The sequence below is a fragment of the Emys orbicularis genome, chromosome 4 (assembly GCF_028017835.1).
Source record: "Emys orbicularis isolate rEmyOrb1 chromosome 4, rEmyOrb1.hap1, whole genome shotgun sequence".
Taxonomy (NCBI): domain Eukaryota; kingdom Metazoa; phylum Chordata; order Testudines; family Emydidae; genus Emys; species Emys orbicularis.
In genome coordinates, this window is record NC_088686.1 from 136,469,277 (window position 1) to 136,532,952 (window position 63,676).

At 47.9% G+C, this 63,676-nt stretch overlaps 2 protein-coding genes across 2 annotated transcripts; both read right to left on the bottom strand.

Moving 5' to 3' along the window:
• Positions 1 to 9,339: 9,339 nt before the first annotated feature.
• PI16 (peptidase inhibitor 16) lies at positions 9,340 to 18,590 on the bottom strand. Its single transcript, XM_065404442.1, has 6 exons — positions 18,438 to 18,590; positions 13,623 to 13,841; positions 12,655 to 12,764; positions 11,590 to 11,678; positions 9,886 to 10,629; positions 9,340 to 9,479 (listed from the first exon to the last, which is right to left on the bottom strand). Exons 1-6 carry the CDS (start codon positions 18,588 to 18,590, stop codon positions 9,340 to 9,342), a joined length of 1,455 nt encoding a protein of 484 aa, XP_065260514.1.
• An 8,260-nt stretch (positions 18,591 to 26,850) lies between these two features.
• Positions 26,851 to 55,564, bottom strand: C4H6orf89 (chromosome 4 C6orf89 homolog). The gene is made up of 8 exons (XM_065402732.1): positions 55,490 to 55,564; positions 50,039 to 50,246; positions 46,399 to 46,564; positions 31,220 to 31,374; positions 30,735 to 30,874; positions 29,027 to 29,153; positions 27,879 to 28,002; positions 26,851 to 27,150 (listed from the first exon to the last, which is right to left on the bottom strand). The coding sequence occupies exons 1-8, from the start codon at positions 55,492 to 55,494 to the stop codon at positions 27,065 to 27,067; spliced, it is 1,011 nt and encodes a 336-aa protein (XP_065258804.1). The 5' UTR covers positions 55,495 to 55,564; the 3' UTR covers positions 26,851 to 27,064.
• Between the last annotated feature and the right edge of the window lie 8,112 nt (positions 55,565 to 63,676).

The following is a 63,676-nucleotide window of genomic DNA, read 5'->3' on the forward strand; positions in this document are numbered from 1 at the left end:
ATTGGATGAAAGCCAGCATGTTTTCATCCCTTGTTAAACTTTGCCCTCCTGTGCTGCTGCCCTCTGTTATAACATTGAAGGAACATTGTAGCTCGCATTGGTGCATTCACTAGCTCTGCAAATGAGCTCTACCTAGATGTACCTGGCACCAGGTACATTGGGAAGCTGCATTGTACCTGCTTATATCTAGTCTGTTCATCTAACTGGTACGCTCAGTGCCTCAGCAGATGTGTTCTGCCTTGTCTGACCTGCTCCATTTCTGTGGCCCTGCAGGTGTGTTCTAAACTCATCTGGTACATTCAGAAGTTGCATTCTAACTGGATAGATGGTACCTGGTAGACTTGGTACTGCAGCAGGGACATTCTACCTGCATGGATCTCCCTATATTCAACAGTCGCGCTGATACACTTTACAGCGGGTCCCTGGGTGCCGATGGTACGTTCAGAAGCACTCAGATAGTTCAAGTGGCTAAAGTTTGCAGGCAACTTAATTGCTGTCTGGGGTTCATTTGGCCTGTGCAAATCAAAGGTCATTTAAGGAAGGAGAGGGAGCCCGAGTGAGGGGCGATGGGGGTAGGACTAATGCTTTACACTCGCTGTTGCCTCAGTCACCACGAAGGCTGACCCTGCTTGTTCTTTTCTCTTTGCAGAACCCACATGGCCCACCTCCTCCTCCCAGAGCTGTCGCCGCCAGGATGGGCCATCGCGGCCCTATGCTGTCCTTGAGGCTGAGGTAGTAGATTGAATAGTTGTGGAGTCCTACCCTCCCTTTGAGCTAACTATACAATCTACTGTCTTTCCTAAGGAGACAGTCAGGTCATCACACAACGACCTCAGTGCTGCCGGTGGAGTCGCAGCCGATCTCGAGCGCACCCCTGTGCCAGGTTGGGGCTGTGGCGCTCAGCAGGCCTCTGTACTGCTCTGTGGAGGTGAGGTAGTAGGTTGTATAGTTTGGTGGGAGGGATTTCATCCCATTTCAGGTGATAACTATACAGTCTATTGCCTTCCTTAAAGAGCAGCAAAACGGCTTGAGGAACGGCCCAGCCACAGAGCTCCAGGGACATCCCCTCTTTCCAATGAGGGCTTCAAACCAGGATGTGAACAACCTCTCAACGTTCTTCTCCTGCGGTGTCCAGGGTCTTGTCATTCTGGGCCTATCACTGATCTCAGGCACGGGAATAGAAAGCCATCCGCTTCAATTAATGCCCATTCATCCATTTTAAAAAGTGTAAGGTGCCAGGGCAGCGAAAGCATAGGTTAGGTCATGGGTCGGCAACCTCTGGCACGCGGCTAGCCAGGGTAAGCACCCTGGTGGGCCGGGCCAGTTTGTTTACCTGCCGTGTCGGCAGGTTCGGCCAATCGCGGCCCCCACTGGCCGCGGTTCACCGTCCCAAGCCAATGAGGGCGGCGGGAAGCTGCGGCCAGCACATCCCTTGGCCCGCGCCGCTTCTCGCAGCCCCCATTGGCCTGGGACGGCGAACCGCGGCCAGTGGGGGCCGCGATTGGCCGAACCTGCCGATGCGGCAGGTAAACAAACTGGCCCGGACCGCCAGGGTGCTTACCCTGGCGAGCTGTGTGCCAGAGGTTGCCGACCCCTGGGTTAGGTGGTGCGTTACTATTCGACGGAGTCATCAGATGCCTGTGTTTAGAGCTCACTCTTTTCCGGGAGATGAGACCAAGCTCAGAAGGATTTGGACCCCGACTCCAGCCCACTCTTCCCCAGAATTCTGGGGTATGTGGATACACTGTTCGGCTCTGGGTCTGCTATAGAAAGTTCAGGACTGGACCCAAAGTTAGGGTGTGGATCTGGGCATCTAATTTAAGCCTTTTATACAACAGGGCCCAGCTGTGAATGTTGGGTCTGGATCTGGATCCAGTTCCAAACTTAGCTAGTGGTTTGAGGGCACTGGGGACTGTTCTGGTTTGGCCTGCAGGCCCCAACTCGCAGAGTTCGGAGCTGGATTTGGATCCAAGGGTGTGCCTTGACTGGGGTTTAATTTGCTATGTCCCATCTCAAGTGAATATAGGATGCATTTTGTCCTGTATTTCAGCACTATTAATGCAAGAGAATCCTATACACTGAGACTGTATGATTTTGTGCCATGAATATAATGCTGTGAAGGGAACTGCCCCTTGTCTGGTATTTGTTTTTTGTAGTTTATTTTTATTGCCTTGAAACAGAGATGGTAGGAGAAGTAGGACCTTCTACACATAAAGCAACGTGTTTCAACCTATTTATAATCTTAGCAGCATAGGAATTGCCAGACTGGATCAGACCCAAGGGCCATCCAGTCCAGTATCCCATCTCCAATACCAGCCAACACCAGATGCTTGAGACGAAGGTGTAAGAACGCAGAGTAGTAAATGTGGAATAATCTGTTCCCCCTGAAGGTCTCAACCTGGTCTCTAATAGTTAGAGACTGAATTAAGATCTGAAACACAAGGTTTAGTATTCCTTCCAAAAAAAATTGTAATTAATTATGATGATTCTCAATATCCACATAATTGTCCAATCCCATTTTGAATCTTGGTAAGTTCTTGGCTTTAGTGACATTAGGCTAGTGTTCAGAGCTAAATGAACTCTAATAACATATAGTAGAGTTGAGCAAATAACTGATTTTTTGGTTTGTTGGCCAAAACAAAGAAAAATTGTTCTGGGTCATATGAAATGTTACGTTCAACACAGAACTATTTTCCCCGATTTCTGATTTTGTTACGTTTTCGGGTGTTTTTTACCCTTTAATTTTTTTTAAACCAATCTAGCTAAATTTCAAAACGAAACCTTTCCAAATGAAAAGTTGAAACATTTCAGTTAAAAAATAGTCAAAATGAACCACTTTGACTTTTCAGAAAAATGTTTGTCATCGTTTTTTAATCAGCTAAAACTGTTTGCTGAACTGAACCCGAATTCATTGATAGCTTTGGTTGCCCCAAAACTGAATTTTTCAGTGAATAAACTGTTTGACTGAAACATTTCACCCAGCTCCAGCTCAGGTGGATAGCTAGCTGACATAGGAGATACATGACAACACAGATAATAAGCTGGGCACCTGCTGTATTTTCAGGTGGCGTCATAAAAGCTGACTAGGAAACAAAGGTTATAATGAGGGAATCAGAATGTAAATAGAAGGCACCATCATATAAAACCCAGGCTAAGAGCTATGAAGGGAGCTCCAGCTGTTTGGTTTGAATCCCTGCTCCACACACCTAGGATCTTGGTTGGGGAACAGATGCTGTTCAAAGCCACAAGGATATTCACTAGCTCACAAGAAAACTTGCTGTTCGTTATTTGTAGTGATGTTTGACATTTGGTTTTGAATTAGTTGGAAAATTTCACTGAAATTTTGAATTCTAATAAAATATGAAAAATAGGGATGCAGATTTTTCCCTCCTCTCTTTCCCCTCTTTCGTGTTTTTCAACTTGCTCTAGTTATTTGGTCTTTATTATTTGTCTGTTTACAAATCAGTCCTCCAATCATAGAGCAGAAACAATACCGTGTGACTTCGGTGACCACTCACTCACTGTGAATAATCCCCGTGAACGGACCTATAGGCTGGGATGGGTTTGTTTCAATCTATCCACCAAATCCTTATGAATAAAGCTCATTGGTGGAAAACAGGAACAGGACACAATTGGTCACTGTGTTTATTTGCAATTGCTCAGCTCTACCAGGAGGTAAATGGCTGGGGAGAGTGAAGCACAAAGGAGTTGAAGCAGCATCTAGGCCTTATCCCTACGAGGGGATTTGCTCTGAGTGCAAAAAAGGGCTGTTGGGCAAACCCCTAGGGGCTATTTGCACTGATAGCATTCACCTGTGCTACACTGCACCAGAAGATATCACAGCTTACAGCGGTTTAACCTGTCTACTCAAGGGGTTTCCCTGAGCGACTAGCCCCTGATGGCTGCAGTCAGGGCCGACTGGAGTCTTGTGTCTAAGGGAAGGGATGAAAAAAGCATGAGCCTCAAGGGGAGCCAAAAATGGGCCTCCATGAATCCAACATTTCCTGGGCTCCTACGTGAGTTGTACTTGGCTGCCGGAGCTGACCCTATTCTCCATGCTGGGCGCGCTTGGGGATGTGCCCGTTGCCTGCCTCGGGCTCCCTGTGGGTGCCACCTGCCAGTCCTTTGGGCCAGCTCGCAGTGGCAGGGCACTACCACCTTGGCCTCTCTGGCGCACAGGGGTCCTGCCTGATGAATGCCCCGAAGGCCACTTCACCAGTGCCCTGCTGCAGGCAGACCCTCTCCGCCTGGCGGTCACCATAGCAAGCGCTGTCTCCCCAGAAACCCACCGTGCCCTGCCCTGGAGCCGCTCGCTGCGTGAAGAGCCTGGAACATTAGGCAGGGACTCGCCGAGCCCCAGAGCGCGGGAGGGAGAGCGGAGCTGCTGGCCGTTAACAAAAGGGGTTGTGTTCGAAGGCTCCAGCTGCCATAGCAACATGGCTGAGGAGAAAGAGGCTGAGCTGCCCCATTCTGCAGCCTGCAGCGCAACTTGGGGAGTCGAACGCAGCCGACGAGAAGCGGTTAGTCTCCAGGAGCAGGGGAGCATGAGGCAGCCTGTCCAGCAGGCTCCCGCTGCCCGCAAGGCCTGGCGTCAGACTCGGACAGTTGGTACATTGGCTTCTCCCAGCCTGGCGTGGGACCCTGCTCCTGACTGACTATCTCTGCCTCACCCCATCTCAGCAGGCTGGGGCCTGAGTGCAGTATTCTTCAGCATCTTCCCTCTGCACTCCTATGCCATTTACCTGCCTCAGGGATGGAGCTGTGAGCTTCCCCTGCAGTGTCCCTCGTCACCCTCCCGTAACCTCCCTCCCCTGGGAATTGTGACCTGCAAACCTGTCCCTCACACTATCCCACTGCCTTTGGGACTGACCTGGGGCCTTTAAACCACACACATACACCCCCTCACACACACGCTACCCCATGGAATTACCTGGGGCTTTACAGCCTAGCTGCTTTCTGCCTTGCTCTCAGTTTGTTCCCCTGGGAATTGACCTGTGATAGGACATCCCAGTAATGTGCATCCCTGTAACTATCTGGCAACCCTTAAGAATCGCTTGTCATTCTGAGCACCTCAACCTAGTCCAGCCCCTTCTTCATCTCCTAGAAATTAATCTGTGCAAGCCAGTGTTTGGGGCAGTTGGTGGCATAAGAGCCGCATGGAGTCGCAGCCTGCTCCCCGTGCAATGATCTTACTTATTAACCTGCCAGAAGCTGGTGCATTGCCTTTGCCAAGTGACCATCTTCAAAATCTCACCTAGGATTCCAGATAAATTTGGAATTAAAGAAACAAACAAACAAAAACCACTTTATCTTCAGTATTGCCAAGCATTCAAAAATTGAGCTAGTCCCGTCTTCTCCTGCGAAAACCATCAGATTACCTTTTAAATCATGAGATTAAAAGTAAACAAAGTGGGGGGGGGGTTGTTTTCTAGTTTCTGAGCCTTTGAGGTTCACTTTTCCAAGCTTGTCCAACAGCCAGGGCTAGAAGCTTTATAGATAGATTAGATCAGATATATATGAAAGCCCAGATTATCGTGTAATCACATACCTCTGGGTGCTGGTGCTTTAAGGAAAAACCAACTCTCACAAGTGTTAGCAATGCTGAATCATGTTAAAAAAAAATTAAGACCCTAGAATGATGTAGAGAGGCTCGGGATACACTTGGAAGAGTTAGCAATGCTGTGGCTCTCTGGGCAGTGGATAGCCATGTAATCTGATGCCTTGGTCTAGGTTGTTTTATTTGGTTCTTTTGCTGATTTGCAGGGGTTTTATACCACGTCTTTAGCCTTGGCCTATGCACAGATTAAAGGTTATAGGCCTGAAAGGCTCTTCCTGGTTTACCCCTCTAGTAGCATCTGGGCAACACCCTGGTACTTTTACGATAAGCAAATGGCAATAGCTAAATCTGCATTTTGAGGGAGGACTCACTGCAGATAGGCCAAGGCTAGATTTTGTATTGAACATGCCTCAGCAGCTGCTTTATGGGCACTTAGCCTGCACTGAGGCCACGTACAAACCAGGTCACTTGGGCACCAGTTTATTTTTAGCTGATACTTAAATACCTCTGATATTTCTGATTAAATAAAGTACTCAAGTCTCTGGAGGTTTGTTCAGCAATTTACTTCAAAGTGGCCCAGTTTTCGCTTGTATCTGAACCACTGCCATCTGCTGGCCACAAGGTAGAACAGCTGGTGCCCATGAGTGACCTGAAAAACCCCCTCAGGCTTCTTCCTGTTATGTAACTGGAGTTTTTGATATAGGCTAGTTTTCTCTTTCTTTAATATCTAGCTCAGTGCAGCATGAAGAGAGCAAAGCAGGGCTCAGAAGGATCAGAAAAAGCAAAAGCCACGGTCTAAATAACGACATTTACTTACCCATATTACGCACATCATCTAGGATATTATACATTTAACAGCTTTAAGCTTCACACCATAAAGCGCAATGAAGCTGAGCGACTATTCCTGTTTGCAAAGCTGCTCTGGTTTAAATTTGCAGTCAAACTGCTGCCAGGCGAGGGTGGAATTTGCATGTAATGGCTTTGTTTATTTTAAAGACACACACACACACACACACACCAAAAAAAAAACCACCCTGGAGAAAACTTTGGCTGTTGCACTCTGGAGTTGTGTAATTCCGTCGCTGCTGGACCACTCCCTAGGTCTTAAAGTGCTGCCATAAACAGGTCGTGGGAGCAATACAAAGTCCTCCACTGCGGGAGTCTAGAGCTCCATAGTACCATGCGCAATAATGTAATGGAGGCCCTGATTCTGTAATTCAGGACAAAGGGCTGATCCAAAGTGCTACTGTTTTTTAAAGCCCCATTTTAAAATTAATTTTAACTTCTAAACCAATGAACCGTTTTACTTGTAAATTCTCAGAAAATCCATTCTGTACTCCAAGAGTGAGTGCTCTGTGATGCTGAGTAGGGTACAGTGTGTTCTTTGTACGTAGCAAAGTGGCTGCATCCCTGCTTGTGGTGCAAAACTCAGCTCACCTTTAATTATGGACTGGTGAGCAGCACGGCCATAAGACACGACAGATGTACACACAGTTGTGACTATACTGAGAGGAGGATGGGCCAAGGATTAGGTTGCTAGGCTGGGATGTGGGAGACCTGGAGTCAATTCCTTGCTCTGCCACAGACTCCCTGAGTGACCTTGGGCACGTCACTTAGGTCCTCAAAGGAATTTAAGCACCTAACTCCCAATTGATTTCAATATCTAGGGGAGTGAGGCACCTAAATATCTTTGAGGATCCGGGCCTTTGTCTCTGTACCTCAGTTCCCCTCCAGGGACGGGGGATAATAGCACTGCCCTACTTCGCAGGGGTGGAGCTGTGTGGAGAAATACATTAAAGATTGTGAGGTGCTCAGAAATGGTGGGAACAGAGGCCTTAGAAAGGGATAGACAGAAGGTCAGTTACATCAGTGGGTCTCAACCAGGGGTACATGTACCCCTGGGGGTACGTAGAAGTCTTCTGAGGGGTACATCAACTTGTCTAGATATTTGTCTAGTTTTACAACAGGCTACATAAAAAGCACTAGTGAAGTCAGTACAAACTAAAATTTCATAGACAATTATTTGTTTATATGGCTCTGTACACTATACACTGAAATGTAAGTACAATATTTATATTCCAATTGATTTATTTCATAATTATATGGTAAAAATGAGAAAGTCAGCAATTTTCCAGTAATAATGTGCTGTGACACTTTTGTATGTTTATGTTTGATTTTGTAAGTAAGCAAGTAGTTTTTAAGTGAGGTGAAACTTGGGGGGTACGCAAGACAAATCAGACCCCTGAAAGGGGTACAGTCATCCAGAAAGGTTGAGAGCTACTGCGTTACATGTTGTGCACACCCCCACTCTCATAATGCTCGGGGATCCTGAAGGAAATGAATAAGGGACTTTGCCTCATTCCTAGCACTACCGCAAAGAAGGGAGGGACCACAGAAGACATTTCTCTGTCCACTAAGAAAACAGCCAAGAGAGTCTTTCACATGCAAGTTACCAAGCTTCCAGCCACAGGACTCCATCCGCCACTCAGTGAAACATGGTACGCTCCAGCATGATGATTTCAGAACACTGTTTATTGGAAGCAGGACCTCATGGGGTATTGGAAACAGTGTCCCTTGTAGCTAAGGGGCTACGGGATTCACATCAGTCCCCACCTCATCGGGTAGCAAAACCAAGGGATGCTATGGTTGCTAAAAGGTTCATATCAAGTGGCACCTTCCACTGGATCTTAACTGGACCACCTGAGGCTTGTCGTGTAGTTAACACACCTTTCTTGGAAACGTAAGATACATGGAGCAGACACGCAGAGGGGAAACAAACATGAATGCCACATACAGTGAAAGCTGCTCTATGGTAAGTTGTGCTTCCAGTGGATAACCCCTAGCAGAATTTGCTTTGAACTCCATCACGCCACCTGATTTTTGCTGGGTCAGGTTCCACTGTGTGTATAAGATACATACACCATAGGCCAAGATCTGTATCTAACTTGAAATACGTTGTACGCTTCAGGTACTCAAGAGAAGCTAGTCTAAAGTCATGCCACACAATATAGAGGATGCCAACAGGAGTTTTATAATGAGCCACCGCCTCCTCTCTAGTGCAGAAATATTTTTTCCCATGCACAAAAAAATAAGAACCATGCCACATGGAGTAACTCTGGAATGGGATGCATGCAATGGACCGAGCAAAACTGATGAGCAGGGTTCAATTCCTGGCTCTCCTGAAGGGGCATGTGCACTGTAGACACATTTGGTGGAGGAAGCGAGAGGAGTTTAGATAGGGTTGTACCATCCATGTCTCTGCACTGCCTTTCATATAGGATTTGTGGGGAAGGACCTTACAGTCCCACAAAGATAGTAGATCATTCATTGGTTCCGGTTAGGGGGAGGGCCTCCAGACTGGTGGGGATCCAGGATCTTCAGTATTAAGGAGTCCCATCTCTGAGTCAGACTGGAGTAGGAATTATGGAACTTCAGGTTAGAGTTAGAGCTCGGGGAGGAAGAGGCACCAAGGAATTTCCCCTCTCTTCGCCCAGCTGCTCCTGCCCCTTTGTCAGATGAGCTGGGCACTTAAAACTTAGCTACCCCCTTTTATTGGTAACTAGGGATATGGGGTCTCAGCAGTGCTAGCATAACAGAATGGCCGGTGTGGTTTGCCAGGCACTGCTGAGTATAACTGGATTGGAGTGGACATAGCCAGTGGCAAGAAGGCCCAGTAGGGGGTCTTCACCTGATTGATATGCCCCACGCCCAGCAGGGCAGCGGGACAATCAGTACTGGAGGAGAGTTTGAGGATAGGAGCACAGAGGGTCGAGGCAGACCCTTCAGAGCAGAAGGCCTGTCAGCAGGGGAGCGGCCACTAGGAAGAGAGAGAACTCCAGAAGGTTGCTGGTGGCTGAACCATTTTGCTGGTCCAAGTCTTTCTTTGTGGGGCCCATCATCAGCTCTTCGGTCTCTCTGGCACCTGTGTGCAGAAAGGAAGGAAACCTGGAGTCAAAGCTGAAGCCACAGGCAAAGGACCGATTCACACTGCTCCCTCTGCGACATGCTGCCACATGGGCAAGGATAATGCATAGCGCAGGACAGCAGCACAGAGCTCCTCAGAAGGCAAGACACAGCTCGTGACTCTGCTCGTGGGTTAGTGGGGAACCGGCCAAATCCATGCTCATGCTTCATGAACCAGGCAGCTCAGACAGTCCCTGATAATGTTAGGGGACACAGTGCAGGAGAAGGTGCGGGGAAGGGGGTCGGTGCTGTGTGGGGAAGGAGTTTGAGGGCCAGTTTGCTATTGTTTCCTGCTAAGTGCATTTATGTTTCTTAGGGGTTGCCTATGTCCTTTACGTCCAAGACTCACTCCACAGCTGCCTTACCTGACAGGGAGGACTGGACAGCAAGGCTGTGCCCCGCTGCGGCCTTGGAAGGTGGTAATAAGTGCAGGAGGGAGATCACCTTAGCAGTGGCAGGTGCTGGCTTTAGGGCAGGTGGGGGCTGCTTGGTATCTTCCAAGCTTAGATCGGTTTCTGGAGTTGTAAGGCTGAAGGACGGAGGTGACTCTGAGGAGAGGGCTGGCTCAGCTCTCACAGAGGCTGCATCGGACTCCTTCAAGTCTCCCTCCATTTCTGGAGAGGCAGTCGGGCTGAGGGTCGACTCCAGGTCTAGAAAGAGCACAGCCTCCGTGGTCACCAATGGGGCACCAGTCTCCTCAGAGTCCACTTGCATTTCTGGAGATGTTTTAAGGTTTAGGTCTGAGGTGGGCTCTAAGGAGGATGTTGGCCCAGTGGCTGTGGTGGGGTTGGGCCTTGCTGTTTGGGTGGGTGGCGGGCTTGTGGTGGTGGTGGGTGGCGGCCTTGTGGTCGTGGTGGGGTTCGGCCTTGTTGTGGCGGTGGTGGGTGCTGGCCCTAAAGTAGTGGTGGTGGTTGGGCTTGTTGTAGTGGGTGCAGGCCTCGTGGTGGTGGGTGTCAGCCTTTTTTTCATGGTGGTGGGTGCTGGCCTTATCGTAGTGATAGTGGTCGGGCTCGTGGTAGTGGTGGCTGTTGCGAGAGCTGGCCTAGTGGTGAGGTTTGGCCTTGTTGTCCTAGAGGATGGAGAGGCCTCTTCTGAGTCTACACTGGGTTCTGATGAGAGACAAAGAGGGCTCTGGTTACCACCAGCTTCACTCGGAGCCCAACGGAGCTCCAGCCCCCCGAGCAGTGCCAATGAAAACCAGCAAAGGAGAGCTGGAGAAAGCAGGGGCAGGCACTTTCACTGGGCTCTCGGGGAAACACCCCCTTCTCTCTGCCCCTTGGTGGGAATTGAGCTTAGCAGGTAGCCCACCAGATGCAGGGATATCCTTTTTTCTGGGCAGGTCCCAAGATTTCATTTGTTTTCAGACCTGATGTGGGAAAACGCCACCCCTCTGGAATGGTATTTCCTGGCAGCAGGGGCCCACGTGGTTGCTAATGGGATAGGAAGCCTTTCCCATCTGTCACCAGCACGAATACGGCCCAGGTTGGAGGACCGTGAGTCTTTCCTGTCTTCTGGTGGCTGAACAGTGGAACGAGCTGGGGGAGCTCCCAGTGGACAGAGCTACCACCACGCATTGGTGTCTGCAGCAGAGATGCCAAGGACTGCATGGGCTGCAGAATGTGAAAATGACCTACCCCAGCAGAGGGTGGGGGGGTCCCATCAGATCAGGATGAGGCACATTGGCAAGGCAGCATGTGTGAGGGAAGCTTGCTTTGCTGCTGCCTAGGCTATGCCTGCTCTGTAGATAAACACAGGATTCCAGTCCCAGGTCTGCCAATCCAGCTCCTTTTTGACAGTACTAATAAATACTTACAAAAAGGTGATTCACCTCCGCGAATGCCTTAGAATCCTGATCCTGAGACCTGGGAGAACTTTGCCGGCAGGGCTAAGGAAGTGCTGGGATCCCCACATACAGCCAGATTCTGCCCCCTTACTCCTGGAGTAGCACCTCATTCAGAAGCTAACCCCACTGCTTTCAGGGGGATTGTCCCATGGGTGGAACCTGCCCCTCCCCCAGTTCTCTGGCCCGTCCAGTGGAGACACTGGCTCCTCCAGTTCCCTTCACGTACCACAGATTGAATTCCTACACGTATAGCCCTCGGGGCACTTGGAGCATGGAGGTCCTTCCTTGTACGGCTTGCGACCCCTCACGTTGCCGCTGGAAGCAGAACATGCAGATGAAAAGAGAACAGCCCATGACAACAGAGGGGACGAATCCCCTCCCCATCTCAAAAAGGAGGGAGATTTTTCATTCAAGTCAGATCTTGCTAAGATATAAATCAAGGGTCACTTAAAAAGTGGGGGGAGCTTTGACTGTGCTACTAATGGCACCTGGGCTTATGAACACTGTCTAGAGGCCTGAGCCTAAGCCTGGGAGCCTTTCCATTCACTTCAGCAGCGGTTTGGATCAGGCCCTTAATGTTACAGCTGCTCAAAATAGGACCCCCTCAGTTTCCTGAACGTTCATCGTTTTATTTTGCCTTCTTCCGTTAAAATTTCCACGCATATTTCCATAGAGGTTACCAGACTGGGAACACTCTAACCAGCTCTGATAGTTAGCCCTTGCGTTTATACAGCCCCATCGACAGAGGACCTCAAAGCCCCCTATACACATCTGTGAAGTACACTGATGTAAATCATCACAAGGAACTCCATGGAGTCAGTGGCATGACACCAGACTGAGAGCAGAATCAAGCTCATTTTCTCCATATCACAGCTGGGGAAAATGAGGCACAGAGAAATTAACAGCCAAATTCTCCTCCTAGTGACACTGGTGTAAACCCAGGGTGCTTCCATTGACCTATGTGGAGCAAGTCTAGATTTACAGCCCTGTAACTACGTGGCTTTTCATGACACACCCAAGGACACATGGTCCATGGCAGCACCGCAGATAAAACCGAGGGCTCCTCTGTCCCAGACCTGGGCTGGATTTACAAGACCTGCCTCTCTTTGTTGCCACAGGAAAATGACAACAAAGGGCTTTATTGGGATTGGCTTCCACTCGCTACCTGAAAGCAAGGTAAGCAGAGCCTTGGGGAGGACTTTCCTTCTCAGCCTGGGGATGAAGGTTACTGTAAGTAGATGTGACAGGGCCAAGATGGAATCAAAGCAGCCCTTGGGAAGCCCGTACTCACGGGGGATCGTAGTTGCAGACCAGCAGGTAGAGGTCAGGTTCCTCGACACCATGCAGGGTTTTACAGAATTGCATCCCACAGCCAACGCGTTCGCTGTTTGCCCAGACCACCTAAAGCAAGGGAGGAAGAGAGAAGGGTTACGTCTGTCAGCACAAGGCAGGAAGAGCACAGCTGGGAGACCATGAGACACCCTGCCTGTGAGAAGAGGTTTAGACGAATGAGCGTGTATGTCATCTGCAACCAGCGTCAGCTCAGTCGTCACCAGGACTTTCTTCCCTGACCTCCAAAGCTAAAGCATGAGCCACTACAGCTTGGGCTAAAGGACCAACTCCCCAAACCAGGAGCTGTAGCAGACTCATGGACTCTGTGCATGAAGGGCACACCATTTCAGAGTTACATCTAAGCAGAGTCAGGCCTGGTTAGTGCTTGGATGAGAGACCCCCATCAACAATTCTTCTCTATCTGGACACAACCCACGTACCCCTGAATTATGGTGCTGTTCATAATCCAGATCTGAATTTTGGAAGAGGCCCCTGTCTTTATACTAAGACAGATGAAAAGTCCAGATCCAAATACGCTGGAGTAGTGGAGAGTTCAAAACATAGAGCTTGACCTGGATCCTAGTTCTGAGGCCAGAACCCATCTGCTACAGGGACTTGAAAGCCACACCAGGCTTCCTGAGTGACCAAACGGTGCAGCATTAAAATACACAGATGACTTTAAAGACTTTTTTTTCCCTAAAGGGAAACTGTTCAGCAGGCCTGTAATGATCACAGCAGCTCATGATGCCCACACAAGTGAGCCATCCATGCCGAATAAGAATCAATTCTATCCTGTCCAACTGAGATTCTTATACGGGGCACATCACCATGGTATCGCAGCCCCTAAACAATATTTCTATGGTGGGTCAAGTCCCAAGCACAACTCCCTCCCAGGAATCCAGCCCCTCATGCCCTGTAGCCAGATACCTGGGTGTAGTGGCCACACATCTGTCCTACGGAGCACTTGGACGTGGTCAGGTTGTAATGCTCATGCTCGTTGTACCACTGCTCCAAGGCCACCTCCACGTCCATCTTGTCGGTAATGGCAAAGAGGTTCTCACCCCGCCGGCCCCGCTCCTTGTTGTGGCCCCAGATGCACTTCATTGCATAGGCTTTGGCAAAGGCTTCCAGGTCGGGGGCCCAGCTCTGAAACAAACACAAAGCTGCCACCATCATAAAGCATGAGGCCGGGGTGAGGATTGTCCATCAGGATCGAGTCCCTCGTCACATGGATGAAACCCTCTGACATGCTGAGACACACACAGCCTGTCCCCTATCCAGTGGGGCCAGAGGTTAGAACCTAGACTCCTGGGTTCTGTTCCCAAGCACTGGCGAAGTCTATGGCTCTCCCCAAAGTGACGTTTCTGATTCTTATCATGTTTGTCGGCAGGTCCATATTACATAGCAGGACAAGATCAGAAATGAGGATATTCAAAGTGAACCCTGCACCCACCAGCACTGGCTTGCTTTCAGCAGCTTTCGTGGTGGGTATGTATTATTACAATGGAAGACCAGAGAATTCGGAAATGTGTTTACCAAGGAATGCCGCCACAAGGGATCACATGGGCATCAAAAGCTTTGGTGGTGCCATAAGATTGCCAGTAATAGGCACAGACTGAATATCCAGCCAGACCACCTTGAGGATCTAGCCAGAGATTGATCCAGGTGGCGCTTGATCTGCAAGGAGGCCATGTTACTGGGATTTGCCATGATGATGATGGAGTCCCCTTTAGGGGTGCAACTGCTGGATTGGAGCCTTAAACTGTTTTAGGATGGGGTTTTAAAAGGAACTCAAGGGCATTAGCTGCTCAAATTCCAGTGGAATTCATTGGAGCTCAGTATCTAACCCCTTTAGGTTCCTTTGAATATACCAGCCTCAGGCAAACGTGAATATAAAATGCTGGTTGTCAATGGGCAGTTCAAAGCACCCCTACCCAGTTAGGAATTATCCCTGTTTTACCAATGGGGAAACTGAGGCAATGAGCAGCGTGGTGACTCATTCAATGTCACCTGGCAACAAGCTGGGAATGGAACCCAGAAGACCTGGGTCCCTTGTTGGAAACACTGACCACAATGAACAGGACAAACTGTGGGAATGCCTGGAGAGCGGGACCTGCCCAGTTCAACAGCTGTGTAAGGCCAGAGCGCAGGAGCCAGCGCACACATCTGGTAACCCCATCATTTAAACTCGACCGGAGACTCAGTCTGACAGCTGCCTCCCAAGTGATCCCTCCAGTGCCCGGACTGACAACAGCTCCTTGTCCAGCTGAGCTCCCCTGGGCTCCATATCTTACCTAGCGGCGGTTGCTAGGTAAGAGAGGGAGAAGTTTTTGCACAAGAGAAGCATTAAAGGGAACACTATGACGCAACTGCTTGGACTTTCATTACATTATTTAAAGGAGGCAGCAGCTTCTCTAAAATCCAACCAGCAGAGATAGCAGGGCAGGTGGGAGGAGAGCCCAGACATACAAGCCCACTGAAAGATCACGAAAATCAAAAGGGACGGAGCAGCGGGTGAGGAAGGTGGGTTTAGCAGCTGATGGGGGCAGGAGTAGGGTGTGATCCAATGGGGAAACCCTCAGTATTTTGCAGGGAAGGTGATTATCTTAGTTGGTGTGAGGATGATTCCTGGTTCACTGATTCCTATGTGTCAAAGCCCAAGGGTAGGTGGCAAGGATCAGAGAAGATGCAGTCACTGTTCTATCAAGTTGCTCTCTGCTTACTTATAAGAGGGGCGGCGGCCAGGGGAAGGGGGGGGTGTCTGATGTGGCTTTGGAAAGAGGGTTGGCTGCAGGTCTTGGTGGGGGGCTCATTATCCCCTCCCTGTGGCAGAGAGCCGGGTTCCATAAGCAGAGAACTAACCTCTCTGTTATTTGCTTCATTAAAAAAATAAGGCTTTGGCCTGCGTATGCCCATTGTATAACCATTTCCATGGTAACCAGCTCTGCTGTCCCAAACACAAGCACAGGGTGACTGCAGATGGGCAGTTAGCCACGGGAGTAGGTGAACTCAGAAGCTGAGATCTGGTTCTTCCAAAAGAAAAATGTCCTTGGAAATCCAGATGAGCAATGCAGACACCGGGAGTTTAATCAGAGACTCACGGGATTGTTTCTAAGCTGAACCGTTTACAAAAGTTTACCATGCCGGGGAAAAACTGCTGCTGCTGGCCATCAGGTCTTTTCAATTCTATAATAGTAAATGTAGCCTGGGTGTATGCATTTCACATCTATTCATGGTAAATTCAGGACAAATGCAAGACTCAGAGTAAACCACAATCAAGATCAATACGTTTTTCAGGACAGGATCTGAGTCAAGGCGGAAAGTGCAACAAAGCAGTCAAATCTGGCTTCAAACTTTTATTTCAAACAAATAGGATTGAATGTTCTTATTTGTCATATGCCTAAATCATCATCCCATTTTTACAATAAGCAGCAGCATACTTCATTAAGCCATTTTCAAAATTGCTTCAATGAGTTAAGAGCCTAAGGGCTTGTCCACACGGTGGGTCTGATTTCTAAAGCGCACTGATGTGTTGAGTATTAATTGGTCTGTATATAGGCTCCGCTGGTGCGCACTAAAGGTTCCCTCGTGCACTTTAGTGTTTCAGACAGCACTGTATGGCTGGCTGGCGTATCCGACGATGACATCACAGCATCACACGTTCTCATGTGGCTGTACAGTCCAATCCACGAGGAGCAAGATTGCTAACAGATGTCACACAAGAATGTGCAGGGTCCCACTGAGGACTTGGCAGGATGCTTGCCCCTTTTTTTGATCCGTTTTTCATGTATGTCTTCCTCAAAGTGTTTACTACCTTCATTGGTAGTTGCTCTCTATTCAGATCTGCCCTTGGCTTTGTCTTTGAAATCATCAATATTTATGTCAATTAAGGTCAGATTCTACTTAATAATGTCTTTGAAGCATTTTCAATGACCACCCTTCTTGTGCTTTCCAAGTTTCAGCTCACCCTAGAAAACTTTTCTGGGGATTTTATCATTACCCAAACAGCACTACATTAAAGTGCACCAGCAGGGTCAATTCATGTGCAACACACTAATGTGTTTTAGAAATCACACCCCAGTAGAGCACATTACCTCACTGTGTAGACAAGCCCTAAGCCTCATTTTAAAAAAATGAATTAAGCACTTAGGAGGCTAAGTCCCTTTGACTTTTAGTGAGATTTAGACTCCTAAGTCCCTTTTGAAAATGGGACCTGGGTGCTTTTTAAAAATTTCACCCCTGAACTAAAATAGTGTCAAATTAACTTGGGTTTTGTCTACACAAACGAGTTTAGTTAAAACAGTGCAAATTGTGTGTGCTGGCAAGGCCTAAAATAATCAGGTCATGATTAGAGCTGGGGGCAGAAGGGGATGGTTTTCTTGTCCTGAGATATTGAAAATGTTTCCCATCCTGAAAATAGGATCAAAAATCAAAATCTCAACAATTTTCACATACCAAAAATCCTCCCAAAAAAATTGGTTTGGGTCAATCGAACCATTTCGTTTTTATAATTTTAAAACATTTTGTTTCAATTTTGACTTTTTAAAAATTTTCTTTTAACTTGAAATTTACTAAAATTTCAAAATGAAAATTTGAAAAAATGAAAACTCCTCCCCCCTCCCCCTCCAAATATTTTGGCATCACGAGAGTCATCAAAATTGACCCTGTTTCGTGAACAGTTCTGGTTTTGACAAATTGACATTTTTCAGTGCTCATCAAAAAATCCCCGACCGACTGTAGTCATGATAAAGAACCAGCTGCAAATTTGTCTTTAGCCAAAGGGGTAATGCAGTCCAAATATCAACACCTTGCACTTTCTGTAGCACTTTCCCTCTTCAAAACACTTTACAAACATTAAGTAATTCATCAGATGTGGAGAGACATCTTACTCAAATCAAGGGGTCTAATACAAGAAGCAGCATCCTCTTATGGTTAGAACAGGGACCGAAAGAATGAGCCTCTATTTGTAGCTTAGACCGACACACTATATGACCTTGGGCATATTGCTTCTTCATGCATTAGATTTTCCCATCTATAAAATGGGGATAGTACTGTTTCGCCAGACCTACTCTGCAGGGGTGTTGTGAGAAGGAACATACACGAGCACCTTGGATGAAAGATGGTTAGTATTAAGATACCTACACAGCCAAAATCAATGGTTGAGGTTCAATTTTATATTCCATTCTATAGACAAAAGAGTCCATCAGTAATCACAAGTGCAACACTAAGAAGAGTTCTCCAAGCTCAGCTGGGATTTCATCACTCTGGCTGGTGAATTTAAGTTTTGGTTATTTGTTCATTGCAAATTTGTTTACTACAGCCATGACATTTACTGCACATGGTGTGTAGCTCGGTCATTGCTACGAGGGAAAAAGAAACAATTTTTACACTGGATCTCCAGCTAGAGTCAATCACATTTATGAACTTAAACTTTCAAAGTACATTTGATAACAAAGGCTGCTCTTATTTTAAGAAGAAATGTAGGAGACCCTCAGCTATTCAATAAGATACAGGATTCCTATCACACAGGAGACCTCCAGATATCCCATGCCTTTCTATCATATAGAACAGTGTTTCTCAACCTTTTTGATACCAGGGACTGGCTTGCTGCCTTAATGAACTATGTGAGGGAAATCTCAGGGACTGGCAACAGTTCACGGACTGGTCACTGAGAAACACTGATATAGAAGACCCCAGATATCCCACTGCAATCAGACCCTGGGTTTCCCATGGGACACTTACCATTTTCAGCATGTCTGCAGCACGAGGGGAGACCTGGGAGCGGTAGTGGTTGTGCATCGCCACAATCAACCTCTGTTCATCATCTGTAAGGGACCAGCTCAGCTCCACAGCTGTGAGCAATAGGAGAAAGGGAGGGAGCCCAGAGCTCAGCATTGTGGCAGTCGGTTCTGGCTTTAGCAGCCCATGCCTCTGGCAGATAGATTTAAAGCACTTCCCAAAACAAGGAACACCCAAAGCCTGAGATTAGGGGAGGAAATTTATCTCGTTATTATAATACATTTCAGAGCCACAGGGAACACACCCATGTAATGTCACTGATGAAAAAGGAATGTTGCTTAAGGGGCCAATGAGTGAACAATGCCCACTCCCTGAGAGCTAGCATGTGTGTGAAATCCTGGTATTAATTTTTTCCACAATCGAAGGAGCGCCGTTTTGGGGCCCTGCTACTGCTGTAATTTCAGATTTAAACATTAATATAACCCTTTGTGATGTCCTATAATTACTTATGTAATTACTCCCTCCCCTTTCCTTTCAGAGGATCCCCAAATGTTTTCCAAACTGAAACACAGACTAGACACACGGATCATTTCACCTTCCATTGAAATGCAGCCACCTCTGGGGCAGAACATGGCAGCTGTTTAACAACAAGCAGCGACACTAGACATGCAGGACTTGCAATTCTAGATCAGATCGGGGTCCCGGCCATCTTGTCCATTATCACGTCTTGGAGCGGCCAGCACCCGAGGAAGGTGCAGTGGGCAGTTATGGAATAACCTTCCCCACAGGAAGTTTCTTCCTGACCCTCATCAGATAAACGTATACCCTTAAGGAGGAGAGCTTATAGCCCTTCCCAAAAATGTTGGGTTGGATAGGAAGTGAGAAAAACCTTATGAAACTGCATAAGGAGGGATATTAAGGGAAAGTAGTAATAGCTCCATGTCTTTCATCACAAATGTCTTTCATTTTGACAGGTTTCCTTGTCACGCATCATGGCATTGTGCCAATCAGAACTCTGTATTACACTCCATTGCCCCACCTTTTGCCCCACCCCCTTTTTGGCCCTATGGTTTTGGAAGTCCCTCCTACTCTTTCTGTCCTTTCCAGGACCCCTGGGTATCATTTTTGGAGATGTGCTGTCAGCCATTTTGAAAAGAATGGGGTGTTTTTTGAAACGTATTTAATTTTTCCTTACTGGAAGCAGTATAAATAAGGAATGTATGTCCTTTCCTCATTTTAAGAGGGAAATTTGCCTTTTTACGCAGTGAGTACTATTCTAAATACAGTTGACAAAACAACTGCAGAGTTTTAATAACAGAGGAGTTAAAGGAGAATTGTTAATATATATCCATTTACACACACACACGTACGTACGTTACCTCCCACCCCCCCTTTTTTCCTACCCTGAACACAGAAATGCCAACCTTGCTCTGGGACGTTTAGGGATGTTTATGAAAAAAAAGTAGGAAGGCATTAGGGAAGTTACTTGGACCTCTCTCTCTTCCATCCCCTCCTGTCCCTGTCTATGGCCAAGGGGGGAGGCCTGGATCCACCACCCAAGCCACAGACTGTGTGTTATGCTCTGACTGCCCCATGTGGCCTCTCCTGGTGTGCTCTAGGTGCTGAAGCTTATGGTTTGGGCGGGGTATCCAGCAGCACCCCAATCCATTCAGAATCGCAATGGCTTGTCTACTAGAAACAATGATTTTTCTGGCAGGGTCAGCTGCAGCTGTTGGCAAATTTTAAACTGATCAAGGACAGCTTCTCAACTCCAGGATCCCACCCACAGTTGTTCTTTTTGGAACCAACATTGGTAGCACTGAGATGCTGCAAAACAAGCACCAAGCTCCCACCCCTCTGCTAACAAGCTTGTCTCCCGCAGGCCCCATTAGGTAAGTGTGTGAGGAATGCGGCTTTCTTGTATTCAAATGCTTCAATATAGAAATGTACTGTGCAGCTCCAATAAACCCATGGATCATTAGGAACAAATAATTTTGTTACATAACGTATGAGATATAAAACACACAATAGGGTTTGTGGATCTGATCTGACTTCAGTGGGTTCTGGATCAGGCCGAACGGCTACCGTTTCCAAAAGAAAATAAGGGTGTTAGGTACCCTGATCCCACTGAAAATCAACAGGAGTTGGGCATCTAACTCCTTGGGCTCCTTTGAAAATACCAGCCTCTGGGTAACATTTTCAAAAGCACGTAAGTGACTTAGGAACCTAAATCCAATTTTCAAAAGCTACTTTGCTTTTACTGATATAACTATGTTGGCTGATTTTTTGCTGACACCGATATACCAGTAACAGCCCTAGTGTGGATAGTTATACTAGTATCATGTGCCTTATATTGGTATAGCTTACTTGAGTTCTCAAACAGGAATAAGCTACACTAGTATAATCACTTTTCTACCCATAACCACACCTACACTAGGGGTGGGGTTTGCCACTTTAACTATAGTAATACAGGTAAAGCAGCAAAGCTTTAAGTGCAGACAAGACTTTAGGAGACTAAATCACTTTTGCAATTGAGATTTAGGCTCAAATCACTTACACATTTTTGAAAATTTTACCTGTGTGTAAAGACATATTATCAGACTGTCAGATATTTAATGCCATATGCTGACTGTCGTCAACCTAGCCAGCATATGCAGATCTCTATTATACTCTCCTCCACCACTTCTGCCACCATAGCATAGGCACAGACTCCATGAAAAAAAATGGTGGGTGCTGAGCACCCACCAGCAGCCACGCGGATCAGCGCCTCCCACCCTCCGGCAGCCCCGCCGATCAGCGCCTTCCCCTCCCTCCCAGCACCTCCCGCCCACTGTGATCAGCTGTTCCGCGGCATGCAGGAGGTTCTGGAGGGGAGGGGAGGAGCGGGAAGAGGTGGAGCAGAGGCAGACCAGGGGCAGGAAGAGGTGGGGTGGGGTGGGAAGAGGCAGGGGCTTGGAGGAAGAAGTGGAGAGGGGGCAGGCCCCTGGGCAGAGCAGGGGTCAAGCACCCCCCAGGAACCAAAGGTTGGTGCCTATACGCTATAGCTCAAGTATAGTCACAAAACCACAGCTCTTGCTCACGACACTGTTTCTTTAATAAAAAAAAGAAAAATCCACATTGGGGAAAAAGGTGCATCAATGTTTGTATTTAAATGCAAAAAGTAAAAACAATTTTAAAATTCTTCTTACATACAAAGCTGATTTATTTACATTCTTTACAGGCTTTTCCCAAATATTTACAAACTTTGCAATATATTAAATTAAAATCATCCATAAAATTCACTGCATATTTACATTCTTTAACAGCCACTTGAATGTATAGTGTACATAATTCAACAGTCTTTATGCATATATCTATAGAATAGTTTGCCCAGCATACCCCTGAGTCTTTGTAATATGTCGCAATTAACCATATTACCCCCCATTTCCCACTACTCAAAGACAGAACATTAAAAATAAATCAATGCTCATTTGCTGGAATCTGCACAGCAAAAGGAAAGGCCAGCACCTCCCATGTTTAACTCAACACGACAGTCCCTCAGTCCTTTAAGATACCTATTTTCAGGCATTCCAGAAGAGAAGAGAGAGCTCTTGATAGAAATATACAAAGAGAAGAAAGTTGAATTATCTGAGAGGTGAAAGGTTTCTGTTCGTTGGTAGCAAGGCTGCTGGAATTGCTCATTACTTGTGGTCTGATCCTGGAAAGTGCTGAGTTCCCTTATTTCCCATTGAATTAACAGGGAGCCAAGGGCACCCCAGCACACTGCAGGATCGGGGCCGAGCCTGCAACCCTTCCTCATGACAGCAGTCCCACTGCAGTGAGGCAGGTCCACTTGCGTGAGAAAGGGTAGTAGGCTCGTCTTCCTCATGCCATGTAGCGCGGTTACCATTCAAATCACCAGTAACTTGATTTTCTTCCCTGTTCCTCTAAGGCTGTATCTAACGCTGCAATCAGAGGTGTGACTGCAGCTTGGGTAGCCAAATCCATGCCAGCTTTAACCTGCCTGGTACAGCTAAAAAGAGCAGTGAAGGCCTGGCGGCACGGACTTCAACGTGGGCTGTACAAGGCCGCCTGATACCCTGGGTATGTACTTGCCTTGCTAGCCCGTGTTGAGGTCCATGCCGCCATGTCTTCACCACTATAGTTACTGGTGCTAGCTAGATTAAAGCTAGCGTGGGGACGTGTACCCAAGCTGCAATTAGTGTAGACATATGCCAAGACAAAGTGCACCATACAGCACAGCCAGTACCTCCCTCCCCTCCCATCTGGAGAGTGGGCACTTTGCAACAGCTGTTGAGAGAGGGGCTAGTAAATGCACCAAAAGCCATCTGACTCCAGTAGGATCTTACCCTAGAAAACTCTCCAGGGGTTTTGCAATGGGAGTCGGAGGTTCAGATTTGCAGCACTGCACAATTCTCATTAAAAATCAGTGGGAACTGGGTGTTCAGATCCCCCTAGTTTCCCAGTGTTGAAATTAGCAAAGTAATCAGACTCCTTTCTCCTGCATTCAATTACCCTGAGTTCAGAAACCAGAGAGATCGGGATAGACAATGTCTTGGATTATTGGAGACAGGCCTTAAACCAGCCTCTATGAAGTTCTACCTGCCCCCTTCCCTGGAGCAGATAGTTTTTCCTTACAGGTGAGTAAGATATGACAGTTTCATTATCTCCGGTTATTATGGGCAAGGGCAAGTGAGCAAGTTTTGTGCCTTGACTGGTGAATTTTCACAGCAGCTTTGCAAGGCTATGGCATTCAGGGAGGCTTATACACGAAGCATTTAGGCACGCAGTGAATTTCAAAAGAGGGATGATCTGGGCGAATGGGGTTGGGCCCCTGGCAGATGGCAGTAGAGAGCAGGGCAAGGTGTCAAACTAGCCGCCCACAGGGACTGTTTAAGACATGTTGTACGCAGAAAGGCCCACAAATGTCAGGCAACGCTGGAGGCCATGGACATCCGTGACATAATATGCAGCATCAACGACCTGATCCACTTGCTAAGATGCCTCAGTAACTGAGAAGATGGCCAGGTCGCTCCACTCTGTTACAAACTCCAGAGCCATAGGAGCCGGCTGACTGTTTGGGGCAACATTTAACCCTTTCTCTACCAAGTCCTCGGTTTTGGGAGATCGCAAGAATAGAATCGCCCTTCCCCACCTCTCAAGCCTGTCACTGCCTTTGGAAATGCTGCTGCTTTTCTGGGTGGGAGAAGTTGTGCCCCAAAACACAAATGGGGTGGGGGATGGGATGGGACCGGACCAGTTCTTGCCGGCAGTCATCAGACTATCTAGCCTGGAAAGTGTTGACTATTAGGTCGGATATTAGGAAAAACTTTTTCACTAGGAGGGTGGTGAAGCACTGGAATATCCTTCCTTAGAGGTTTTTAAGGTCAGGCTTGACAAAGTCCTGGCTGGGATAATTTAGTTGGGGTTGGTCCTGCTTTGAGCAGGAGGTTGGACTAGATGACCTCCTGAGGTCCCTTCCAATCCTGATATTCTATGACTAGGAGCTGAATCGTTGAGTAGGAGCACGCTGCATCTCAGACTCACCAGCCTCATTCTCCTTTGGCCTTATCTACACAAGAGTTCAAACCCCGACAGCCATGCCTGTACTGAATCACAGCAAGGTGCTAACGCTATTTCCCTAGCTGCCAGAGACAGGGATGGACTTGAGCTAGAAACCACCAGGGCTTAGTACTCTAGTGCTGATGGGGCCACATTTGATTCTTCAGTATCTTAACAAGCAGAGTAAAATCAGCCTCCTCCTGTTTTGGTTTAGCAGCTAAATCTGCCTTTAATTCCTTACGGCTCTTGGAAGCAGAGGAGAAAGCATACTGGAAGTGTAAAAACAAATGATGTAAATTCCAAAGGCAGTGAGGTTTGGACATGTGAGCACTGTGTCTCCTAGACACAGTTCTGGAAACTTAGGCAGAGACCAAAAGTGCACTTGGAAAGCAGATCTGCAATCAGGACAGATTCACCATCTTCTTTCCAACTGGCGTAACACTCTGCTAGTTGTGTTTGAGCTGGGGAGAAGCTGTTTTTATGGGAGCATGTCTGTAGAGTAGACATAAACCAGCTTGAGAACCCACTGCTTGTTAGAGAGCCTGACAGCTGATTGTCTTATTGGCTGATTTCTTCTCCTTCCATAAAGCCAGGGAACCGTGTTGGCACTGATGTGGGTCACAAAACAAAGGCATTTCACAGACTGCTGACAATTTTCTCTGCAACTTTTTACAAGTCACATTCAAGGACACTTAGAAGCAGTAGCAGCACTAACTCACTCATGATCTTAACAACACCGAGTCCAATATATCCCTGTGTGTGTATTTCATCGAATGCTTAATAAAAATGGAGCTAGGCACAGAAAAACCTGGGAGCTGATGAGATAACCTTGTTGGCCTCTGAATTTAAATTGAGAAGCTGCCAAAATGTAAATAGCATCGGTCACTAATTTGTGTGTTTAGGGCATGATCCTTGTGTCACTGAAATCAAGGGTAACTTGCACAGGATCCAGCCCTTCAGAGGGATACATGTGTGAGAGAGTGTAGGGGGTGTGTACAATCACTAGTATAAAACCCACCAACAAAAATTAGCAAACAATAATACTGGGAATTGTACTAATCTAATTCCCTGTGATATTTTCCTGCTAATTAAATTAGACCTTTATTGTTCAAAGCCAACTAAAATAACACCCACCCTCTCATGTTCTACTCCACCTGTTTTGTCTTTTCCCCCTTTAGGGACTGATTCTGCAAACACCCCCCCAGAATAACTCATTAGCATTATGCATGTAGGGAAGTGTTTGCAGGATTGTGCCCTTGGATTATAAATTCTTTTGGGACAGTAACTGTCTTCTATTTTAGCTTTGTAGAGCACCCTGCAAAATGAAGCTCTGATCTGAACTGGAACCTCTAAGCATTACTGTAACACAATTAATAAATACCAGCAGCAGCTTCACACCCATTTTCCAGCTGTTGTTAAAAAACTGCAAGAGGGTGGAATGAAATCGTTCCACTTCGTTATTTTAATTGACCTAAAGATGTTTACAAACTAAAAGATTCTTGTGTCTCATAACATGATTAACTTGCTTCAAAACAAAAGAGGCTCTCACAATACCATACGAACTGTCCTGAACTGCAGCCCGGGGCTATGACTTCAGTCTGACACATCTGTAAGTCATCTTCCACAGCAGGAACAAAGACCCTTAGGATCAGACTCGGGAGGAACGGCTGTAACTGCAGCCGGCACATGATGAAACTGATCCTCTCTAAAGGCACCGGACAAGGGAGCACACAAGCAACAGGAAACATGCAGAGGAATCTCGGAAGGGAATCAGGAAAAAAAAAATCAACATTCATTCTGGAGAGAGATGGAGCTTTGGGGTCTGGAAGGAGTTAACACACAAATAACTGGGGGAAGAAGGAACTTCCAGGTAAACCAGATCCTAAAAGCTGCCCTCATTTAGGTCCTTCCCATACTGGCCAAGGAAAGCAAGCCAGCACATTTCAAACAAGAGCTGCACAGTATATGCAAGCAAGATTTGTGAGTAAGGTGCTGATGCCGTTTGCCTCGCCAATGTAGACAGGCGCCAAGATTTCAATGGAGATCAGTGATTTTGGGTGGCCAACTTGGGACACCTCAAGGGAGCCTGATTTTCACAGGGTGGGTGCTCAGCATTGTCTGAGAATCAGGGGGCTCAAGATCACTAGTCACTTTTGAAAATCGTAACCAGGGGTTTCCAAGTCAGAGCCAGGTGGAGCCGTGGGAGAGCGGGGTAGTGCAGTTCACTCATTGATCTGAAAGGGAAAGCGTAGGCAGTGCTCTCACCAAAGCTCTCTGCACTCAGAACCTGGACAGCCAAATTCACACCAGTATTTTTGTTAGAGGAGGAAAAAAGCATAGGAACTATTTATTGGAACCAGCAACACTCTGAGGCTGCCATAATGCAGAAGAGCAATCATGACGAGACAAGGCGGTGGTGGGGGGAAGGGTTAAACAGATTCATTTGGTATAAGAACGCTGCTGTGTGTGGTGGCCGGGCTGTAAGGCCCATTCTTTTCCTGTGGCACGGAGCCCGGCCTGAGTCTGTGAATGGGGGCTGTGGGGCTCATTCTCCTCCTCGTGGGGCATGGAACTGGGTGGTGATGTGGGGGGAGGAACCATGGAACATTTCAATCATGTGTCCCCTTGACAGAGCTGCCCCAATAGGCCAGCCCAACGTTACCTCTCCGGGATGAATGCAAAGGAGGGTTTCAGTCACAATTTCGCCCGGTCTGGGGCTCCCTGTGAAATTCTAACAGTGCAATAGTCACAAAGGACACAAGGAGAAGCTTGTTTTCAGAAATGCAGCTGCCTGGACTCAGGAAAACAAATGTGTGCACCCCCAGGGCTTACCTGAGGGGGGTGATCAGTTCAACTGCCTCTCTCCTTAGGTACGTCTGAGGAGGGGAAGTATTACCTCGGAGGTCAGGGAAACGGTTGCTTGAAACACAAGGCCTCCCACACTGTGGGCAGGGTGGGCAAAGCTGCTTCCCCGGATGTTTCAGCTTCGTCGCTTTTATACGCCCATCTCCTTGTGCCCCTTGCACATTCTTCTCGCATTGGAGTGGACTCCAGCTCTCCCACAGTTCTTAGCTAGCGGATCCATCGCAAATGACTATGGGCTCTGCTCCTCTGGAGTTAAAGCTCATCTTCCAGTAATCCGCGCTGGCATAGCCTTTGGGAAATACAACAGGAAGCAGCATGAGATGGGCCCATGACTGGTTATTGCACCGGACAAGCTCAGACCCCACTGTGATAAATATGTAGAGAGAAGAGAAGCTGATCAGGGCCTCCGTTTTACATCTCTATCACAAGGCAGCACCTCCAGCAGCACCGCGTCCCTCAGCACTGTGTCAGGGCATCAATCAGAACAGACTCAGAGGGAAAGGGGCGAGTAAGTCATCCACACCACTTCCTGCAGCATCCTGGCTATTCCTGAGTGGTTTCCTCTCTAAGCACTCACCTAACCTGACCCTGCTCGTCTTCGGCAACATGGCACGACAAGGCTTTAGAAGGGACTTGATAAATGCAGAGAAAATGATCATGGACAAGGCTATGAAACTCCTCTGCCTGCAGGACCTCAAGGGAAAGGAGACTCAAATGATCCTTGGAAATCAGTGGGGGATGAGGACTTAGACATGAAGTTACACAGAGTATCTCAAGGCATTTTGCTGCTTCTGCTCCAGGTCATAAATTGAGCCCTCAAAGGGGTCTGGGGAGTAGTTTTTTTCTCCCACTACATGAGAAGGCTTGGTACAGTTGGTTGGGTGCAATTATTTGATGCTGGAAGTAGATGCTCATCTCTGTCAGAGGCACTTGGACAAGACATAACCGGGAGCAGGTGCCTGGCCCTGCTTCGGGAGGGGATCTCCTAGGTCTACTCACTGCAACACTGGAACTCACCAAAATCCCCAGCTTCCAGCTCCACCGACAGAGTCCTGCAGTGTCCTCTGCACTCAGTGTAAGGTGCAATATTCAGGGTTAGCTGGCCGCTTCCAATAGCAAACATGCTGTGCAGTCTGTGGGTCTGTAACAGATAGGAAGGAGGAAAGATATAGAGGAAGGAGCTTCAAAAACTCTCCCTGTCCTTTCAGGGCATGGCTCAACCAGGCCAGGGGCTGATATTAGAGGACTATTTATTACGGGGTTATCAATATGAAATCATACCAAACCCAAGACCCGGAAGGCTGCTGAGGACCCCTATTCAGCTATACAAAGCAGCACAGCCCCACCACTCCTCTGCACTCAAAGAAAAACAAACAAGACGAGGAGGAGGAAAAATTGGCCCAGAGGTGGGAGAACGGGGCAGAGGCCCAGAGTGAGGGGATGCACTCAGGAGCACCCATCACTGATCTGTGCCAACAAAAAAAATGGTTGGGAGCTACTGCATTGAACCAACTTCACAATCCTCCTCCTAAGTAGCTATGGGTGTGTCTACACTGCAATTAGACACTTCCAGCTGGCCCGTGCCAGCTGACTCAGGCTTGCGGGGCTTGGGGCTGTTTCACTGTGGTGTAGACATTTGGGCTTGGGCTGCAGCCCAAGCTCTGGGACCCTCCCCCCTTTGGGATTCTAGAGCCTGGGCTCCAGGGCGAGCCTGAACGCCTACACTGCAATTGAACCAGCTGGCACGGGCCAGCCGCAGGCTTTTAATTGCAGGGTAGACAGACCCCAAAAGTCAGATCCTTATTTTACAGATAGGGAAACTGAGGCACGGAGCAGTCAGATGACTGGCCCCCAAAGTCACAGTGAGGCAGGACAGAAGCAGGAACAAAACCCAGCCACCCCAACTTGCATTGCCCATGCTTTAATCATCAGACAAGAATCTCCGTTTCCTAGTGCGCTTGGGAAAAGCAACTGATTGCACTAGTGGGTGAAATTTATTCCTGTGCAGAGCACCAGCGTACAGCCCAAGCCACATGTGAGCACGTCCTGGTACATGTGGTGCATAGGCCTTACACTGACTCTCTGCACATGGGTGACTTTCCTGTGTTGAAGCCAGTCATGTACCTGCACAAAAGAGGAAAGCATCCCCGTGATGGATTTCTCACCTTATTCCCTAACTCTGGGTTGCGAATGAGAAAGCAGCTTTCCAGGGAGATTGCCTTTGGGAATGCCAGCAAAGACAAGGCAGGGAAAAGTTCCTGGAGAATCTGAGTTTTATTCAGGGCTTTGTACCTATAAAACATTTTACAGAATCACTTTATAATAATACTTAGCACTTGTATAGCCTCTGTCCAATGTCAAAAGTCTTCACAAACATTTATTCCCGACACCCGTGAGGTTAGCAGCTACATATTATTATTAGTCCCATTTTATAGATGGGGAAACTGAGGCACAGCCAGGTGAAGGCTCTTGCTCCCACAGAGTCATTGTCCGAGTTGGGATTAGAATTTATGATTCCCCAGCTCCTCGGCCTGTGCCCTAGTAACACCATTCCCTTACACAGTGATGCATCTTTGAACAGGAGACAGGATATGATGAGTCGGGGGAAAAAGGCTTCATTCTTCATCGGAGATGTCTAAGGAGTCCCCTTCCCTACCGTCCCTTAGAAAAAGCTGTACTAAATCGTTAATCAAATAAAATCATTATCAAAATGGGGAGATGCCACCTTGCATTATTATTAACTATCTGTGTAGTGGTAGCGCCTAGGAGCCGCAGTCCTGGGCCAGGATCCCATTGCGCTAGGTGCTGTACAAACACAGAACAAAAAGACAGTCCATGAGTTCAGACCTACTGAAACCACACATGTAAGGTTTAGGGTATCCAAGTCTATTCACTAGGCCAGCGAGGACAAGATAGTTTGGCAGAGTGGGGGTGTTATTTTTAAATCTCTGCCTGGTGGAATAACATGATTAATCCTTCTGTAGCCTGCAGCCAAATCACTCGTCATAACATCTCTCTTGACCGATAAGGAGCACTGTGTTTTCTGCAAAAAGAACCCCACTAAGCATTAACCAAAGCATAGACGCATCACGCCCTTCCCTGAGCTTGCTCACACTCCCGTCCTCTGCCCCCTTCTGAGAAAGATCCCATGACCTTGGGGGGAGGGATAGCTCAGGGGTTTGAACATTGGCCTGCTAAACCCAGGGCTGTGAGTTCAATCCTCGAGGGGGCCATTTAGGGATCTGGGGCAAAAATCTGTCTGGGGGTTGGACTAAATGACCTCCTGAGGTCCCTTCCAACCCTGATATTCTATGAAGTCTGGATAAGCAGAGTGGAAAGGTGTTTGTAAAAATATGGTGTTGCCCCTAGATGGGACCCTATCATGCTCCTGTACTGTGTCAAAGCCTTGGACAAGTGTAGCGCTTTAGCCCAGCTCACAGACATGGTCAACACAAGCTGAGGCCCCCCAATCACACTTCAAGACTCCACACAGTTATATCTGGAACGTAGATGGTTTCCTTCGGACTGAGATCAGATTATGCCCAAGAAATTGTACCATGCGACTCAAGTTCAGCCTGATCTTTACTGTGAGGAACAGCACACCAAGTCCCAGCATGCAATGCTCCAACTTGATCAGAGCAGCCTTCCACGTGGCTCAGGATGGAGCATTCCGCATTGAGGCCAGCGGTCTCCATGGACTGCATTTCCATTAGGAGCAAAGGTGGGCTAAATTCTGCTCCTAGCTTGTCTTTGCCAATCAGGTGTAACCCTCAGGCTCCTGAGAAGTCATCAATACATTTCTGAACTGGGCAAAGCTTGGGCACCCCTGGAAAAGAGTGGCATGCAACTTCCATGTGTTTTGTCTCAACTCACCAGGGGAGGGCAAATGGAAACATCTGTCTTGGAAGGCAGCGCCAGAGTTCAGCTGAATTCTCTTCTATTGTGATCTCTGTCAATTCCGGGTACTGGGACTGAAAATGCTTCAGTTCATCATAAGACAGATGCTGCCCTGTCTTAAATAACAGCAAAAGAGAAAGATCAGCAGCGTTAACCTGGCCTATTTTCTCTCCCATTTCCACTTCCTGGCATCACATCAAACAGGGGCGGCCATCTGGGCTTTGCATTTTAACAGGGAGAGCAATTAATCATTGGAACAATTCACCTAGGGATGTGGTGGGATCTCAATCACTTTAAGTCTCCAAGACTGGATGTCTTTCTAAAAGAGCTGCTGTAGCGCAAACAGAAATGATGGGCTTAATGCAGATATCACGGGGAGTGATCCTCTGATCTGTGTTATGCAGGTGGTCAGACGATATGATCACAACCCTCCCTTCTGGCATTAAAAACATATGCATTACCTTGATTAAGAGGGGCTGAGGCCTCTGGAGGTTTTCTGATAATTGTCCTAGGTCAGTCACTACCTGAAGGCTTTGAATGGCAGCGCAGCAAGAGCAGTTGGCAGGAATCTCAGAACCATTCTGCCTGCAGTCTAGTCCCCGCCAGTCATGGCACTCTGGAGGAAAAAGAAACACCAAGCTTTATATCAGGGTGAGTCAAATGGAAAGGTAACGGAGTCCAGATTATAAACTCGTTAGCGCTAAACCCAACACAAAATATTGTCAGGTTACTGATGGCATCCAAGGTTTATTCGCTATTAAGAATAATTAATCGGGCAAGCTTTGGTGGAGTAATCAATGTTGCTTTTAATAGACTCTTTTTCCTTTGGTGTTAGAGAAGGCAGTGAATTGATGTTTTTGGAGACAGGGTCGTGGGGTTGTGCATGGAAGAGCTTTATGGAAATTTCCATTTGTCTGTAAATCTGTGAGGCATGCGGGCTAGATTATGCCATTACTACAGAAGTTTGGGGAAATTTGATGGGCCTTTATTATTGTGCGACTAAACTGAAACAAATCCACAAAGAAAATGTTTGGATTGCTCTTCCGTTTAAAAGACATCCAGAAGACAAAACTAAGTCGTCAGGTTAAAAATGTCCTTACTGGTGTCATTACCAGCACCTTAGACTATCAAAATCATTCGCTTTTCACAACCTCAGCTGCCTATTTGATTTTTACCTGGCACTCAGCTTGGGCAGGCTCCGCTTGTGTCCCTAGGCTAGTTTCAAGTACACCTCTACCCCGATAGAACGCTGTCCTCGGGAGCCAAAAAATCTTACCGCGTTATATCGAACTTGCTTTGATCCGCCGGAGCGCGCAGCCCCGCCCCCCCGGAGCACTGCTTTACCACGTTATATCCAAATTCGTGTTATATCGGGTCACGTTATATCGGGGTAGAGGTGTATACAGTAGCACAGTGCTGCTAGGACTTGGTTGCAGAGCTTGCAAGGGAATGGTTTGGATTTAAACAAGATAGAAACTCTGCTGAAATATATTTTTTTAAATCGTCAACATTTTTATTTCTATCTGGTTGTGTAATTTTTTTTAAAAGATCAGTTTGGGTGCTGAACTCTTAGCCGATCCCTGCCAGAAAGGAGTCTGAGTTATGGGGATGATCCAAGTTACTTCGGATGGATAAATGGGCACAGAAGAGGTAATGATTAATGCCCCATTGACCTCAATGTTCAGGGGTCCACATATGTAAATTGCAGGATCAGGGTCTCAGCTGGTAAAAGCTACGGTCCTGATTATACAATCTGCTCTGTACAGGGAGACCCTTATGTATACCTTCATGGAGTCCCAGTGAAGTCAACAGCGCTCCACATGGGTGCAGGGGACGGCCCACACACCTCAGATTGCAGGAGCAGGCAGGGCTGGGTTAAAGCAAAACAGAGGCCTACACACAGCTCACATGGTACCCCCATAGACCTGCTCCCAGCCTGCGGCCCTGCCCCCTCCTTAGGGTGCTAGCACATTTCAGAGAGAAGCCAAATGGAGCTACTGTTTCATGCCACCTGCAGACTCAGACAGACATTAGCGACACTCATCACATTTTCAAGTTTTTCTTTGCATCCAAGAGGGCTGGAAACACTTGTAACGAATGCTAAGATTCTCATCTCATGTAACTCCAAGAGCTGGGATCCCAGGTATGGGCCTATAGTGCCTACGCTTTAATCCAGACATGCCATAAGGGCCTTTAAGCTGTGATTTTCCAAGTCACCTGGAGGGTTTGAATGGCCAGGAACTGGGTGCCCAAATCCTTCAGATGGCTTTGAAGCTCATAGCCTAAGTGTTTCTACTGAACATGCACCCAAACGATTGGAGACTTTTTTAATACTAAAATCAATAAAAATAATAAGCTCCCAAATGTGAATGAACATTGGAGTTATGACATGTAACAGGTTATATCTGGTAGGCATCATACGATGGGAAAGCATTAGATTTATTTCCCCTACTTTAGCTCCCCTCTTTGCCAACAGTCAAGGAGGTTTAAGGTTCATTGACGGATAACAATATGGGAGGATTATTTGGAACTATTATTTTTTTTTATTCATGCAGGTCCCAGGCTTCAATTCTTTATTATGAGTGAATCTGTAAGGCTTGAACAGTGCATTTCACATATTATGCTGATATAGGGACTAAGAAGGATCAGGATAGAATTCCTGTTTCTCACCGGAAAACACACAGTTTTTGTTAAAAAGATATGAAAGTATAACATTTTTATTCCCAGCAAAAGGTCAATTCCACCCCTCCACATGTATGATGTTTTAACAGACAGAAGAAGCAGCCACTTCAATGTGCTGTTCCCATCCTCCCGGCTTACAAAAGAAAAAAGGAAAATCTTTGTTTTGTCAGCAGTAGGGAGTGTGAATTTAAAAACCCATCTGGTCGCTGATGGGAAACAAAGACCTGAACGATCTCATCGGAGTAACTGCGGTCGCCATTAGCATGGACAGAGAACAATAAAACATATCTTGGGACTAGACAATGGCAATTCACTATAAAGCAAGGAACATTAAAATAATCTGTTTATCGTGAAAGCCTCTAAATACTGTCCTAGGGTGTTGTAGCCAATTGGTCTGCTGAAATTCTATATGAGACCGAGAGCGCAGTAGCCTGCATGATTGTATGTTAATCAGCTCTCCAGTCCAGAGCCCAATTTCTCTTTTGAATTAGCATGGGATATTTGCATTCTCAATTGCCCGATTGAAGAGGTTATTTATTTTTGCCATGAATAAGCCATCTAGAGAGCATTCGAGATGTATTCCCAGTGCTGCTGGCGGGGCTGGGTTGGTTTGTTTTTAATTAATCTTTTAGATTTATTGTTGAGGGTGTTAGTCTGCGTATCAGAATGTGTGTGACCTGCATGAGAAGTGTGACCGGAGAGGAGGGCCAGGCCTTGCTAAGAAGGGAGGGAGTGATGAAAGGCTCGGAGACTGCATGTAAATGGGAGGACAAGGCGCCTGTAAGAGCACACGAGGGATTGGAGCAGGCACTTCACAAAGTATTTGTTCTCCATTTTGATTAGACGCCTACATTCCTTTCAGATTATCACTCTGTCCAGCCACCCTGGGGGATCATTGGGGTTTTAAGTGAAGCACACTGGGTGTGTGATCTGTTTGTAGATTTAACAGGAGAAGGCACCTTCATACAAACAGGACAGACTGTTACTGTCGAGCTACGATTATATCAAGCTCCATTGCAATGTAAAGCTGCATGCGTGCGTAATTATTCCCGGGACGAGTGGGAGTGGCTGTTGTATTGATATGTCCTACTACACATGTACATTACGGAGGCAACGGTCCAGCTGCAACTACCCTTCCCTCCTCTGCTATATTTTCATACAGCCCTCTCGCTTTTCGCAGGAAGGCAACTGCTGTGCGGCGACCACAGCCTATCATTCTGACCAATATTGCCTCATTCTCACATCACGCTCCCCTGCCTGCATGTCATATCCACCACTCGTCTCGTCTTAAACTTAGGTCTCCAGGGCACCGACCGTCTTTTTGTTCTGTAGTTGTACAGCACCTAGCGCAATGGGGCTCTTATATGCTACTGCTAATGCAAATACACAGATGCAATAAACTTCTTTTTGAATGTTACTGTGATTAATGTAAGAGGGATTTGGGGTCAACATTTCCATGACAGAACAAGTCGTTCAAATTATAATCGGTTTTAAATGACCGCCCCACCCTCTTTTACATTTCCACAAAATGTCTCAGTATTTGGCCCTCTCCTCACCGAGGAATGCAACGGTCTTTAAACCTGCAGATGCATATGAATGCCAAAGCCAATAAGGGCTTGTGTGCAGCACAGCTGGATTGGAAACTAAAAGGTTCTTAACAAGCTTGGGCACTGCTCCTGCAATTGGATCTGCCCAGGTCCACCCTTGTGCCTGTGTAGAACCCCAATGAAGTCAATGGCGGCCCACTCACATGGAAAGAGCAAGGCCCCAGTCACCAACTCGTTCTCCTTAGTCAAGGCGCCGTGTTGTGGTTTAACATCAGTCAACAGCAGCAGGCTGAGAGACAAGGCCGGAAATCTAGTTCAGGGACCCTGTAAAGTTCTGTAGCACCATGATGCGAAGAGCTAGGGGCAACCCCTGACTTTGCTTTCCACGAGTGGCCCACAAAGCACCCAAGACTCAGAAAAGCTCCTTTAGGCAAACTAGTGGCAGTTTACTAGGTGGACCGAAGATGAGTTCTCCGCATTGGAAAACCTGCTCCAAAGGCAATGGGAAGACGCCCAGTGACTTCAATGGGCTTTAGATCAGGTCCCAGCTTTTTGCAGTCACTGTTCTAGATGCTGCCTTTAGAGAAAGGGACGGCCCCCATCATTCATGCTGAATGGAAAAGAGCTCCCTGCACCAAGCAGACACGGCAGCGAGACAGTCAAGCAAAGAAGCCTCCCAACCTGGTTTCAGACACATTTTCTTCTAGGTTTCCTGCCTCCTCTCTCTGAACAAGTCCTAGGAAGTCTTAACCAGTAACAGCACTAAACCCACCTGAACCCACAGGAGTCTTTTCATTGATTTCAATGTGCTTTGGATCAGGCCCTTAAAGAGTGCTGGTCTATATGCTGTTTTGCTGTGTGCTCAATTTTTGTTTTTTTCCTTCTAAGTCTATTGTGCTGGCCAGTTTCCAATAACCACCACCCAATACTGCAGCCTCCTCACAGGATGGGAGCTGCATTGTCAGAAAGTACCAGAGCAGTGGAAATCAGGGTGGGTCGACAAATAAGCCTCAGAGATCTGGGTTCCAATCAGCTGTGGAATAAGCGTGACTAATTTTAACCCAAGGCTATTCAAAGGCGAATTCAGGCTTGAGGTGGACCCCTACAAGCATGGCAAAATGACTCATCTATCCTGTTGCTTTGCGAGCCAGTGGATGATTTATCTATTCAGATTTTAGGTGCACTAGATGCGATTGAAATGGACATCTGCTGATCCTTCCATAACAACATCTGCGTACTGCTACACAGCTGCTTAAACCACAGGCCTTTCAAAATGGCTTTAATGAGACCCCTGCACAACGGGAAATATTTTGAACAGTCCAACAAATTTCTGAGGGGGTCTCCAATTTCTGATGATTGCTTGAGACCCAAGAACTCCTTACTCACCTTTGCAGGCCTTTTTCACAAGTACTTTTATGGACGTCAATGGGAGAGATCACAAGAAAAAGGGGCTATTTTCCCAGACTTTAAGGCCAGGAGAGCCATTATGGTCATCTACTGTGTCTTCCTGCAGAGGATTTTGAATTCCTGCACTGAGCCCAATAACTTGTCACTGAGCTAGAACAGACCCTTTGGGAAGACATCTGATCTTGATTTAAAGACTGCAAGGGATGAAGACTCCAACTGCATCCCTAATTATTCCAATGGTCAATTGCCCTCACTGTTACAAATGCACTCCATGTTTCCAGTTGCTTCAACTTTCAGCCACGGGAGCTTGTGATGTCATTTTCTGCTAGTTTAACGAGCCCTTCTGGAAGTAGGGCTTTGCAGAACGGAGCCCTTAACCTAAAAGTGAGGTCTCTGTTCTAAATGAACCACTATTGCCATGACAGCAAAAGAATATGCGGCCAAAGTCACAGAAACCTGTCTTCATGCTTATGACCAGAATCCTTTATCTGGACAAACTACGGCGTTAAACAACAGCTTCATTAAATCTGCGGAAGGATGCAGGCCTCATCTTGGTGTTGCTAGGTACCCTGTTTCTGGGCCAAGATTGAGCACGGCTAAACAAAGGCTCTCAGTTCCTCTAGCCAGCGCTGACAGCACTGAAATGCCTTTGGCCTCCATTCCAGAGTCATCTCCCATCTGTGCTTGCCTCTGAGACACAACCAGCCAACGGCCACGTTAGCACCACTGCCGACTTCTAACCTCTACGCCCCCTCGAGTGGCTCACTCGCCCATTTGTATGGTGTATATTTTTGTTCTGCTGTCTCTACTGCAGTTTCTACATCCCATACCCAATGATTCAGCTTGCAAAGTGCTTTGGGGTCCATCGGGATGACAAGCACTACATAACTGTAAGATCCTCTAATACGACTCTCTGAAAAGTCTGCCACCTAAGAATCTCAAAGCACTTTACAGATATTAATTAATTAATGCAATTTAGTCTCTGAGGAAGGAAGCAATGATCATCCCTATTTTACAGCTGTGGAAACTAAGAGCACGGAGATGAAGCGATTTGCTCAAAATCACACAGCAAGACAGTGGCCAAGCCAGGGCCAGAAATCACATCTTTGCTACAAGGACCATCCTTCCTCCATAAATAAAACGATTTTTAAACTAGGCTAAAAATTAACACAGTCATTTATAATATAAAGTCCGAATGAGACCATGTTGGTGCAGCAGACATCAGATGAGTTCAGAAAGGCCTATTTTCACAGGAGTGTTTATTATTTCAATGGAGCACTAGCTGCACTACAGTTAAGATTGAGAGGTCATTTCTGTTTGGGGGGGGGGGGGGGATAGCTCAGTGGTTTGAGCATTGGCCTGCTAAACCCAGGGTTGTGAGTTCAATCCTTGAGGGGGCCATTTAGGGATTTGGGGCAAATCTATCTGGGGATTGGTCCTGCTTTGAGCAGGGGGTTGGACTAGATGACCTCCTGAGGTCCCTTCCAACCCTGATATTCTATGAAAGGCTCTTCTTAGTGCTCTAAAATCCAGATGCTTCGTGGGGGTGCGGAGTATGGGTAGTGATCCAAATTTGAGGTCACTTGACCAAAGGGTTCCAAAGATACAGCCCCCCCTCCCAAATAAACAGCTTCTGAAAAGGTATATTCTGCCAATGTTTTTTGGCCCAGACCTAGGGATCAAACCTTGGATCTCATCCTGACACAAGGTTCTCACTCGCTTGAGGGCTACCCCCAGAGCACATGGTACCCACTAGCCCTTGGTGGGGGAACAAAATTCAGAATGTTATTAGAAAGAATTTGGCTCTCCAGTTGGGCTCTGGAGTAAGGGTCAAGCGCCAAACAGATCACTGAGCATGTGCAGACAGCGAGGCTAACAGGATTTGTAGGTGGAAAACTTTCACGGCAGCTGAATAGCTTGAGGGGCTGAGCAGTAAGCCTTTGATCTCCAAGAACTTACCCAGCCAGCATCAGGTCAAGTCTCATCTCAGTCAGAAATCTGGGAAGGGTGGGAAAGCACCTTGCTAAAATCTGGCTGTGTCGGGGGGGGGCAGGGGGTTCATTTTGGGGGAATGTAATCAAAGTACTTTTGTAAAAAAAAAGAAATGAGACGCGTAAAGCTTGCTGGCAGGGGAGGGAGGAAGGATTCTGGGAAGCGGGGATTCTGGGGATGGACAGTAGGGGAGGTTGGAGGGGTCGGAGGAGGGACACTGGGAAGGGGACAAGAGGGTGAGTGTCAGAGGAACTAAGGGAGAATGGGGGCAGAGATGCCTGTCAGCCCCACATTCTCCCCTTGTGTGTGTGCGCCAGGACCTGGGGTCCCCTACTCCTCTAGGGGAGTCTGAGCCCCTCTCACTGCACCCCTCATGTGAGCAGGGGTATGGGAGGGGTTTGCCTCTCAGGGGGTGTCTGAGCCGTGCTCCCATTCCCCGGGCATAGCCCAGGATCTGGGGGGGGGGGGGGGGAGTACCTAAGGGAACCTGACCTTCTCCTCACGTAAGCCAGGTTCTGTTTTATATTGCACTAGCACCTAAGGGACCCAGGCATGGACCCAGACCCCATTCTGCTAGGCACTGTACAAACACAGTACAAAGAGATGGCCCCTGCCTAGCGCTCACAATCCTCATCCCTATCTCTGGGTAATTTGGATATAGCTCATCTCCCTTCAAAGCTGGTGGGAAGCATCTACCAAGGGAAACCTGCTAACAAAATAGCCTATGGTTTGTTCTGGGTCAAACGGGTCAATGTCTCATGGGTCAAAGTCACACATTTCACCAATGGGCAAGTGGCTGGTCAAAGAACATCTTTCACTCATAGCTAGAGGGATTGAATAATCATTCTGATCCAACTAAAAATGGGGAAATAAAATCTCCAATTTCATTTGAATGGTCGGATTCACAATTCATGTAAACAAGTGATCAGAATAAGCAGGGCAATTCTGCAGCAACTAACCTGTTCATTGAAAGATAAACGTTCTGGTTGGCTGAAAGACCCTTTAAGAAATCCACTCCACCCTGCACCTCCAGCTATGAGCAGATGCCCTGTAAGGCAGCATACACAACGCCGACTCCCAGCACAACTCGGACAGGAAAATTACACCACCACTTTGCAATTCTATAGCTGCTTCCATCCAAGGATCACAACACACACATGAAGCTTCACAATAGCCCTGAGAGGCAGGTATCATTCACAGATGTAGCACATCAGTGCTTCCCCCAGAAACCTCCGCTAACAAACATACAAGGGCAGGGGGAGCGGGGCGGAGGAAGGAGCCAGGGAATGGGAGAGATACTGGAGTCTTCCAAATGCAAAAACATAGCAAGTTTTCTGCATTCCACAATCCCGAAATAATAGTTTACCGTCAGCAATTTCAAATAAACAATCCCACTGCTTGAATGAGGGCCAAAGTAAAGCTGAAAAATATGAAGACTCTACATCACCCTTCACTGCAAAGCCAGCCTGACTTTTCCTTTTCCTTTATTTTTAAAAACATGAGCCAACACATGTGTCTGCTATTATGTCTCAAGAGCTCGCAGCAGCAACAAGATTCAGAGGGAGCCCTGAGGCATAGTGAAGTTGGTGCAAAAGCTGAGTGCCCCATTAGGCAGAAGTGCTTTTTGCTGGGAAGCGAATGAAAATCATCATCTGTCTCTCACCAAGGTTTGTGGTTGATGGTAGAAAGGAAGGCTGGTCCAGTGGTCAGTGCGCTGGCATGGGAGACCCAGGTTCGGTTCCTGCTCCACCAGAAAAATTCATGCCCCTGAGAGACACAGTTAAGCTGACCTAAGTCTCGGTGTAAATGCTGCTAAGTCGTTTTGTCATGTGGCACCGTCAACCTAGTTACTTCCTCTCGAAGGGGATGGATTTATGGAAAATCTCCTTTCGGCGCTGTATCAAGAGTCTACGCTATAGTGCTACAATGCAGCTGTAGCCCTTATAGTATTGATATATCCTCAACGCCTCAGTCCTCTGTCTGTAAAATGGGATAATGATAGCACTGCCCTATCTCACAGGGGGCTGTGAGGACAAATATGTTAAAGATTGTGAGGTGCTCAGATGTTACAGTAATCAGGGCCATATAAATCCCATAGACACAGACATCTGTGGGTGGCTGGCCCAGCAAAGGCTGCTCTGGAAAGGGTTAAGCTCACAGGGAAGCTGGAACATGGTTGGGAGCCAAATAAGCCTCAAGCAAAACTGGAGGTGGCCAGCCAAAAGACAAACATTGCTGTTGTACTTTCTCCCAACTGTTCAGGGCCAGCTAACCACTCCCTCTGTGATCTGTCCCACACTTAGCACTCAACTGCACCGGAGAGGAGCTCTGCAACATGATAACCACACTTCAGTTACATTTTGTTGCTTAAACATGACAACCATGGCAAGGCTGATTTTTGATCAGTTTCATCCACAATCTGTTTTAATAGATTTTTAGACTCCTCCGATCTACGTGGCCTGGTAGTCTGAGCACAGGACTGGGAGCCAGGACCTCCCAAACTCTAATCTCACCTCCAACACCTACTCCCCTCTGTGGTCTGGGGAGAGTCACATGGGCTAACGTTTCCACGAGCAGCCTCTGATCTTATATGCTGCAGTTTGTGTGTGCCCTGCATGAGACGTCTTGGGCCTGATTTTCGGAAGTGCTGAGCACCTGCAGATCCCATTGATTTCAATCAGGGTAGAGGATGCTCAGTCAGGATCAGGCCCTAGATAAGGGTAGCTCCTCCTGCCAACATGGGCATTTCATTCAATTTCATGGCAGAAACACCAAGGAAGATTATTTTACCACAGGCGCAATGATACAGGACTTGTTTGTTTCATCTCAGGGGTGGCTGCCTTCACACCAAATAAAATGCAGTTGCAAAGCACGTTGAGGGGAGCATTTAGTGGACCTGATAGCAGGTAATATTAGCATAAACACCATTCAGAAAAGGATATAATCCTTGAGGTTTTCATTAACAATTTGGGGGGCAGAAAGATTTGAGAATAAAGTTCCAACCCACTGAAAATTTAAATACACACACACACACAATAAACAACCCTTTGTTGTGTCCAAGTGATTCACGGACAACTTGAGGGCTCCTATGGGAAATGGAGAGGGTGGAACATATTCACTATTCTTTTCATTTTAGTATGCGACCAAAACGTGAAGCAGAAAATAAGCGTCCAAAGAGAAAGTTGTTGCGGTGAGCTGGGCAGCTCAGGAGATCGTAAACGGGCAATGGAACCTTCTCCCTCAAGTTTGCTGGCTCAAATCCAGCCTGAGTTGTGACTGAAAGCTATTAACATCCCCGGGTGGGCATCTTGGGGCAGAGACTAGCTTTGTGTTCTGTGTTTGGACAGCACCTAGCACAACGAGGTCCTGGCCCATGACTCGGACTCCTGGGACCACAGTAATACAACAACAATCTGAAGGTTGTTTGGGGACCTGTGTGAAATGAGTTTGGCGAACTGGGTCTCAGGCCATTTCTCAGGAATCCACATCACAAAGAACACCACTAGTGGGTCACTGACAGTGGATTATCCACTTGCCCCTAGAGTGGCTCCTTCCAAGGCAGGTATGTGGCAGGCAAGCAGGCTGTGTGAAGGAGGCTTGAGCTGACGCAGCCCAGGCTGCACCTGTTCTGTTGAGAAGGGTTCAGCCATCCACAGCTGTCAATCTGGCATCTAAATTCACATTGAAATGAGAATAAAAATATCCGAGGTATGCAGCTACTTTGATGTGGCGGGCAGGGGTGGGGGTGGAGAAGGAACCTTATGAGAACCAGCTGGTCAGTCTGTCAAGCTATTTATATCCCATCCATTACCATGTATCAGATCCACATGCCCATGGGAAGAGCGCCTATCTATTTTGACTAGGTGCTTGTATGGCCCCCCCATTGCCATAGTATGAGGGGCTCACAATCCTTATCACACATCCTCACAACACTCCCTGGCGCCTGGCAGCCTCTTGCCTCTATACAGACGCTGCCCGTGATAGTGCCAGTTAGGTTGGTGGGTTTTGCATGGCCAGTGTTTGTCTACCAAGAACTAGACCAAGGCTGTCAGGCCTATTTCATATAAGGTACGTCTACACTGAATATGGGTCTGAGAGACCCGGGTTTGTGAACTCTGTGTTTCCAAGCCCATGCTCGAGCGTCCACACTGCATTGTAAACCTGGGTTAACAATTGCTGGACCTGGGGCTCCCAGCTGTGCTCATACATCCATACTGCACTACGCAGACCACCTGACTCTGGTCTACAACTTGAGCTGTGTGCACACTGCACAATGTCAGGACTTGGATCTGAGTCACAGTGGGACTTGGACTCTGACTCATCCCCCTAGCAGGGTCCTAGGACCCTGAGTACTTGCTGGCCCAAGACAGACTGATGTGTGTGTGCATGGAAGGGGGTCTTGAGCTCAAACGTGAATCAGAAGCCGAGCTCAGTGTGTAGCGTAGACATACCTATAGTGGCCTCAGAACCCCTGACAGGGGACTTTCAATCAATATCAGCCTCAGCTGGATTTGAACTGGTGACCAAGATGTGAAAGACTCTGGGTGTCATAATCAGTCCCCCTAGAAAATGATCTCTGATCCCTTGGTTAGTATTTTTCTCCGCTCCTTTTTCCTTCCCCTTTAGCTGCTTTATCACTTTTTGCCTCCTGGCACAGTTTCTCCTTTTGGGCCATTCTTAGCAAAGGCCTAATCCTGCCTTTAGGACCATCACAACCTACAGTCATGGAAATGAGTGGGATGACAAACTCAGCATTATGACCTTCCTGTAGTAAGCAGTAAGAAAGGCTGGAGCACTAAGGGAATGTTGAAAGTTTAACCCAAAACGGGCCTCAGAGCTAAACGAATCATAAAAACCAAAGAGGGAAAAACCCACGTGGTCATCTACTCCACCCTAGTATTACTACAGGAGCAGTGCATGTTGGGTGGGGCCTATAGATCAGGGCTCCACTATGCAAGGCACAGTACGTACCCATAGTAAGAAACCCTAAACCCACAAAGAACTAAATAGATAAAACAGGCAACGGGTGGTAGATTAAAATCCCCATTTTACAGATGGGGAAACTGAGACCCAGAGAGATAAGTGACTTGCCCAAGGTCACACTGGAAATCTGCAGCATAGCCAGGCTTGAGCCCAGACCTCCCAAGTCTCTGTCAAGGGCCTTAACTGTGCCACCTTCCTTCCTCCTTTGCCAGTGCAAGATCCTTGCAATATATTTTCTAGCATGTGTCTCAGGCTAGCATGTTGCCCAGTTTTAAATGTCCAAAGGGACGGTGCTTCTGCCTTGCTTGGAGACTATTCCAGTCTCTCGATCTCACTGCATTTCCTAACTTTCGGCCTGTTTCCTTTCTCCTATCTCATTGCTCCACCTACTACCCTAAATGACTCCTCTCCCTCAGTGGTGACATCCCTCCAACACACATGTACTGCTATTTTCTCTCCCCACTGCCCTTTTAGTTAAGTCAAGCACAGCACATGAAGAGAGATTTAAAAGAGGCTCCACTGAACTCATGAAGCTATAAGTTTGAAAGAAAATCAGAACTCATCCCAGACACTTGGCCCCTCCACAGAGGTCACTGGCAGAATATTTTAGGCCCCTAAACTGGTTTCCTCTTGGTCAAACCATAGCTATTAACGTTTTTTAATTATCAGGGTGTCCAGTATTCCATTTGCCGAGACAAGCAGCAGCCTTCTTTCCCTTTTATTATCTATCCTGTGTGGGAATTGTAGCAACAGTGACTAGCCAAGCTGTGAACTACACTTCCTACAGAAGCACTGGGCAGGAAAATGGAGCTAGGCGTGTTTACAGGTTCCAGGGAACATCAAGTCAGCTGGATTTTCCCATCAAATTGCCAGGCTGGAAGGGGTCGGAGAAGGTCTGCGGCACTGATCAACTAAGGGGTGGTCTCCCAGCAGTGGGCTGTGGACACCAGCTACTGCCTGAATTCCCTCTTTATCTCCCAAGCTCTCCCTTGTTTTAGCTTCTCTGCACTATTTTTTATACGGCCCCAATCACACTGCAGCACTGTGAAACCGCCAATCACCAGCACTGCTCATGTACACGCCACCTCAGCAATCAACATCGGCCGCCCTGGATACACAGCTCCCTCTTCCAAGAGACAGCTCCAATGAGAGATGACATCCCTATTCCTGAAGTGGGCAGAGACACTAAACCTACCTTGCAGAGCTCAAGTCTGGGTGCTATGGTTACCACATAGGTGGCACACAAAAATAACCCCCCCAAAATGAAACAGTCCCACAGCACTTGATCTGCAAAGCCTGGGGGGTTATCTTTGACTCCTTGGCCTTTAGTCAAACCACACTGCTTCACCATCTAGAATAGACTTAAAATCCATGCAAAGTTATGGTACTTAAACATTTTTAACAACTTCTCCCAACTTCCCAGAGTCCCTGGCTTTTCCTATTCCCTTAGGATGCCTTTCCATCTCCTACCATTCACCCCAACATAAAAAGGCTGATCCAGCTCCCACTGAACTCAATAGGAAGATGCTCATTGACTTCAACAGAAGCTGAATTGGGACTTCGCCTCTTTCCTAGATATTCCCCACAATGTCAGGAAACCTTACTGTCCTTTCCCCACTCAAGACAACCACGTACATACAAATTGCAGCATCTGAAAGTATTTTGGCATTTTATTAACTAGATCAAGTTAAAAAAAAATTGAAAGCCTAGAACTAGCTGACATGTTTCTCTTTCCAGCAGAGAAGTTGAGACACATTTTACTGGCATGAAGGACATTTTTGCAAGTACACGTAGGGAGAGTTAGATAAGCAGGCTACCAATGCCAGCGTGGAATCAGAGGCCTCTCCTCTGGTTTTTTTGCCCATGAAATCCCAATTTGCAAGCTAGGAAATGAACGAGGGATACCATGACCCACCCACTTGGGATTCAATCAATAGCCCGTCTAGTGTTTATGTCAACGGAACAGAGAGAGACACTCAGAGAAAAGGCAGAATGGAGCTGGCATTTCAGAGGATCCTTTTTAGCGGATACAGGAAGTTCAAAGCCAGATAATGGAACTCTAACACAATGAACCGCTGCCGCTAAATATAAACCAACTCAGGGCAAGAACTTGAGCCTTTGCTTTACAATGGGCTGCAAGACAATCACTATCACGCCACCTTCTCAGTTAGAATAACTGAAAACTTTATTGCCATTACTGGAGTCTGGAGGAGGGATTTATCAAAATTACCACAGGACCCTATGCTACTGCCCACCCACGGTCCCGCTGGGTTGGTGGAAATTGACTTAGAATGGAAACGAGAACTTAGCACAAACTTTTCCGTTCCTATTATGTCTATCCAGGCATTTACACTGTGTTCATCACTGTGACACTGACAAACCTACTCAGGGATTCAATGCTCTAGCTATCCCATGCATGGAACTGCCATTGACTTCCCTGGGAGTTCTAGGTGTACAAAAGCTGCAGTTATTAAGCCCAGAGTCTTCTCCCAACACACTAATGGGCAAAGCTTGCCTTTCCCTAAACCAATCAGAACTGCAGGGGTCTTCGATTTACAAAGCTACCTCCCACTTACTTAACCGAGAACGAAGAGGCAGCATTTACGGGGAAATCGATCTATCACTGCAATATCTGAGTACCTTACTGAGTCACTTCAAGCAAGGACACTGTTTTTATATGCTGGTAGAGGGAAAGTGAACTTCTCCACCAGGGCCTTTGGTACTAGAAGAAGAGAAGGATTTGATATAAAAAGTTAATAGAGAAGATACACCCCAGCCCAGATCTAGACACTGGAAACTGCTTGTGGGAATCTTATTCAGGCTAACTTCATGCTCTGGCTACTGATAAAACAGACTGCGTGTAAATACGGTGCTAGAAACAAGACTGGTGCAATCACAGTAAAGTGTTATTAGTTTGGTGGAAAGTGAAATATTCAGCAGGCGTGTGCAGTTACTATTCAACTTGGAGTCAACTGTCTTTCCGGCCTCACCACATCTGTTAAGCAACAGCAAAGAAATTATTTCCTTACTCTCCAGCATGTACTTCTTGGCAATAGGCAAAGACAGCAGCCGGATGTGACCGACGAGGAAGCCCCAGGCATGGGTTCTGGAGAGCGTGGTTTCAGGTGGCGAAGGGCTATACGGCTGCATCACGAAGTACGCAGTTAGCAAGATTAAGCCCAGGGTAAGCAGGCCCTGTGAGAGAAGACAGGCAAGTGATTAATTACACTGAAAGAAGGAGACGTCTTCAGAATGGAAACTTTTTCCGTCCAGGTATGAAGAAGGGTTCTAGTGTCTGAGCTGTGCGTGTTTTAACTTCCACTGAGACACCTCATTTAAACAGCAATGCTAGTCACATGCAGGTATAGACTTCTCATTCAGTTCCGTTCACTGGAGCTGTACAAGAATGAAGATAATTGGTATTTAAACAAACATCTGCAGACATGGGGGGCTGTTTTTAACACTTAAATACTAACATTCTCCATCAGAAAGGCCAGGGATCTCCATAAACAGTTCTAGACTCCTAGTCTCTAATCAGATATTTTGCACTTCCATAGCATCTTTTATGCAAGGATTTCAAAGCACTTTGCAAGCATTAACCAAGCCTCAAAACACTCTGGTGAAGTTATTTCATTGGTACAATCAGCCAAAATAAACCCCAAAGAAATCACAGTGAGTTGACAGAACTAGGAATACAAACCAGAAGACCCCCCCGCCGTCTCACTATGTAGCATTTGTGTATTCTTGGGAATGACAAAACTGGACTTCTTTTGATGGCAAAAAAATCTTTAGAGTCCGTTGTAGAAGAGGACAATAAAATTATATCCAGTAGTATTTTTAATGGGAAATTTCTCATCATTGTAGCAAATATCTGACCACTCCCTACTGGGAATTGTCTCCTTACCCACCACCCCTACCCAATAAATACCCTACTTTGAAACTATGTAGCACTTTCCCGCCAAGAATCTCAAAGCACTTTCCCAACATTAAACCTCTTGAGGGGTGCATCTCCATTTTAAGATGAGAAAACAGATGCAGACAGGTGCAAGGTCAATGGGGAGTCTGTGTCAGAGCCAGGAGTACAACCCAGATCTCTTGAGTCCCTACCCTGAGCTTTAACCACAAGTCCCATCCTTCCTCTATATCAGTGGTTCCCAAACTTTAACAACCCGTGAACCCCTTTCACTAAAATGTCAAGTCTCACGAACCCCCTCCTAAAAATGAATATTTCCAGGGATTTTCTCCTTTACCTGAGTGTAAATTATAAAAAGTAGCGATCTTGGAAATATAAGCATATCATAAAAACACATTTTATTACACACTATTTATTATTTATCATTAGAGTATTTTATATTTATTTATTTTTATTTTACATTATGAAAACGGCAACACTCTTCCAAGATCACACTTTCGTAGCTTGTATCACTTTGAATAAGTCTGTTATAAGACAAGGCTCCTATGTTTCATCAAGGAGTATCAGATGTGAAACAGCATAAAGATATTTAAGAAACCAGCTCAGAGTTCCTCCTACACAAGCATTCAGGTCTTGAGCAGTCCAGGCAAACAACGCACGTTACAACAAAGCTTAAACTTGTTCTTCATAATAATTTAAAAAACAATACTAGCTGCCTATTTATTTTAAAAACAGCAAAAAATATCCACCTCCCTTTCCATTTCTTATAAGGAGTTTTGAAGTTTAAATCTCCTCAGTGTGATAGATCTGCTTGCTTTGATCTGCTTAGCTCTTGGAAGTCCAGAGGCTCCGGACTGCTTGCCCCATGCTGCCCGGGGTCCCTATGGACAGCTCTGTCCGCCATTAGGGAATTTTTTCCCAAGAACCCCCTGTAACACTTTGTGAACCCCAGTTTGGGAACCACTGCTCTATATCAATCACACTAGGAAACTAAAGTTTCCACTAAAAGTGCTGATGTGATGAGTTTTCATTAGCTCAGAGGCGGAGCCGCATTCTTTAAGAGGGGGATGCCTAGACACTCGTCTTTCAACACACTGGGGGCAGTTCCAAAGCTCAGTCAACATATCTCCTTCAAGCAATCTCACTGGAGAATGGGTGCAGGGATACGTGGCTAGTTATAGCAAAGTCAGAGAGTCTCCTCAAGAAAATCATAGAATCACAGAAATGTAGGGCTGGAAGAGACCTCACAAGGTCATCTAGTCCAGCTCCCTGCACTGAGGCAGGACCAAATAACCTCAAGCACTGCGACACCTGTTCTTTAAAACCACCAAAGAAGGGGATTCCACAACCTCCCTTGGAAGCCTATTTTACTCTTGGGGAATTCTGCGCCACTGCGCAATGCAGAATTTTGCAGGATTCAGTTTCCCCCGCAGAATTGGGCCTGCAGAGCTGCTGGCTGCCAAGATGGGCCGCTGGATTCTGCAGAGTCCAGCTCGCAGTAAGCGGAGCGCCCAGCCTAGCTGGGCTGGTGGCTGCTCGCTCTGCTTGATCCTCATTCTGCCAGGGATGGGAGAGGGCCCTGAAGACCCAGCTCTGGCAAAGAGTGAGGAAGAGCTGGGCTGCACCACACCATGTCCCCTGGCAGAACAGTAAAGAAGCTGGGGGTAATAAAGGCTCTGGGAGTGCTGGTGTCTGGGCCGTGGGGTGCCCCGTGGCTGGGCTCTAGGGGGAGGAGGGTGCTGGTGTCTGGCCTCTGGGTGTGCCCACTGCTGGTCTCTGGGGGAAGAGGATGCTGGTCTCTGGGCTGGGGGCTGCCCTGTGGCTGGAATCTGTGGGGGGAAAGGGGTGATAGTGTCAAGGCAGAGGGTGCCCCGCGGCTGGGCTCTTTGGGGAGGGGGGTGCTGGTGTCTGTGCGCCCTACACAGTCCTCTCCAGCGCCGTCCCCCACCCCCTACCCACCCAACTGGAACTGGGTTGTTGTAAGGGTTTCTTTAACCCTCTACTCCTGGGGGAATCTTTCTTGCTGTTGTCTGTATTGTTGACATATTTGTTGACGGGTATTTTGAAATAAATTACCAAAATAATTGAAACTGGAGTGATTATGTTGTGTTGTTTTAACAAATAAAATATGCAGAATTTTAATTTTTTTGGTGCAGAATTCCCCCAGGAGTACTATTTGTGCTTAACTATTCTTATAGTTAGAAAGTATTTCCTAATATCTAACCTAAATCTCCCTTTCATCCCTACTGATGAAGCCCATTACTTCTTGTCCTACCGTCTGCAGATATGGAGAACAATTGATCACTGTCCTCTTAATAACAGCCCTTAACATATTTGAGGACTGTTATCAGGTCCGCTCCTTCACTCTTCTTTTCTCAAGAGTAAACATGCCCAGGTGGTGGGTTTTTTTTTTTTAACCCTTTCCTCATAAGTCAGGTTTTCTAAACTTTTTAGCACGTTGGTTGCTCTTCTCTAGACTCTCTCCAATTGCCCACATCTTTTTTAAAGTGTGGAACCCAGAATTAGACAGGGTACTCCAGCTGAGGCCTCAGTAGTGTCAAGTAGAACAGGACAACTACCTCCTTCCTTCCTTTCTTTCTCATTGGGATAGTTTGCTGTTGTGCCTTTATTATTTAATCATGGGGAAATACAAGCCTCAGTTGCCATTATGTAGAGGAAGAACATCAAACCCTCAAAAGGCATGTATGTATAAGCGTCAACATCTCCCATCCCTGCAGCTCAGAAAGATGGCTTACCTTGTAGAGAGCCATCAAGAGAGGATACCGGGGGGGTCCCCTTTGGGGCTCATTCTTTTCCAAGAGCTGCTTGACAAACTTCTCAATGGCTTTTTCTGACATTCCACATTGGTGTCCAGTCTGCCTCACCAGGTCAATGGTCTCCGATAGCTTGTCATAAATGCTGGGTTCGCTGGCAGAAAGCTCCATGGCCACCAGTGAAAAATCCCTGAGAGGGGATTGAACACAGTCAAGCAACAAGAAACCTTCAGAAGCTCCCCATCACCACACACACACACACACAGCCCAAGGCCACCCTCCACAGAAAGGTGCACATCCTCAAGGTTCAATGAGAAAGGACGGCAGCACAGCTACAAAGCTGGTTGTCGCGAAAGAAAGAAATAGTTCATTCAAACATCAAGGGAGTTCGTCTGAAAGCAGTTAGCTGCAGTCTTAACCTCCTTTGCTTCATCTGCGTCTCCTAGGGATCATAAGAAAGAAGAAACTATAGCCTTATGGGTCATGGGATTTAATAAGGATACTAGGCAGACAATGGAGATAAAAGGCCCGATCCTCAGCTGGTGTAAACAGGTGTAGCTTCACTGAAATCCATAGAGCTACATCCATTTACCCAAACTGAAGATCTGGCCCATAAAGCGTACTGCTCATTGAAGGTCACTGTCAACACTATGGAAGACAATAAGCATGTGCATTGGCAAAGCTTTCTTCTGTTATAGCTTTTGTGAGTCACTTATTTTAACCAGGCACATCTTTTGATCATTGAATCCCTTGTCCCTCTGTCCTCTTTCTTGTTAAAAATAAGTCAGGTGGGTGAGTGGAGGGTCACAATTTTAAATTCTTGCAATTTAATTCCAAGGCCAGCTCGTTGTTGGGTATTGGCAATACGACATCTGCTAGCTGCAAATAAGAGTTCCCAGTAGTAAGCTCTTCCTTTATGTTTCCTTGAAACTGATTCGCATATAGCATCTCTATACAACCAAGTACTACAGTGAGAAACTCATCGCAAATACAAGAAAGAGACAAAATGGCTTTTGAGGGCAAAAACAACGAGGAGTCTGGTGGCACCTTAAAGACTAACAGATTTATTTGGGCATAAGCTTTCGTGGGTAAAAAACCCACTTCATCGGATGCATGGATCAGCACTCCACTCTACTGTGCACTGTACAATGGGGATGGGCTGTAGAAAGACATAAGGAAATAAGCCTTTTCGGATTGTAACAGTTCCATCATTAGAGAGTCACATAAAAACTTGTGAATATCCTGCACTGGAGGGGAGGGGACTGGATATAGGGCCTTCCCCTAGCTCTTAATTTTGAGCTTGGAAAATTCTATTATCCACTAGCCTAGGGCAACCAAAAATCTATTTGGAGAGAGGAAGTTTAATCACATGCAGGAAAGCACCCTCCGTGCTGGGCTGTATGTGAAAATCCTAGGTGTGCAGACTGTTTCAGGCTCACCCCAGGCGGAGAACAGAAACAGGGCTCCTGCCTCACTTTTGTTCTCAACACCACCCAACAGCAGGAGCGGATAGCTTGTCCACGATGTCATGAAATTCCTCCTCTGGCTCCGCTCAGTCTGATACACCCCCTACAGCATTATTATGAGACCAGCGTACATGGCTAATTACACATGTATTCACTGACCAATCGCTCAACTCATCCGGTATTTTAAAAACCACAGATCAATTCGGCAGCTTGTCCTTGAGGGCGCAAAGGGCAGTACGACACACAGTGAAGCAAATATCATTTTAAATAGCAACTCATTTTTGCTAATCCTCCCCCCACAAGAAAAAAAGATTCAAGAAATCACATTTCCTTGTTAGGCAACCAAATTTGAAATCTGGTTGTCCTTAAAGTAGTCATCTGAAAATGTTTCCTAGCCTGCCAGCTTTAGCAATTAACTAGAACCAAGTGATGACATTTCTACCCTCCATTCCTGCACTATCAGAAACACTAACAAGCAATCTTTAAAAAAATAAATAAAAAAAATAAATGATGGAATGGGATATATGCTACACCACACTGCCAGTTTGCTCTGCTTCTTGTCATATGCCATTCTCCATTCCTCATGCTTATTTATGACCTGATCAGGCAAATGTATACTACAAGATGTAATTAGTTCTTACTTTTATGAGTAGCACCATTGAGTAGTAAGCATTCTGGGTGGGATTCCCATAGGTATTTAGGTGCCTAACTCTCATTGATTTCATGGGAGTTAGGAGCCTAAGCACCTTTGTGAAGCCCACCCTACATCCAGGAGCTAGCATGGGGAAGATTAGATTGTAGAGTGCAAGCTCTCTAGGAAAGGTACCTTTTCTACTTGTGTGCTAGCTGCTTTACAAACAGCTGGCTCCATAAAAATATTATTATTTTACTGACTCTTTCAGTCAGTCTATATAATACACTGATTCACAAACTAAGCAAGAGCCAGAGCATCTGCAGAGAATTAAACTGTCTTTGCTCAACTTCTATGATTGTTCTAGTTGCCTTGGCACTGGAACCGCAAGTGATGTACTAAATGGATTGAAAGGTCATTGGGCTTCTCTGTAGCTCCTGTATAGCTCTTTGTATCATTTGCTGAAATGCCAGAGCTCAATCCTGCGAGCCTTCCACGTAAAGAATTCCAGTGAATTCAATGAGAGCTGTGCACACAGAGCTTGCAAAATTGAGCACTTGTTTTGTAACTGCTGACAGCAATTCCCTGCAGCAGCTCCCAACAGATATCCTTACAGTAAGTGTCACATCATGCAATTTTTCTCCTTTCCCTAGTAGCAGAAGATCATCAGTGTCAAAAATGCTGAGATAGGTCATAAGACTAGCCCCCTCTATAGGAGTATCCACTATTAGGGAGCATAATTGAAGATGACACCTACAAATCATATACTACCATTGAAAACCTTTCACATTTCCTTAACAAAAGTCAACAGTAATCTGTGTTCCCTGCTGGAAAATAAAATCCTTTTCTAACATTGTTTTAAAATAAATGATGCCTTCAAAAACATCCATCCATTATTTACTTTCCGATCAATGCAACATGATTTATGAAATAAGAATGACAGATTAACTCTTCTACTTAGTTGCTATATACATGTAGGAAATAAAGCATCTATATCTTATACGGCTACGCCTACTAGAGAAATAAAAGTCTTTACATTTTGTTTTGGCTTTTTTTAATTGGAAAGCCATCAGGTTTACTGTTATTAATTATTACTATTATTTAGTACTTATTTATGGTAGTGAACCAGTGACAATCAGGGACCCATTGTGCTAGGTGATGTACAAACACAGCAGCAGGGAAGGTTCCTGAACTAAAGAATTTATAGTTTAAAGCTCCAATCCTGCATTTATGTACGAGATTAAAGTGATTTACATGCAGGTATTTTCAGGATTAGAGGTCTGCTCAAGCCTAAATTTAAAGCTGGACCAGGATCCAAACCCGAGCGAAGGACAACTGACCTAAACCCAACCTGAGAGTGTTGAGAGGTTTACAGACCCAAACCCGACATTTCACCCTGAGCCTGTGCTGCCTCATCCTTGGGGCTCGGCCTGGTGGGGGCTTCCCACTCCCTATGCCTGGTGCCGGCAATCCATCTCTGGCCACCTCCTGCAGCAGGAGAGGGGGTGTGACTTGTCACTACACAGGAGCCCCAGCATACACAGCATATTGATGTGGCGGCCAGCAGAAGTGAGGCACACAGTAGAACAACCCGCCGAGCCCACAGGCAGGAAGAGGTGATCAGAGATGACCAGACCTGGGCCAGCCACCTGTAGTCAGGTCCCATCAGGTTCGGGTTGGGTTGCAAGGCTCTATTCAGGATCATGCCCTTAGGTTCCAATCCTGCAAACATTTAAACATCTGCTCAACTTCATGCATGTGAGCAGTCTCATTGACTTCAATGCTGAAAGTTAAGCGTGTGCATAAGTGTTTGCAGAATCTGGGTTTAAGTGGCAATCTATTTTTAAAAGAGATGTTATTGGATTAAAAATAATTTTTAAAAGACAAGTATCAGGGGGTAGCCGTGTTAGTCTGTATCCACAAAAACAACCAGGAGTCCAGTGGCGCCTTAAAGACTAACAGATTTATTTGGGCATAAGTTTTTGTGGTAAGTGGGTTTTTTACCCACAAAAGCTTATGCCCAAATAAATCTGTTAGTCTTTAAGGTGCCACCGGACTCCTCGTTGTTTGTTTTGAAAGACAAGTTTCCTCACCTACATTACTAATAAGACCCAAGGATGTTAAATCTGAACAAATTTTAAAAATCAAATTTACATGTCACCATTTATGCTGTTGGTTTCCCATCTGTGCCTCACTCTGCATGAGCAATAGGGAAAAAAAAGCTAGACCCCATCCTGTACCTGAGTCCGCACAGAGCCCCGTTTAAGACCATGGGGCTTTGCATGGGGGCAGGGCTCCAACTGCAGCATCAGAGCCCTTGTCAGCATTTGGCTCTCATGCGATAGCATGCTGGATTGCAAAACACGACAGCAATAAGTTGAAAGCCCCCCCCCCCCCCCAAACCCCCTAAATATTGCCTTGAAATTTTGTTCCTTAATTAGATTACTTCTGCTGACACCAGGTTTGCTTGAAATTTTGTATTTTGGTACAATACTGAAATTTTGGACCTTCCTTGCCTGAGGGTACCCCCTTTAAGGGATCACTTCCCCCCACCCCAGAGCTGCAGCACAAACACTTGCAAGTTGGCTTTTGAACTAAGGCCAAGGCCTTTTCTCTGCTCCACGCTTCTCATTTTTCCACAGTTGGAGCGCAGCAGGGGTAAAAAGGGAACTATGACACCCAGCAGCTGGTGCAAGGGCACATGGGCTCCCTAACTGGGATTTGCAGCAAATGGGTAGGGTGCCCTGGGAATCCGTCTGTACCTCCACCTGCCAGGTGCACCTGGGCCATCAGGCTCACCCCTCTGCCCTGCCCCCAGCACCTTCACTGCCCCTGACCCAGGCTCCCCCTTCACTATCCCCATTGCCCTCCCCTGCCCTCTCCTTCCCTCCAGTAACCCCACCCCTCTGAGGCCCCCCTTCCTTCCTGCCTCTCTCCATGTCCAGTTACCCCCCTTCCGCATCCCCCTGCCCATTACCTTCCCCTCTGCCCCACCACCCCTCCTGCCCCATTACCTTCCCCTCTGCCCCCCTCCTGCCCCTCTGCCCAGTATCCCTCCCCTCTGCCCCCCTCCTGCCCCATTACCCTCCCCTCTGCCCCACCACCCCTCCTGCCCCAGGACCTTCCCCAGTACCGTCCCCTCTGCCCCACCACTCCTCCTGCCCCATTACCTTCCCCTCTGCCCCCCTCCTACCCCAGTACCCCTCCCCTCTGCCCCACGACCTTCCCCCCTCCCTTCCTGCCCCCCCATTACCCCTCTGCCTCCTGACCACTCCCGGGCCGCTCCCTTTCTGCCCCCCCATTACCCCGTGACCCCTCCCCTCCTGTGCCCCTCACCCCATCCACGCTCAGGCCCGGCTGCTCCTGCCTCCGCCCGGCGCTTCCTGCTTCCTGCTGCCGAGGCCGCAGATTGGCCGGGACTCGGGCGCGAGGAGCTGCGCAGCGCCGCCAAGGCTGCCCCGGGCCTGCCAGCCGCGACCGCGCCCCCCCGGCCTCTGCCCCGCCCCCACCGCGTCCTCTGCCCCACTGCCCCGCCCCCACCGCGCCCCCCCGGCCTCTGCCCCGCCCCCTCCGCCCCCTCTGCCCCACTGCGCCCCTCGCCCCACTGCACCCTCTGCCCCACTGCGCAACCCCACCATGCCCCTTGCCCCACTGTGCCCTCTCACCCCACTGCCCCAGCCCCACCTCACCTTCTGCCCCTATGTGCTGCCCCACTGTCCCACCTCTACTGCGCCCCATCCCATGGTGCCCCTCTGCCCCACCCCACCGCCCCACCTCCACCACATCTTACCCACCCCGCGGCCTCCCCACCCCCTGCCCTGCCACCCCCAGTGACCCACCCTCTGCCAGACTGCCCAGCCACTCGCCGTGCTGCCCACCCCCTCGCCAATTGCCCTGTCACCAGGGCCGGCTCCAGGCACCAGGCAACCAAGCTGGTGCTTGGGGCGGCACCTGGAGGGGGGCGGCGCGGCGCTCGGGCCGCCGGGGAGAGCGGGGCCACAGCCGGGCTCGCCGCCCTCCCCCCGGCGCTCTGGCCGCCCTCCCCCCCGCGCCCTCCCCCCGGCTGCCGGGGCTCGCCGCCCTGCGCTCTGGCCGCCGGGGGGAGAGCCGAGCCCCAGCCGGGGCTCGCCGCCCTCCCCCCCGGCGCTCTGGCCGCCCTCCCCCCCGCGCCCTCCCCCCGGCTGCCGGGGCTCGCCGCCCTGCGCTCTGGCCGCCGGGGGGAGAGCCGAGCCCCAGCCGGGGCTCGCCGCCCTGCCCCCGGCGCTCTGGCCGCGGGGGGGGGGGGAGAGCCGAGCCCCGGCCGGGGCTCGCTGCCCTCCCCCCGGCCGCTGGGGGGAGAGCGGAGCCCCCGCCGGGGCTCGCCGCCCTCCTCCCAGGGCTCCGGTCGCCCTCCCCCCCGGCGCCCTGGGGCGGCAAAAAAGCTAGAGCCGGCCCTGCCTGTCACCCACACATCTCCTGCCTGACTGCTCTGCGTGGGTGCTGGAACTACAGGGGCGAGGGGGCTGCCGCACCCCCTGGCTTGAAGTGGTTTCCATGATATACAGGGTTGACAGTTTGGTTCAATGGCTCTTAGCACCCCCACTATAGAAATTGTTCCAGCCCCCCTGCTGCTCTGCCCTCCACAGCTCCCCCCACCCAGGTTCTGCCCAGCTGCCTCGACCACCCACAGCACTCCCTACTTTGCTCTAAGTACCCTTGCCGTGCATATATTTTTACCTTCCCCAGTCACTGTTCAACCTCACCCACTTTCCTCCTATGCCTTTGCTTTGTCCATGCACCATCTCCCTCTATAGCTTCTGTCTTCTGCTGCTTAAAGCTATTACCTAGTTGGCTACATACAGTTAACAAGAGTGTGGCCAGTGTCTGTGGCTTCTGGCCTGTGTCAGTACATTACACTGAGTTAAACTGTGCAGTCACTTGCTTCGTTGTCAACTTTTGCAAAACTCTGCTGGGAGTGCCATTTAAAAGTAAGCCCCCTCCTCATTTTTATTTTCAGTAGTGCCCAAAATGTACTAGGCACTGTACAAATTATACAGGACCAGTCCCTGTTGTGATCTGCTTACAGTCGATAGTAAACATCGTCCTAAATAGTTAACAATGTTTGTGGAAAACCTTCAAAACCTGCAGTCTACCCATTTCACAGCTGATAATGTTTCAAGAGTTTAACAATGAACAAATCTAATATGTTGACATCATTCAAACACATGTGAAAGCCAAGCAGGGCAGTGTCCATTAATACCATGTGGGGGCATCTGACCAGTACAGACTCCGAGTTTCTTTATAGAGACTGGTCTCCATGACTTCTGGTGGCAATGAGAAAGTATTTCCTTTTATCAGTTTTTAATTTTTCACCTTTTAAACTGTAGCTTATGGAGCAAGCAAAGGACTCTCTGCATCCAATGGATAGGATACTGGATTGGCATTCAGAAAAGCTTGATTCTAATTCTCAGCTGCGCTGCTGGCCTGCTGGGTGTCCTCGGGCAAGTCATTTCACGGCTGTGTGCCTCAGTTTCCCCATCTGTGAAGTGGGAGTAATGATACTGACCTCCTTTGTAAAGCACTGTGAGATTTGCAGATGAAAAGTGCTAGTTATTGTGCTTCATTTGGTGCATATTTTATATGCCAATAAGAGTAAATAATACCTTAAACAATGAAAACAGAGAGAATTTGAGAAGTGGCTTTTTGAGACCAAATAGTTTGTGTATTTGAACTTTTGTACAATGATCTGTTAAAATGTGTCATGATCTAAGTGCTTGTTCAGTCCAATTGTGCTCCGCTTTTAAGGAGCAGCCCACAAAGTGGTATGGCTGCAGGCACTCAGCTGGTTTATTGTTGTTTACTAAGATTTTCTGCAGTGCTCTGAAATGGAATTTAATTTTGAAAATTTCTCTGTTACTGGTGAAGTGCTTATAGTAATTCTGAAAGGTTTAAAGAGACACAGCTTAAAAAATCATAGGGTGCAAGCAAATAAAATGTCTTTTCCTATGATATTACTATGACTGTGGACCCTGATCCTCCAAACACACATATGCATCACTTTATTTGAGTAGTCCCTTTGACTTCAGTGACTCGTGTGTACGTGTTTGCATGATCCAGGCCTTATTTAAAAGTGAAAGAATTGTTAAAATGCAAAATACTTGTCATTACTTATGCTCTTTGTTAACTTTCTTGCATTTCTCTCAGCTTGGAGAATGACAAATCAATTTGACTTTTGTTTATATTGTATTCAGTTTTGCTTTCCAGTTTAGTGCTGTAATGTTTAGTTTGCCAACACATCAGGGGGAGTGATTTTGTTTAAAAATATCTTTTTATCAGAATTAATGCCATTGGAATCATTGGAAATAAAATAGTACCATTTCTCTGCGTATGATGTTTTATAAAAGTTTGGCTTTACAGATCTACATTTTGAGTCAAATTCAGGTTATCAGGATCTCTTATACAGCTCAAATATTATGCAGTTGGAATGCATTGTTGTATTTACTACCATCTAATGGAAGAACTGAGGAAAAGCAACCTTAACTAATTTAATCTCCTTTTGTAGGCAAATAAAGCAGTTTGCTGACCGATTGAAGCAGGGAAAGCGCCATCTTCCGTACATAATCCAAACAAGATTTAGGGTAAGACAAACCTCTTGTGGGCAGCTTTTGAAGTGAAAAGATGGTCTGTTTCGGTTGATGGACACCAGGGCCGGCTCCAGGCACCAGGCAACCAAGCTGGTGCTTGGGGCGGCACCTGGAGGGGGGCAGCGCGGCGCTCTGGCCGCCGGGGGGAGAGCCGAGCCCCAGCCAGGGCTCGCCGCCCTCTCGCCGCCCTGCCCCCGGCGCTCTGGCCGCGGGGGGGGGGGGAGAGCCGAGCCCCGGCCGGGGCTCGCTGCCCTCCCCCCGGCCGCTGGGGGGAGAGCGGAGCCCCCGCCGGGGCTCGCCGCCCTCCTCCCAGGGCTCCGGTCGCCCTCCCCCCCGGCGCCCTCCCTTGGTTGCCTGGGGCGGCAAAAAAGCTAGAGCCGGCCCTGATGGACACTGAGATTTTGTTACTTTCACTGTTGATTGGAATTTCAAATGTATTGGGGTTTATTCTGTTCAAGGCAATATACAGGGACTTTTAAAATAGAAATAGTAATTTGGCCCAAATTAAACCTGGATCTGAAGACCCCAGAGTGTCCAGAGCTGGAACTGAACTGTGCTGTTAGAGTCCCTCTTTAGTGAATATGTTCCAAAGGCTGATCCTAGTACTAGATACAATAATATCATTTTATAGTGAAGTGTGATAAGAGAGGATAGCCTACAAGAGGAATTATGTAAATTGGATTAAGAAAATATAGTCCTTTTATTATTAGGGCTAAGGGACAGTTGTCTTCTAGCTGGCATTAATAGTAAAGGCAACAGAATGCCTCTGTAAGGAAAGGAGTTAGGGCATTAGCCTGGGATTTGAGGTACCTGAGCTCATTTCCCTCCTCTGCCACAGGTTTCCTGTGTGACCTTGGCAGGGCTGGCTCTAGCTTTTTTGCCGCCCCAGGCAAAAAAAAAAAAAAAAAGGCGGCCGGACTGCCAAAGCGAAAAAAAACCAAAAACCCCGGCAGTCGCAGGGAGCGTGTGGAGGGCGGTCAAGGCGGCTTGCAGGGGGGTGAAGGGCGGCACCCGCCCGCTCCCTCCACCCGTGGACAGCCAGGCGCTGCAGCCCGCTTGCAGCCGGGCGAGAGGGGCTCCCCCCTCCGGCCTTGGGGTGCCTCTCCCGGCCGGGCAGGCTTCAAGGGGGCCGACACAGGCAGCCCTGGCTGGGGTCTGCGACCTCCGCGTGGGGCCGGCATTGCAGCGGGGCTCGGCACAGTGCAAACGGCGCTGGGATCAGTGGGGCCCGCCCCTCCGCTGCCCGCCGGGCCGCCGCAGAATCCTCCCTCCCTGCCTCCGCTGCCCGCTGGGCCACCGCAGAACCCTCCCTCCTTCCGGTGCCCACCGGGCCGCCGCAGAACCCTCCCTCCTTCCAGTGCCCGGGGGCTGCAGGAGGTGCTGGCTCAGCCGCTCCTTTAAAGGCGGCTCGGCCGGGCCGGGCTCAGAGTGGCACGGGAGGTGGAGGCCGGTGCAGGCGGCGGGGAGTGGCGCATCCCGGGGACCCCGGCGGCACGATGAACAGCGGGGATCACTGCCCCTCCCTGGGCCGGGGTCCGTGCCCCTGCAGGGCTGGGCTGGCCACCCCAAGATTGGCCGCTATGCCGCCCCTTACAATGTGCCGCCCCAGGCATGTGCTTTCTCATCTGGTGCCTGGAGCTGGCCCTGGACCTTGGGCAAGTCCCTTGGGCTCAGATCCTCAAAGTTGTATAGGCTTCTAGCTCCCATTGAAATCAACAGGAATTAGGCACCTAAATACCTTTGAGGGTCTGGGCTTTAGTCTCTCTGTGCCTCAGTTGCACAGCTGTACAATGGGGCTAATAGCAGTGCCCTGCCTCACAGGACAGATTGCGAGGTTAATCCATTAAAGAGTGTGAATTGCCCAGATACAGCACAAATGCAGGTAGAGTTTAGTGCCACCTAATCAGGAATAAGAATATACCACTTTGGTCAGAGATGAGACAAGCTATGTAAATAAAAAGTTGTTAGAATTGAATGGCAGGCAGAGGGCTCAAAGGCAGCCTTTGAAGGAATTTGTTATGTGACAGGAAGTGAAAACAAACTGGCAATTCCATTCAGTGTGAAATTAAAGTGGTGCATACACTGGAATAGGGAGCAGGGGCGGCTCTATGTGTTTTGCCGCCCCAAGCACAGCAGTCAGGCAGCTTTCGGCAGCGCGCCTGCGGGCGGTCCGCTGGTCACGCCGATTCGGCGGCGTTTCTGCGGGACGTCCGCCGGTCCCGCGGATTCGGCATACCCACCGCCGAATTGCCACCGAATCTGCGGGACCAGCAGACCTCCCGCAGGCATGCCGCCGAAGGCAGCCTGACTGCCGCCCAGGGCCGCCCAGAGGGGGGGCAAGTGGGACAATTTGCCCCAGGCCCCAGGCCCCGCAGGGGCCTCCATGAGAGTTTTTCGGGGGCCCTGGAGCGGGGTCCTTCACTTGCTCTGGGGGCCCCGGAAAACTCTCGCGGGGCCCAGGCCCCCAGAGCTTCTTCCGCTCCGGGTCTTCGGCGGCAGTTCGGCGGCGGGGGTCCTTCCGCTCCGGGACCCGCTGCCGAAGTGCCCTGAAGACCTGCGGCGGGGGGTCCTTCCGCCCCAGGACCCACCGCCAAAGTGCCGGGTCTTCGGCAGCAATTCAGTGGCGGGGGCCCCCTGCCGCCGAAGACCCCAGGCCCCCTGAATCCTCTGGGCGGCCCTGCTGCCACCCTCACAGGGACCGGCAGGCTGCCCTCCACGGCGCACTTGCTGCTCTGGTGCCTGGAGCCGCCACTGTAGGGAGGGGCTGTAACTTCTGATTAGAAGAGAGATTGTTAAAGTCTCCATAATGTTGAGAAAACAGATTATTCAGCCAGTGACTTTGCAGCTAAGATGCTAATGCAGGAGGTTCACCCCTTTGCTGTAATAAGTGTCAGGAGGCAGGTAAACCTGACATACACATAATGTTTTGGTGATTCAGGGGAGATGGAGTTCTGAAATGTTACAGTGCTAACAGAGAGAGACAGCCGGTCAGTGAGACACTGAAACACCTGAGCTCTGACATTGTAAGATGTGATTCTTTGTCTTAATTACAAGAACCTGCCATACCTGGCTAACCTTGTTACCCAAACTAGCACTGGTTACGATCTGATACCATTTGTTAATGTGTGACCAGTGGCTCTCTCCATTTGCTAATCAGCTTTGCTTTATTTGAGATCTTTTTGGTCTTGGTCTATTCTTGGAATATTCACAGTTGTCCTGTAATGTAACTTTTGGTCATTTTCCCCAACTGTAACCAACAAATGGACAATTCCATTCTGTTAGGTCCCTAAACACCCTCTGCCTTTCTGTGAAAGGGTCCCAGCTCCCTTCACTAAATTTCAGTAGCTTTGAGCAGAACTGACATCACCGATTTGTGTGATAGCATTATGAATAACACACACAAATCAAAAGAGAAGCAGAACCAGAAATAAGTTAAAATATGCTTTTATTTATAGTGTTGAAAAATTACTCATCATGTTTCTACGTTTGTACAGGGCCTGGCACAATGGGGCCCCCGACCTGGCTGAGGCCTCTGGGATATAAATGTTAAATAACACTGATGATGATAATAATCAGCTACAAACTCATCCAAGCTATTGTGTCCAAGTCTGATACACTGAGATTTTAAAAAAAATATATTTAAATAAGTCCCATGGAAGTGCTAGAGGTTACACAAATCCCCCAACAATATTTAATGCTGCTCTACAATAACACTTAGCTCTTATAAACTTACACCCAGATCTGCAAAGGTATTTAGGCACGTGACTCTGAGCTAGGATCTGGGCCTTAACTGTTTGCATCCTTATCTCTCAAAAGCACAATTATCTACGTTGCTTTGCAGCACAGTCATTTGTATAAATGAAGCAGCTGAAGTAATGACAGATAAATAGTAATACTAATATTTCTGGTGCTTGTATCCAGGGCCGGCTCCAGGCACCAGCTTACCAAGCAGGTGCTTGGGGCGGCCACTCTGGAGAGGGGCGGCACGTCCAGCTGTTCGGCGGCAATTCGGTGGACGGTCCCTCACTCCCCCTTGGAGCGAAGGACCTCCCATCGCGATTACGGATTTTTTTTTTTTTTTTTTGGCTGCTTGGGGCAGCCAAAACCCTGGAGCCGGCCCTGCTTGTGTCACTCCCAGGTTAATAAGCACAAAATGCACTTTAAACAAAATGCAATTGCATTTGTAAAAAGCTTGCAAAACCTTGCTTTCCCCCTACCCAGAATTGTTCTAATGCAGTGGTTCTCAAACTTTTTTTTTCGCGGACTACTTGAAAATTGCTGAGGGTCTCAGCAGACCACTTAATGATCTTTCCAAATGTTGTTTGTACCGTTAGCTAACTATTGTAAAGCGCTTTGGATAAAAGCATTATATTAAAAAAAAACTTAATAATAATTAACATTTTCCGTTCTACAAATAAAAGCACACAACTCATATTTTAATATCAGTAGTCTTGCCTTTCTAATGCGATGGATGTGCCCTCTTTCCCCTGCCACGGCAGTCCCCGAGCTGGGGCTGGGAAGGAGCGGGGTCTCCCCTGCTGCAGCAGCCACCAAGCTGGGCTGGGAAGGAGAGAGGGTCTCTCCCTCTCTCCCCCGCTGCGGCAGCCCCCAAGCTGGGGTTGGGAAGGAGGGGGGTCTCTCCCTGGCAGCCACAGCCCTGGAGCTGGGGAAAGTTGCCTCTTTCTCTGGCTGTTGCAGTCCTGCACGTCCCAAATTCCCCCCACCTCCTCTTCTCACCCCACTGCCCCCTCCCACCTACCCCCTATTCCTCCCAAGGCCACCACCTCACCTTACATGTCCGTCTTCTCCAGGGTCCAGGCACCTAATTAGTGGAGCCACGCCTGCAAGGCTCCATTTATTAGGTGGCTGGCCCTTCAATCTCTTGTGTACGGCCCCCCAG

Bases quoted from the DNA above. Each gene is read 5' to 3' on its own strand.
- C4H6orf89 (XM_065402732.1), bottom strand. The intron at 31,375-46,398 runs GTAAGGAAATAA...TTTTTCCTCCAG, and splicing joins CAAGAAGTACATGCTGGAGA to AGTGCCATGACTGGCGGGGA. The intron at 27,151-27,878 runs GTGAGTTCCAGT...TATTTCCCAAAG, and splicing joins GCTGGAAGCTGGGGATTTTG to GCTATGCCAGCGCGGATTAC.
- PI16 (XM_065404442.1), bottom strand. From the start codon at position 18,590: ATGCTGAGCTCTGGGCTCCCTCCCTTTCTCCTATTGCTCACAGCTGTG. The intron at 13,842-18,437 runs GTAAGTGTCCCA...TGTTTGTTTCAG, and splicing joins CTGCAGACATGCTGAAAATG to AGCTGGGCCCCCGACCTGGA. The intron at 12,765-13,622 runs GTATCTGGCTAC...CCCTTGCTTTAG, and splicing joins TGTGTGGCCACTACACCCAG to GTGGTCTGGGCAAACAGCGA.